Source organism: Sorex fumeus, unplaced genomic scaffold (genome assembly GCF_029834395.1).
Source record: "Sorex fumeus unplaced genomic scaffold, SorFum_2.1 ptg000002l, whole genome shotgun sequence".
NCBI classification, from domain to species: Eukaryota; Metazoa; Chordata; class Mammalia; order Eulipotyphla; family Soricidae; genus Sorex; species Sorex fumeus.
In genome coordinates, this window is record NW_026606059.1 from 10,601,002 (window position 1) to 10,673,090 (window position 72,089).

At 43.5% G+C, this 72,089-nt stretch overlaps 1 protein-coding gene across 1 annotated transcript; it reads left to right on the plus strand.

Annotated features, from left to right (window-relative positions):
• Positions 1–11,627: 11,627 nt before the first annotated feature.
• On the plus strand, positions 11,628–53,516 carry PIP4P2 (phosphatidylinositol-4,5-bisphosphate 4-phosphatase 2). The gene is made up of 7 exons (XM_056137014.1): positions 11,628–11,845; positions 33,085–33,233; positions 37,136–37,242; positions 38,930–39,053; positions 41,234–41,286; positions 50,611–50,701; positions 51,965–53,516. Exons 1-7 carry the CDS (start codon positions 11,740–11,742, stop codon positions 52,106–52,108), a joined length of 774 nt encoding a protein of 257 aa, XP_055992989.1. The 5' UTR covers positions 11,628–11,739; the 3' UTR covers positions 52,109–53,516.
• The last annotated feature ends 18,573 nt before the right edge of the window (positions 53,517–72,089 follow it).

Genomic DNA, 72,089 nt, shown 5'->3' on the forward strand with positions numbered 1-72,089 from the left:
TTGCTCGAGCGGGCCCAGTAACATCTCCATTGTGAGATTTCTTGTTACTGTGTTTGGCATATTGAATACTCTTAGTAGCTTGCCAGGCTCTCCAAGAGGGGCGGAGGAATCAAACCTGGCTTGGCCAGGCTGGCTGCCGTGCAGGGCAAATGCCCTACCGCTGTGCTATCACTCCAGCCCAAGAGAGATGGTTATAATCTCCTTTAAATATTGACTAACATGGGGCCGGCAAGATAGTACCGTGGGTCAGGTGCTTACCTTCTGTGCATCTGGATTCAATCCCCAGCACTCCATATGGTTCTCTGAGCATGACCAGGAATGAACCCCGAGTGAAGAGCCAGGCATAAGCCCTAGTCATCGCTAGCTATGGCCCAAATCAGCACACACACCCCCACTGAAAAAAAGAGTACTGCCTGACGGTGACATTTGATTTATGAAAATTTGTGAAATTAAAAAATATCCATTTATTTTTATCAGGGAGGGATGGGTCACACCCAGCTATGCATAGGGCTTACTTCTGGCTCTGTGCTCAGGGATAACTCCTGGCAGTATTCAGAATGCCAGGGATTGAACTGGAGTCTTCCACAGTGCCTGGGATTGAATTGGGGCCTTCCACATGCAAGGCAAGCACTTTATTCTCTGTACTATCTCTCCAGCCCGATTTATTTCTTTTTCCCCAAAGTGATATTTACAATATTGTCCCTATTTTTATAGCAGTGATTTGCAATATTGATAATGACAGTTTCATGCATACCTTGTTCTAGTACCTTAACCATCAGCAGAGTGCCTACTTCCTTCCACCAATGTTATATGGGCCCCCCCCCTCCACCAATTAAGCTCAGTTCTGTAGACCAACTTTTCATGTTGCTATTGTGTTGCCTCTGGCCATACTAGTGGCACTTTAAATCCCTTCACTTCCTGTAACATAACTTAACCTATCATCACGGCTTAGGTTGATTGTATAATTTCCTGGTCAATTCTAGTAATCAAAAATCTATTTTGTCTAGGGCTGGAGAGAGAGAGTACAGGGGTTAAGGTTGTGCGTGCAGTGAACCAGTGCCACATGGTCCCCAGAGTCCTACAGGGAAGGACCCCTAAGCACTGCTGGGTGATGCAAATCACTACCACCCTAAAAACCCATAAAGTCTAAAACTCCAGTTTCAGGGCAGGAGAGATATGATAGCAGTTAAGGCTCCTGTCTTGCGCTTGGCCATGCTTAACCCTTTCCAGTACTGAAAGAACCTGAAAAGGATTGGGAATGGGTCTTCTTTAAAGATTTGGAAGAACTTACTGGTGTCCTCACCTGGGCCTGGGCTTTTGTTTGGGGGGTGGGGGGGGAGACTTTTAACCACCATTTTTGTTTCCTTGATAATAATGGTCCTGTTTGGGTACTCCATTTATTCTTGGCTCAAACTTGGGAGCTTATAGGCATTTAGAAATTTGTTCTTCTTTTTCTAGGTTCTCCATTTCATAGCAGAAACAGGCTTTGAAGTTTTCCCTGATGATACTTTGAATTTCCGTACTATCTGCTATGATGTCTTCCCCTTTAAATTTTGATTTGTTTTACTAGGGTCCTCTCTTTTTCTATTTTTGTGAATCATGCTAATAGTTCACTGATCTACAGCACCAGGAGGATTACTCCATAACTTAGAGGCCAGCCGGGTATCCTAGAGGAAAGGGCTATTCAGATAGAGAAGGGAGCACCAAATAAAGGATGTTTGGAGGATCCTCCCAGGAGGGGAGATGCATGTCGAAAGTAGACTATGGACTGAACATGTTTGCCACTCAATGCCTCTTTTGCAGACCACAACACCCAAAAGGAGAGAGAGAACACAGGGGATTGCCCTGCCACAGAGACGGGGGGATGGGGGGATGGGGGTGGGAGGGATATTATCCATGGTGGTGGAAAATGGGCACTGGTGGAGGGATGGGTATCTGATCATTGTATAAGTGAAACCAAAGCACAAAAAATTGTAAATCTACAACTTTAAAAAAAAATAAAATAAAATAAAGGGGAAAAAAAAAAATAGTTCACTGATCTAGTTTATTTTTTCAAAGAACTAGCTCTTGGCTTCCCTGATCTTTCAGAGTTTTGAAAAATTTAATTTCATGAATTTCTGTTCTAAATGGATGATTATTTCCTTCCTTCTGCTTGCTTTGGGCTCCTTATATTTTATTCATTTATTTTGGGGGTCTCTTTGTTTGTTTGTGGGCCACACCTGGAGGTGCTCAGGAGCTACTCCAGGTTCTCTGCACTCAGGAATTCCTCCTGGCTGTGCCGGGGAACCGAATGGGATGTCAGGGACAAACCCAGCTAGGCCAGGTGCAAGGCAAACGCCCTATCTGCTGTGCCATTTCCTGGGTGTGAGTCTTTATAATTCACCACTTGTGCCTCCCTGGCCCTGCCGCTGACCTCTCTGGAGGAAACAGCTGGTGTCGCACTCTTCCTTCCCTGTGGGAGCTATTCCAGCCAGGTTTGTTCCTAATACTCCTTTAGAGTTTCCCGTGCGGTTCCAGGAAGGCCTTCAGTGCCGCTGGGCCTGCTATAATTTAGCATTCCGGAATTCTGAATCTCGCGGCTCCCTTTGCGGGATTTAGTGGGAGGGAGTGACTAGAAGTGGGATTAAGTTCCAATCGGCATGGTGCGGGTGAAGGTAGTCACCTGCTCCCGAGTGAAAGTTCAGGGGGAGCTTAGCATGTGTTCACCATGGCCAGGAGGAGCGTGGGTAGGGCCAGGCAGTGGCTACACACTGTTTGGGACCAACGGGTGTTTTGCAAGGACTGTGCAAAGATGCTGCTTTTCTCACCTAGTGGGCAGAGCCAAGTTTCTGTTTCTTTGGCTTTCTAGAAGATCTTGAAGGTAGATCTTTGAAGGCTTGCAGGAACTCTCTCTCATAAACTCATCTGAACCTGGACTTTTGCTTTTAGGAAAACTTTTCTCCTTTAATTTCATTGATAATTGGTTCTTTCATGTGTTCTGCTTCGTCCTGATTGATTCATGGGAGCTAATGGGATTTCAAACATTTATCCAATTAAGATTTTCCTTTAGATTCTCAAATCTTGTATCATCAAGTTGTGCATAGTATTCTCAGATGAATTTTTGCATTCCATTTAGCTTCTTTGTGAATTTCTTTTTACATACCTTGTAACTTCTCCTGTTTCATTTGTGGTAAAAATGAGAGTTTTTCCTCTTCTTCTTTTTTTTTTTTTTTTTTTTTTTGCTTATTGGGTCACACCTGGCAATGCACCAGGGGTTATTCCTGGCTTTGCACTCAGGAATCACTCTTGGCAGTACTCGGGGGACCATATGGGATGCTGGGAATCAAACCCAGGTCAGCCTCATGCAAGGCAAACGCCCTACCCGCTGTACTATCGCTCCAGCCCCTAGTTTTTCCTCTTCTTTGTGAGCATAGCTAAGCAATTATTGATCATTTGTTTATTTATTTATTTATTTAATTTTTTATTAGTGAGATACAGTTACAACTTACAAACTTTGATCTTGTTTATTTTACGGAGGAAAAAAAGCTCTTAATTCCATTACTCCTTTGTATTATTCTTGTTTGTTTGTTTCTATATCATTGATGTTATTCTAATTTTAATTTTTCCTTTGAGATTTCTTTGGGAAGACTTTTTATTCTTTTTTCTAGTATCTTAAGATGAGTAGTTAAGTTATGTATTTGGACCTAGTTTCCTGATAAGCACATGCATTGCTATGATTTTCCCTCTTAGAACAAGTCCCACTACTGTTGTAGTACTCTCTGATCTTACTAGTTGCTCACATGTTCTCATCCAAGCAGAAGTGATAGCTAGGCTACAGTAGAAAATCTTTTTTCCCCTCTCCCATCATTCTCCAGCTCTCTTGTTCATCTACACTTTGGAAAGATCTATCAGGCTATCCCCTAATTTGATGTACAAGTAGACATTGAGGTGCTGACTTGCTTTCTTCTTTTTTTATTTAAATAATGGTGTTAGTGTCACACTAGGTGGTTGGCAAGGGTTACTACAAGCTCTACGGTTGGCCACCATGAGTGTCACCAAAATGTTAAGTTTATGCTCAGCCAACTAGCTCTCTAGCTCTTAGATTCATTTTTATGTAGACATCTCCGATTTTGCAGGAGTCTTTGCCTTCTAAGTTGCCATCATTTAAGAAAAAAATAGGCTCAGGAAAACCAAGTAGTATGTCTTAAGTCAATGTTTCATGAATCCAATAATTTATTTTTTACTCCTGTTTATGGGCTTGAGCGATAGCACAGTGGTAGGGCTTTTGCCTTGCGTACAGCCGGCCTGGCTGAGCCAGGTTTGATTCCTCCGCCCCTCTCAGAGAGCCCAGCAAGCTACTGAGAGTATCTTGCCCACACGGTAAAGCCTGGCAAACTCCCCGTGACATATTCGATATGCCAAACACAGTAACAACAAAGTCTCACAATGGAGATGTTACTGGGCCCACTCGAGCAAATTGATGAATTGGAGGACAGTGCAGTGCAGTGCTACTTCTGTTTATATGAAAGAAGAGAAGTACGAATAACCCCATCAAAATGAGAGATGATCAGACACTTCCTTAAATAAAACATACAGGTGCCAGTAGGCTTGTGGAAAATGTCCATTCATCATTTATTAACAGGGAAGTGTGAATCCAAACAAGGAGTTACCATTTCACTCCAGTGAGGATGGCCTGTGTCAAAGAGAATGCCAACTATCAGGGCTTGTAAACAAGCATCCTCATCTATTCCTGGTGGGAATGCCTTCTATTTCAGTCTCCAGAGAAAGCATTAGGGAGACTTCTCAGGCAATTATGACTCGAAATCACACATGACCTAGTGATTCCACTGGGCATCTACACCAAGAGCATAAAAATATTAATTCAAAAAGTTTTATTTCGTCCTCCTATGTTCAATGCAGTTCTATTCACAATAGCCACGATCTGGAGCAAAATATGTGTTCAAGAACAAAGGTGTGGTTAATGAAATGCTATGTTAAAGAATCTGCATCTACGTAAAAGAATACTACTCAGTTATAGAAAAACGATAAAATTCTGCCTTTTGCTGTAACTTAGTCGTGTTATGTGAAATAAGTCAGAGGGAAAACAAAGTCTAGTTTTGTGTTATTTGAAGTAACCAAACAAGGGAATGTACAGTATTCAGTGGTCATAAACCTCTGGACTTTGAATAAAGAAATGAAGTTCCCCAAGCAGAGAGGGGCTGGGAATGGAAAATGAAGACGCAGACTAGAAGTGACATCAGGACCGATGCTGGAGGGTCTTTGACATTTTGATGATGGTGGAGGTGAGCTAACTTTGGACACAAAGATCATAAAGAGTAGCACAATTATAGCCATGTTAACAGTTTTTAATTTTTATTTTTGTTTTGCTTTTTGGCTCACACCCGGCGTTGCACAGGGGTTACTCCTGGCTCATCCACTCAAGAATTACTCCTGGCAGTGCTTGGGGGACCATATGGGAATCGAACTGGGCTGGCTGCGTGCAAGGCAAGCACCATACCCGCTGTGCTATCACTCCAGCCCAATGTTAACAGTTTTTTAAAAAGCCCTTTCAGTGTGTATGAATGTATATGAATACATAGATTCATACATCTATGGGCGTCTTCAAATCAATCAATGAGATAAAGTTCAGATGGCTTATCCACTGGCAGTGAAGAAGCTGTTTAACCTGTACAGAGACTACTGCATGGGATTTCCAGGTATTGTTGAAGTGATTATCTCAACTTCCTACACAGTTGTAGGAAGGTAACCTGAGTGAACTCTCACTTATATTCCTGAAACACCGTGCCCAGGACTTTGTCCCTCGAGGGGTTTTCAAGCCTGCTGTCAGCGTATTTGATTGAAATAGTTCCTAAGTCAGAAGTCCAACAGCTCTCCTGTGGTGGAGCCAGGCGTTAGCCGTGCCCTTTCTACTAGAGGATCGGAGCAGACATTTCCCCAGTTAACTTAGCCTACCACCTCCTTTGCAGAAGTTGTTTCCGGGCTCCTGGTTAACTTACCTTCTTAAAGCAAGAGAAGTCTCCTTCATGCCTCCACCACCTCTCCCTCTAAGGCTTCTCCATCCCCACTGGGTAGCTCCAGTACCCCGTAGCGCACGCTGATTTGGGGGAAATACAGAGGATGCAGGTAAGTCCTTCATCCCACAAAACAGTTTCAGTGTAAGAAAATGGGCTCAGAACATCACGCCAACGAGGACTTACCCTACATGCTGCCTACCAAACTTCAGTCCCCACCACCACATATGACCCCCCTGAGCCCCACCATGAGCGATTTTTGAGCACAGAGCCAGGAGTCAGCCCTGAGCACATTCAAGTTGTGACCAAAAAAGCTAAAAGAAAAAAGAGATAAAAGAGATATTCCCATCATCAACCCACCCCATGCCACGGCAGAGCGGCTGGGTGCCGAGTGCCCCACGTGACACTTAGATAGAGCTATTCAAAGGCAAGCAGAGAGTTGGAGCAAGTATCTCGAGTCTGAAAGCGTCAGGTGGCCATTCCAGAGCAAAGGGACCCCAATTGTCTGCTCTGCCCTGGCTCAGCTCTGTAGGTCATACTCTGTGACTGAAAACACTGCCATCGTTGCCGCCGCCTCCTCCTCCTCCTTTTCCTTCTCCTGCTCCTCTTTCTCCACCACCTCCTCTTCATCCTCTTCTTCCGAGAGAAGAGCTTAAGAAGCTAAGGAAATGGTGAGACTTTTCAATCACATATACTCTGTTTATACTGCACATTTTATTTCAGACGGCAGGTTAGCCCATTTGATGTCTATAAATGACACACCTTCATGATCATAAAATGTTTTGGATCAGTATTATCTAATACCTACCAATATATATGTAGATATCTGTAATATAACTAAGCAAAAGCATTATTTTCAAACGGGAAAGTGATAGTGTTACTCATTTATTAAGAGTTTATTTTTGTGGAACTTGACATTGATGTGGGTACAGTTACAGCCTGGGTTTACCCATCAGTTTTCATAGTATAAGAGGGAGAAATTTTCACCTGGGCCATCACCTCCAAATGTGTTCTGAAGAGAGTGAAAAAGCCACATAAATGAAGAAAGACTACCTTTAAGCTAATCATTGCATAGATAATAAAGGAACCCAAGCTGAAGAATGGAACAATAATGGAATACAAACACTGATCTATAAAATGGTAAAACTCTCCTCTTCCTCAAAAAACTAAAAACAAATGACTGGTTTCTTTGGGTTTATTTATTTATACATTTATTTATTTATTGTGCATTTTGTTTTGACAATTTGGTTTTGTAAAATTCTAAGACAATTTAGAAGTGGTTCACTTCTTTATATTTATCACTTATTAACATACCAGGCTGGAGCGATAGCACAGCGGTAGGGCTTTTGCCTTGCACGCAGCCAACATGGCCGACCGGAGTTCGATTCCTCCGCCCCTCTCGGAGAGCCCAGCAACCTACCGAGAGTATCTCGCCCGCACGGCAGAGCCTGGCAAGCTCCCCGTGACGTATTCCATATGCCAAACACAGTAACACCAAAGTCTCCAATGGAGACGTTACTGGGCCCGCTCGAGCAAATCGATGATCAACGGGAGGGCCTTTACCTTTACCTTTACCTTTAAACATACCAGGCATATGTTAGACACTGAAGATATAAAAGTGAATGAAACAAATTTCATTCCACAGTGTCACTTGGGGTAGAGGGTGAGTGGATAGAGTGGAAATATAAATGTACTGTTAACAGAGTGTGAGAGAGTAGAACTCTGTAGCACTTTGATTTTCTTGATGTTAAAATGCCCTTTTACCTTGGCCTTGGGCTGCAACTCGGTGATAGAGCACCTGCCTTGCCCTCGGTGTCTGAGAACATCCTCCACATACCACAGGCCTAAGAGCCCCCAAAAAGAAACACCACGACTCGACTCAAGTCTGTGCATCCCCTAGTCATTGCAACAACGACAATGGGAAGGGAAGTGGGGACAGATCAGAAGGTTTCAGGTGGCAACTACAGAAAAACATTGCTGTTTATTTGGGAATTTTGGGGCACTTTACTGCTTCTTGTCTCCAAATGTTCAGACTCCTGGAGACTGCTGATGCCCTTGGCATGGGAATCCTTGTTCTGCACTATTGGATTGTGTCGGAGGTGTCCAGGGAGGGCTAGAGTCTTTATTTGTTTATTTATTTTTAATTTAATTTAATTTTTTATAAAGTTGTTCACAATAATTTATGACATTTAATATTCCAACACAAATCCCACCCCCATTACACCTTCACACCACCATATTTCATATGTTTGCACCCAGACCCCCAAACCCTGCCCTCAAAGGAGGACCTAAATCATTTATTTTGTATTGCTTGTTATGAATAATCTGCTAAAAATGATCCAAAAAGTTTCCTTAGAGGAAAGTGTGTGAAGATTGTTGTATCTCACCCTGGAGCCAATAAGCCCTTGTATCTAAACCAACTAACAGGTTAAGCCTTGTGTGCTTATATAGATATATTTAGGCAGATATAGATATAGATATATAAATATAGATTTCTTTTTCCTCCTGCCTTCTACTTTACACCCCATCAAGTGTGGCATGCATCAGTGGTTTATAGTATCAGATGTTGAATAGCTGTGCACTCCAGGAATTCTAAAATTTTGAATATTGTTACACAGCTGAGAGTAATTTAATTTTTATTTAACTTTGGAGTCTGAAGGCATCTTTGAGGCATGTCTCTCAGTGTTGCACTCTTCCAAGAGATTTTTTGTGAATCTCTGGATTATGGGTGTAAATTAGCTTATATGGTACCACAGCAGTTCCCCCGGTGTGACTGCCAGGCTTCTGGAAGCACAGGGAGATGGGGGAGGTCACCCATCTCGACTTCCATGCACGTCTGGAGATTTTGGTCACAAGTCCCACATACCTGGGTTTTTCAGCAGATTCTCTCATGGATGAAACTCGTCCGAGCCTGTGGAGATTGGCCGTGAGCATGGTGGCGATTGAGTTCTGGAGGTTTTCAGCTGCCCGGGAGGGCTAGAGTGTTTAGATCCTGAACTGAAACCAAGTTTGTTTGATTTGTGAAGGCAAGAATTCAAGATGAGTCTGAGAAATAAAGCATTTAAAAAGGATTATTAGAGAATGGTATACACTTAAAAACCAGAGTGCCTCTGTGTTCCAAGAACAAGCCAGGTTGTTTCTAAGACTTTGTGCAAGGAACAGTTCACAAATGCAGAGTACAAACAGGCCAGGCAGAGGAGCGCCACTGATTCACACATTTCTAGGTTACTGAGGTATAGAAGTGGGGTAAATGAATAAGCAGTGCAGTTTTGGTAACATTCCAGAGAAGAGGAAGGGTGGGTTTGGGGGTGATGATTTCCCAGAGTCAAGGAGTAACTCAGATTCTAACAATGCTGCTACTTCCAAGAGGCTCTTGTGACAATTGTACAGTGGTGGTGGTGGTGGTGGGGTGGGGGGTATGACCTTGCAAAACACATAATCATGAATGTGTATTGCCGGAGATCCGGAGAGTCGGAGGCCACCTATAGGTCACCTGGTGCTCCATCTTGAATTTTCTTAGCTCCAGTCTTTGATTCAGTGCGGAAGAGTCTGAGATCTCACCGTCCTCACGTATGTGGCATTAAGAATCTGTAAGTTATTAATTCCTTTGGTAAAAGCACATTGAGCGTCCCAGCATTGTCTGTGGCTAGGCAAGAGAAAGGTGATCAAAGATGAGAGGGAATGATGTTAACAAGTTAAAGGACAGGGCACAATAATTACTAGTCCCTCCATAATAATGATCAGCACAGAGATATTTGCTGGAGCGGTGTTTGTGGTTTGTGTGTGTTTGTGTGTGTGTGTGTATATTTGTGTGTGACTGTTTGCGGGGGCAAAAGGAGGGTTATGAGGAGGGGCTTAACCACCTTGTAGTTGTTAAATTTCACAAAGTCTTCACAAAGGAAGATCTTTCCAGGATTGCAAAAGTTTCTGATTCCTTCCTCATCTGGGCCAGCTGTTGACCACATCCAGAATAGCGTTCTCCTCCTTGAACACTACAAACCAAGATGCAATAAATAAATAAATAAATAAATAAATAAAAGATGCCATCATTCTTGGATTTTAAATTCTCCTTTAGGAATCCCAGTTGATGTCTAAATGGATTTTCTAGAAGAGTACATCTTCAGAGAGCAAAATAAAGGCCCTTTTAAAAACTACACTTTAATGCATTAAAAGAGGTTACTATTTATGCCCGCTATACTATTTTAATATAGTCTCATGTGCAGTATCAAATGCCCAAGGAGAGCTTTCCCGCTTTCCCTTCTGCCCCCTGAAGTCTATGGCTGGGACTTCTAGCCTCATTGGTGGTTTGCTTTTGACTCTGCTACCTCTCAGCATCATAATGACCTAGGCCATGCCTGCAAGTAGCTGAAAACTCAAAGATCCATTGCAGAAAAATGATAGAGGATATGACTATTTTCCTATTGTATTTTTAAAACTTTGGTTTTTTAAAAAAAATTGTATTATTATTATTATTATGGTTTTAGGACCATAACCAGTTGTGCTCTGGGTTTTCTCCCGGCTCTGTTCTCAGGGATCACTGCTGACGCAGTCAGCCAGGACCATATGTAGGGCCAGGGATCAAACCCCAATCTGCCACGTGCCTGGCCCGTGACTTACCGGCAATACTGTAGCTTCAGGCCTTGTATTTATTATGGATCAGGTTACAGGAGGAATATAGTCTTGAGCTCTGGTTCTGATGCCCAAAGTCACTGCACCCTTTACTGCCATATCGACCCCCTCCCCATTTATACTCTGGGTAGCAAGTTAGCAAAATCAACTCACAGGCAAAGAAACATAAATAAATAAATGAATTAGAAAGCAAGTCAAGAACTGTGTCTAGCTTTAGAACAAAACAAAACCAAACCCTTCAGCCTGCGAAAGATGAAAAAAGCCGGCAAACTCCAGTGCCTGGCGTTGCCGCATCAATAAACGTCCCCGTCCATGTATGTTGTCTGGCACAAAAGCGGGACAAGCCCCTGCATTCAGCCCGGGGCCTGCAGAGGCCCGGCCGGGCTAGGTCCTTCACTACACCGCGCGGGGAGCGAGCAGCGCAGGCGGGGCCGGGATGCGAGCGCTGCCCGGAGCCCGTGGATGCTGCGGAAAGGATGCCCTGAACGGGGCCGGCGGATGCTGCGGGAAGGATGCGCTGTCCGGAGCCCGCGGATACTGCGGGAAGGATGCGCTGCCCAGAGCTCGCGGATGCTGCGGGAAGGATGCGCTGCCCGGAGCTCGCGGATGCTGCGCGAAGGATGCTCTGAACCGAGCCGGCGGATGCTGCGGGAAGGATGCCCTGAACAAAGGACGCCGCCCGCAGGAGGGGCCCGGGCGCCGGGAGCCGCTGCTCGGGGCGTGCTTCGCGCCCAGCTCTGACGGCCGAGGCTCCCTCTTCCTCCTCCCCACCCCCCTCCCCCTCCTCCCGGGAGCACCGTCCGCGCGAGCCGCGCCGGGCTCTCTCCCCGCGCCCCTTCCAGGCTGCCCTCCGCCCCTCTCCTCCCTCCTCCCGAGGACCCAGCGGGAAGCCGGCGGGGAGCGGACCCAGTAGCGCCGCCGCGGGCCCCGGCCCTACTCCGCCCACAGTGCTCCCCTGCGCGGCCGCCCCGCCCCGCCCCACCCCGCCCCCCGCCCGCTCTTCCTTTCCGCGCTCCCCTCCCCCACCCATGCGGCCCTGCCCCCGCCGCCCGCCTGGTGACACATCCCGGGGCCTCCCGGGCCCGCGGCCGCCGCAGTCATGGCAGCGGACGGCGTGGACGAGCGCTCGCCCTTGCTGGCCGCCCCGCGCCCGGGCACCGTCACCCCCAGCGCCCCGCCGTACCTGCAGGAGGGCAGCCCCCGAGGTAAGCCCGGCCCGAGCCCCGGGGTGCCCCCGCCCCGCACCGCCACGCGGGCTGCGAGCCGGGTGGGTGCAGGGGGTGCCGGTGTGTGCGTGTGTGTTGTGTGTCCGTGTGTGTGCGTGCTCCGACCCAGCCAAGGGTGCAAAATGTGGTATGTGTGTATGTGTGTGTGCACCGACTCAGCCAAGGGTGCAAAATGTGATCTGATGTGTGTGTGTGTGTGTGTGTGTGTGTGTGTGTGTGTGTGAGTGTTTGTGTGCGCACCGACTCAGCCAAGGGTGCAAAATGTGATCTGATGTGTGTGTGTGTTTGTTTGTGTGCGCACCGACTCAGCCAAGGGTGCAAATGGTGATCTGATGTGTGTGTATGTGTGTGTGTGTACCGATTCAACCAAGGGTGCAAAATGTGATTGTGTGTGTGTGTGTGTTTCACCTACTTCTTAACCGGGGCTGCTGCAAGATGTGACATGAATTTCCCCAGCGGGGCTTTGCAGTTTCCCAGCTGTCGCTAAGCGCTGCGGGGAGGTACTGCAAATCTTTCACAATCACCCACAGATCCATTCAGCTTGCAGAGAAACCCGGACTGAGTTGGGCTGTGCTCACCTTTGGCATTCTGTCCTTGAGAGGGTTTCGCTTGGGAAAGAGGCGGCTTTTGTTATTCGCCCACCAGAGCTATTGTAACACAGGAGAGGGAAGAGCGAGAATCAATATTCTTAATATGTCTGAAATGCCGGCCTTGCCCCCTGCTTCTAAGAAGCTTGAGTGGTGAATGAGGAGGACGAGGGGGGTGCTGGGATATTTCCAGGGGCCATCTGGGTAAGATGGAAATGAACTTATCAGAAAGTAGCCCGACTTAATACTGCATGTATTTTGAGTGCACTTTGATTTCTCAAGATAGACAAAATAAAATAAAATGTCATGGAAGTGAGCTATAAAGAAAGAAAAGGAAGGATCTCGTTTCCTAACTATTCATGCTACTCAAAGGTCAATCTTTGTGCAAGTCTCTTTGGTTGATTCTGATAGCAGAAGTGAGGTAAGGTGGGGCCAGGACTTCTAGAAAATGGAAGGCATGACTCTGAAAAACCAGGGGAGTGAGAGGTGGTCAGTTCTAGCAGTGACAAGGGAAAATTAAGCGCGCCTCTCTGGTTTGGGCTGAATCGGAGGGAAGTTTCAAGCCCAGGAAAGCGAAAGCTCACAAGCTCATTTTGAAAGTACAGACAGGTCACATTTCTTGCGGGCATCTCCGGGAGTTCAGATCTGGAGATGGAGCAGCTGTAGAGCAGGTTAAACTTGTCTGGGATTTAACATTTTTCAGTGCATTATACCTTGAAAAGCAGCAACGCAGATCTTAATCTATACGCAGATCTTAATCTATACGGCACTCACTGGGGGTAGGACAAAGAAAGGCAGGTAGTTGTGAATAGTTCTGGGTGATCAATGAGCTGAGAAGTAAGGTGCTGAGACTCCCCACACAGAAATGCTTATCTTTCAGCTTTAACTTGGTCCGAGAACAGTAGGTAGGAGATTCCTTTTAACCTGAACATTAGATATTAATATTTAACCATCGAAATGATCTGGTCTCATGTCCCCATAGATTGCATAACTGCCGCCACCTTTTTTTTTTATTGTTTGCTTTTTAGAAATTTATTTTAAAATAAAAACCAGGCTTCAATTTTATTTATTTTCAGTGAGGGCTCACTTCCGATGAATGTTCATTCTATAAAACGTCCTCGGAAAATTCCTCAGGGGTTAAAGTGGAAAAAGTCCTGGTGTAGAATAAGTTGGTATACTTATCAATTTGTTTTTTGGTTTGGTTTTTGCATTCACGCCTGGCAGTACTCAGGGCCTTCTTTCAGCTTGGTGCCTGGGGCTTGCTCCAGCAATGCTTGGGGGACCATCTGGTATCAGGGAATATGCCTGGGACCCCACCCCCCCACCCCCACGCCAAGCGGGCCATCCAGTCCTTCCAACTGCCTCCTCCGTTCCTCAATGGATATTTTCATTTCATCCAGTCACTATCAAGTTTATTAAGGAACAAGTTGTATTTTGTTCTTGAGCGCTGTGGGTCTTGAGAATAACCAAGTGGCTATTGAGTGGCTAGGCAACGCGAAAAACGCCTTTTAAAACGCCTGAAGCCCCAGCCTGGTCCCCAGGGCCACCTGAGCATGTTCTCAACTCCCGGCTCCCTTGGATCCCAGCACTGCATCCGAGAGAGACAGCACAGCCGGTGCCACTAACGTGTGTTATTACCCTAGTAGCAACTATAGAAACAAAAAGATGAGCCAGCACTGTGGCCACAAGTGAGCCCCTGTGAGGACGTGTGTGGTGCCCTGTTGTGTGTGCGCGCATCACAGTTGCATGACAGACCCTCGAGTGGGCCCTGTGCAAGCATCACAATTGAAAATGTTGAAATACCCCTCCAGGTCACCACAACCGGGTGTTTGATGTCCAGATACTACAACAAAAGCAGCAGCAAAGGAAAGGACCTTCAAATAAATAAGAGATAGATTAAAACAAAGGAAAAAATTTAAGGAGGACAGGGTAGGAAATAAAAAAAATAATCAAGGGGGAGAAGGACAGGGTAGGAAATAAAAAAATAATCAAGGAGGGTAAGAAAGGTGATGAGAAAGGAAAATAATGAGTTAACAGTGGTTGGAACTTCAATTCCGTTGGAGATGCAGATGAGTGGGATGGTTATATGCGGAGAACACAGACTCCACAACACTGAAAGCGTGAGATCTAAACTGCATCACAACGTTGTGGCATCACATCACAACGTTGTGACATGCCTGGCAAGGTGGCAAGGGGAGGGACTCTGAGGGAGGAATGTAGTATGGGGTCATTGGTGGGGGGAGGGGAAGTTGTTGACACTGGTGGGGGGATGGGACTGGTCTTGAAATATTATATGCCCAAAACTCAACTATCAGTAGTGTTGTAAATCAGTTCTTAAATTAAAAATTATAAAGAAAATACGCCTTTGGGCTGGAGCGATAGCACAGCAGGTAGGGCGTTTGTCTTGTACGATTCCCAGCATCCCAAGTGGTCCCCCTGAGCACTGCCAGGAGTAATTCCTGAGTGCATGAGCCAGGAGTAACCCCTGTGCATTGCTGGGTGTGACCCCAAAAGGAAAAAAAAAAGAAAAAAAGACACCTTTATTCCCGATAATGGAAGAGGAAGAAAGAAAGGAAGGACAGGGAGAAAGGAGAAAAGGGAGAAAGAAGTTTGAGTCTAAACAACTCTCCTGTAACCAATTTTCATGCCTTCTATCATGTCTTCTATCTTGTATCTGGTTTGTACCTTTGGTTGACTAGTGGTTAATTTCTTTTTTTTTTTTTTTTTTTTTTTACTTTTTGGGTCACATCTGGTGATGCACAGGGGTTACTCCTAGCTCTGCACTCAGGAATTACCCCTGGCGGTGCTCAGGGAACCATATGGGATGCTGGGAATTGAACCTGGGTCGGCTGCGTGCAAGGCAAACACTCTACCAGCCCCCTGGTTAAATTATTTTTAAGAAGTGATCACACAATCCTTTACTTGTTTGTAGATATTTTTATAAAATCATGTCATATTTCCAATCTAACTCCTCAATGTATACATAAAGTACAAATTCTAGTGCAACCACCGAGAAAAAGGAATTTCATTTCAAAAAATTTTTGAAAACTTAGGAAATGTAATGAGTTGACAAAAAGCTTTCCGTGCTTTTATATATATATATAGAGAGAGAGAGCAGCTGGTTGATGAGACAGTTTAGAAAAGTAGAAGCACTCATTTCATATGACTTAATACCTAGTAAGCAAGATGTGTAAGTAAATAGTAAAGGATTTTCATTTGTCTTTTGGATAGAATATCTTCAACAGCAAATCAGTATTTTCGTAAATATTTTTGATAAGATGCAGAACCTAATACCAGGAGCCAGAGCTGTTTATTCCAAAGTCTCTGGGCGGCACTGTGAACGAGCAAACCCAACCAACCCCTTCTCTTCAGGGAACTCAGATGGAGAGAGAAGGAAGCATACTTAGACATATGACTGAATTATCCCAAGAGGTAACAGACATTTGCCATGGCTCTAGATGCTCCAGGAGTTGTCAACAATTAGAACTGAAGCTGGGGGTTGAAAAGAATAGAGGTGTATTTGATGGTATTGGGCTTAGTTGTGTGATATCATAATGAATCTGATCTAGGGGGAGGGAGTGTTTGGGCCACACCTGGCAGTGCTTGGTGACTATTCCTGGCTCTGTGTTCAGAAATGACTTCTGAAGTACTCAGGGGACTGTGTGCAGTACAGGGATTCGAACTGGGATCCAGGCCACCATAACCACATGCAAGAAAAGTGCCTTTATACTTATACTAGATCTTCCACCCTAACCTGATTTTGGGAGGAAAGGCAGGTTTGGGGACACAGCTGGTGGTGCTCAGGGCTTATTACTGACTCTGCACTCAGGGATCACTTGTGGTGGGCTTGGGGGACCATATGGGGTCCTGGGAATTAAACCAGGGTTGGACAGTCAGGACAAACACCTTACCTCCTCTATTCTTGTCCTAAAAGTTGATTTTTCAGAAAAGAGATTAAAAGCCACAACTAGTGTGTGATTTTTCCACTTTATGTTTTGCTGTTGGTGTCACCTGCTTAGAATGGGACTGTTACTAACTTCTGACCCAAGATGAAATATTCTGTTTCAAGTTGGGGAGTTCCTGTACAATTCTTTCTCCTCTCTTCAGGTTCTTTGCCTGCTCTAATAAACATATCAACAACTTAGCGGTTAACGGGGAACGTTTTTAATTACCTAGGACAAGTTGGGCAATTAAAGCTTCTTATACCATTCTGAGCTAAGGATTAGGTAAGAGTGTGGGCCTTTAGGGGGAATTCGCAGGATCATAGGATCCTAAGAACAGCAAATGACGGCTAAGTACATGTTTGACCTGCCGTGCAGTTAAGTTATTCAGGTTTAAAAAAATGTGTCTCTGGTAAAAGTTTTCACTCTAGGTCAAACCTTCTCTGAATTGTCTAGTAGGCAGTTAAAGGGGAGGTAATTGGCTTTGCTGAGTCTCGGTTTCCTCCACCAAAATAACCCACATGCCACAGTGGTACCCTTCAGTGAGGTGTTTACTTTTGGGCAAGTTATTAATTATGTATTAGGGGGTGATTAGTATTTTCTGTCTACTTTTAGCACATTGAAAATCACAAGTGTGGTCTCTGTGACAATCAGGATTGTCCAATCAACAGATTTTACCACTGAATTCCTGCAGTGAATGGAAACCCCCAACTCCTCCGTGAAAATGCTTAATATATTCTTCAGCTTTTGTGTGGGCTTTGTTATTAAGGTAATAAAAAAAAATCCAGATTTGGGCTCCTTTCAACACATTGGAAGAAACAGCAAAACATGCGCACCATTTGGATACATTTAATTGATTTCTTTATACATCTGCTAATTTTATAGGTAGTCTTTGACAAAGAACTATGGCGTTTAATATTTCTTCTGTGAGCAATTTGGGACTGGGTCATTAGGTGTTGAATAGGAGAATGTGATGCTATCCTTTACTATAATCTAAATGGGAAAGAGTGCTTTGTTTTACTGGGACAGATAGTTTGATTTGCGTGTTTAATTTCTGCCATTCACTTAGCTGCCATAGATTTGAATACTAGTTTGGTGGTAGGCGGGAAAAACAGACATAGCTTGTCTTCCAGTTTAGTGGGAAGAGATGTAAATGAAATAATCACCCAAGCAAGTACAAAATGTAGCGGGGATAAGGGCAGTGCTGGAAATGTATCCAATACCAGTAAAATATTAAAATATATAAAGAAAAGACTTGACCAGATTAGGGAAGTCAGGACAACTTCTCTGAGACTTGAATGAGGTCTGAAAGTTGGGCAGGAGACGCGACTTAGCACAGGGGTGTTAGGAAAATAAAACAGTGTGTTCAGAAATCTCTTAACTGAATAGGGGCCAGAGCAATAGTACAGTGTATTGGGCACTTGCCTTGCATGTAGCTGACCTGGGTTCATATGGTCGTATGTCCTGGCAAACCTTGTGGTCCTCTGAGCCCTCCAGGAGCAAGTCCTGAACACCGCCAGGTGTGGCTCCAAACCCCCAAATAAATAAATACATAAATAAAATGGGGCTGGAGCGATAGCACAGCGGGTAGGGCGTTCGCCTTACAAGCGGCCAACATGGCCGACCCGAGTTCGATTCCTCCGCCCCTCTCGGAGTGCCCGGCAAGCTACCGAGAGTATTCGATATGCCAGACACAGTAACAACAAAGTCTCCAATGGAGACGTTACTGGGCCCGCTCGAGCAAATCGATGATCAACGGGAGGGCCTTTTATAAATAAAATGGGGGTCTCTCCTAAAACTTATCTCAGGTCTATCTTACATTCTCTCCATCTTTAACTTTATTCTCTTCCTCCCATATTGAGCTTCCCAAACTCTCAGATTTCAGTACACAGGGAAAGTAATAATCTGTAGAGATTTAGAGCTGGAGAGAGAGTGGGCTCTAAGAACTGTGGCGAATCAGTACCCTGAAATAACCGTGTCTGTCTCAGCATATCCCAGGACACATTGGTGGACCCTGGAAACTGTGAATTCTCCCATTTATTTAGCTACCACCAATATGCAAAGAACATACTTTATTATTTTCAGCCAGGACTCGGATCTTAGCAGTATACTTGTATTGACATCTCCTCTTCTTGGCTCTGTGAAAGCGCTAAATTGTGTCCTGCTTGACTGCTAGTACCCGCTGTACTAGACTCTGCTCCAGAAACTCTCATTTTCTTTTCAGGTTTTTTTTTCTATTATTTTAATTTATTTCTTTGCTTTTTGTGTCACACCCGGTGATACACAGGAGTTACTCCTGGCTCTGCACTCAGGAATTACTCCTGGTGGTGCTCAGGGGACCATATGGGATGCTGGGAATCGAACCTGGGTGGGCCGCGTGCAAGGCAAACGCCCTATCTGCTGTGCTATCGCTCCAGCCCCAACTCTCATTTTCAATGGCTGATGAGAGGAGACTAACCTATAAAAATTCTGATAAGTAGCTTCCAGAGAGGTAGAAGAAAAGCCAGGAGAATATCAGAGAACCAAGGGGGGAAGAAAGCACTTCAAGAAAGCAACAGTTAAATTCGCCAAGTTCTACCAGAAAGAGCAATAGGTAAGGACTTTGAAAAATATCCTTTCTGGGTCAGGGAGCTGGCTCAAAAGTTGGGAGAACCTGCTTTGTATGTGGGAGCCCTGAGTTTCATCCCAGTACCTCATGGTCCCCTGAGCAACACAAGGCCCTGGAGATCAGTGTGACCTTAGTGAGAGTTGTTTATGTTTGATTCCAAATCCCTTATTTTGTGATGTTGTTGTTGTTATTGTTGTTGTGTTGTGTTGTTGCTGTTGTTGTTGTTAGTGGTGGTGCTGGTGCTGGTGGTATATGTGTGTGTGTGTCTGTGTATGTGTGTATGTGTGCATGCAAGTCCCTTATTCCCCTGGACAATCTCTTTGGCCCCTACAACAGGAGATTTCTAAACCAAGGAGGACTGTGAGTTAAAGCCTGCTGACTTAGGCGGAAGTATGACGGAGTATGTCAGAGAAATGTCTCATCTGGTTTTCTTCTTGTTACCACCCTTGTCCTCGGGGACTAGATTGGTTCCAGGGTCTCCTGTGGTACCCCATTTGCATGATTTTCATCTGTGACCGCCCCTTGGCTATGCTGGGGGTTCCCGGTGGCCATAAGGCTGGGTGAGAGAACTAGATTAGGGCTGACCAGAAGAATTTTGCAGGCCAGGGTCAGAGGTGGAATTTCACTGTGAAGATAATAGGAAGCTGGGGAGAGGGTGAAGCAAGAGGAGACAGAAAACGTTTGACTTATTTTCATTACTTAACTTTTTTTTTATTATAGAGGCCACACTCAGCAGTGCTCAGAGGCGCGGGACCCCTCCATCAGTGCTCAGCTCTGTAGTTCAGTTTACTGTTGCTTGGGGTCCCCCAGGGCTATCCCCAGAGGTGCTGAGGGCTGATGCGGTGTCTGGAATTGCACTCAGAGCTGTGTCCCCGAGAGGCCTGCGCTCTGCCACCTGACCCATATCCCAGCCATGCTGAAGATTCCCACTCTTTGTTTTTGATACCACACTCTCAGGGGGTCCCTGGGCTGCTCCCAGCAGCCTGAGGCAGGGCTGACCTTGCAGAGCTGGGGATGGACCCTGGTGCTCCATCATGCAAACTTGGGTTCCAAGCCCATGAGTCATCTCCTTGACCCCTGTAATGGTTTTCTTTTGTTTCCTTGGGGAGGAGGAATAGAATAGGCAAGAGGTGACCTGGTCTGATTCGTGGCAAAGGGAATGAAAAATGGTGAGACATGGCTGAATTCGGGCTTCAACCAAGAGCTGCAGAATTTCCCCAAATAGTGATATCCCAAAGACAGGAGTCCCAAATCTCCAAAAAAGACTGATGAGGTAGAAGGTTTTTTCTCTCCGGTGGACTCACAGAAAGAGGAGATTTTTATCTGTGAGTGTGTTTTGGGGTTGGAGGGAGAGATAGATGGGAAATCCAGGTTCTAATTTTAGACAGGTTGAGTTTGAGATACTTTTTTTTGCTCTTCATTCAAACAGAAATGTTGAGTAGGCACTTAGACGTCAAGTGTGGAGTCAGGGGAGACTGGGTTGGAGTAAATTCCATTCAGTGTTTATTTGTGAATGTGGGATAATACTCCATTATGCTGGGAGAGGAGCCTGGCTGTGTCCTCTTTTGTCATTGTTGTATTTTTGCTTTCTGGGTCACACCTGGCGATGCACAGGGATTACTCCTGGCTGTGCACTCAGGAATTACTCCTGGTGGTGCTCAGGGGACCATATGGGATACCAGGGATTGAACCTGGGTTGACCTCGTGCAAGGCAAACACCCTCCCCGCTGTACTATTGTTCCAGTCCCTGTGTCCTCTTTTGTTCCAAGGACTCTGCAATCTCTTCAGGATTCTTTAAGGTAGAGCATACTGCTTTTCTTTTTCTTTTTTGAGGGGACAGGGTAGGTTTGGGAGTTCCCAAGAGGTCATTGGGAGACTCAGCATCCAGGAACCCCTCCTCAGGTTTCTTGGCTGGTGGTTCAAATCAGAAGCCAAGAGGTAGGGTGATACTCTGGCTCTGGGCTCTGGTGCACAGGTGCCCGTGGGCTGCCAGCACTCTCTGTGGCAGTGCTTGGGGGACCAGGCAGAGCAGAGCATCAAACCAGGCTCGGCAGCATTGAAAATCATCTCTCTGCCAGTAAGGTAGAACGTTCTGTCGAAACCTTCTAAGATTTCGAGAAGCTAGGCACATGGAGAGTAAACAGGATGTAGAGTCTTAAGCCCCTTTGAGGACAATAGGCAATTTTCTGGAAATGATCCAAATGGAAACCCTAATCCATCCTATTTGAGGAGAGCAGAAAATCCCAGGTACAGCTTTTTTGTGCTCAGTGTTTCATGTTTCATCTTTAGCGGGATGGAGAGATATAATAGGCTGGGAAGGAATGCGGGATGTTGAGGACGTGCCTTAAGAGCTCCTTGCAGGGAATGTGTTCTTTCTACTTTTCTACCTATTCTTTCTGAGAGGGCTTCTGTGCTCTTTTCTTTTTCTTTTCCTTTCTTTCTTTTCTTTTCTTGTTTCTTCTTTCTTTTCTCTCTTCTTCCTTCCCTCCTTCCCTCCTTCCCTCCTCCCCTTTTCCCCTCCTCCCTTTCTCCCTTTCTCCCTCCCTCTCTCCCTTTCTCCCTCCCTCTCTCCCTCTCTCCCTTTCTCCCTCCCTTCCTCCCTTCCTCCCTCCCTCCCTCCCTTCTTCCCTCCCTTCTTCCCTTCCTCCCTTCCTCCCTTCATCCCTTCCTCCCTTCCTCCCTCCCTTCCTCCCTTCCTCCCTCCCTTCCTCCCTTCCTCCCTTCCTCCCTTCCACCCTTCTTCCCTCCCTTCTTCCCTTCCTCCCTTCCTCCCTTCCTCCCTTCCTCCCTTCCTCCCTTCTTCCCTCCCTTCTTCTCTTCCTCCTTTCCTCCCTTCGTCCCTTCCTTCCTTCCTAGATTGGGGTAGACTTCAGGTGCAGTGGCGTTTGTGTTCTTTGGACCTTTTCTAGACCTTTTCCTTTCCCTGCTGTGATTGCGAAGTCAGTTCCTTTTATCTTTTACTTCTCTGCTAAGAGTTAAATATGCGCAGCAGGATGGAAAGCATAGCCCTTCTTAGCCTTTAGGTGAACAGCTCCTGAATTGCATAACTAAATTCCTTTGAATCTCAGAGTTTGTCATCTCGTGTAGCTTGGCCAGGCAGATCGGAAAGAGCCTTGAGTTCTTTCTGCTCATTAATAGCTGTTGACTTTGGAACATTTGCATATCTGGGACTTAGAATTTCTGCTGAGTTGTGTAGTTTTTGCCTTTGCTTCTATATTTTGTGATAAAGTTTTTCTTAGTAAGGAATCTGGATATACCGAGAAATATAATCTTAATTACACAGCATGGGTGGTTATTATTTTTCATATCATTCTTTGATTTCTGATGTCCTTCTTTTACTTAAATTCGTATTTTTCTCGTACCTATTTCAAAATTGGACTATAGTATATTGAACATAAAGGAATAGTTACATGGCTCTTTTAAGCACTAGAATCAGAGTGAGCTTACAATACTGATTCTTTGGGGACATGAGGAGGGGCACCCCGGTGATGCTTGAGGGGCTACTTCCAGTTCTCTGGTGATGCTTGGGGACCATGTGGTGCCAGAGAATAAGTTGGTTGAGCTATTCCTTTAGATTGATCCTTTTGTAATATGTATTCGTATGTATCACACAATCAGTCATTTTATTCAAGTCAGATATTTTACAGTCAGCAGTCTGCCACCATCTCATATTTTAAGCTGAAACACTTAAACTTGGTAGAATTCATAAGATGGTTTTCATTTTCCCTCATTTGTAAAATTTATTTATTTATTTATTTATTTTTAATTTTTATTAGTGAAACGCCATGAGGTACAGTTGTAGACTTACAAGTTTTTGTGCTTGGGTTTCGTTTATACAATGATCAAATACCCATCCCTCCACCAGTGCCCATTTTCCACCACTATAGATCCCAGTATTCCTCCCACCCCCATCCCCCCATCCCACCCCACCCCTATGGCAGGGCATTCCCTTTTGTTCTCTCTCTCCTATTGGGTGTTGTGGTTTGCAAAAGAGGCAATGGGTGGCAATCATGTTCGGTCCATGGTCTACTTTCAACATGCATCTCCCATCCTGGGAGGATCCTCCAAACACCCTTTATTTGGTGCTTCCTTCTCTATCTGAGCTGGTTTCTCCCTCAGTATGTGTTGCTAGCCTCCAAGCCATGGAGTGAACCTCCTGGTACTTGGCTATTGAGCGTTAGTCTCCCATTTTGTTACTTTATATTCCCCAGATGAATGCAATCTTTAAATGTCTGTCCCTCACTTTCTGACTCATTTTGCTTAGCATGATACTTTCCATGTAGTACCACTTGTATGTAAATTTCATGACTTCATCTTTTCTAACAGCTACATAGTACTCCATTGTGTAGATGTACCAAAGTTTCTTTAACCAGTCATCTGTTCTTGGGCATTCAGGTTTCTTCCAGTTTCTGGCTATTGTAAAGAGTGCTGCAATGAACAAACAGGTGCAGATGTCACTTTGACTATTAACAAATGTATAGTTGAAGTGACATCTGCACTTGTTAAATTTATTTTTTGGGTTTAGGGCCATATCCTGTGGTGCTCAGGGCTTACTCCTGGCTCTGTGCTCAGGGATCACTCCATGTGGGGCACAGGAGATCCTGTGTGGTTCTGGGGATAGAACCTGGGCCAGCCATGTGCAAGGCAAGTGTCCCACCCTCCGTGTCCCCCCCCAACCCCCCAGTTTTCTTCCTGTGACTCCTCTACTTTTTTTCTGACTGTGGTTCCCCACGGCAATGGAGAAGAGGGGAGGGAATCAAGGATCAGGGATGCTGTCTCATTTGCCAAGGTGTCGAAAATCAGATGGGCTGGTCACGTAATGAGATTTAAAGACGACCGTTGGACTAGAGCTGTTACTGATTGGATTCCACGGGATGTCAAAAGACCGCGTGGCCGCCCACCTACCAGATGGTCAGACTTCTTCGTCAAGATCATGAACGATCGGTTTGAGGCCCTTCATGTTCCCGGAGCGAAGAGATGCCATTGGGCTACATTAGCACGCGACAGGGACAAATGGAGACGTTACTGGCGCCCGCTCGAGCAAATCGACGACTAACGGGAAGTTAAGTGATTAAGTGATTAAGTGTGGTTCCCCACAGAGAAATGCTGAGCTAGTCAAACAGTGCAAGAGTTGCTAAGTAGATTTAAAGAAGACATTCATACATAATCTTCATTATTAAGTTATATTTAGTTCCCCTAATAAACATGATTTCTGTTAAGCTATATGAATTGTACCTGTCCTGCCATTGTTCATCAGTTTGGTCGAGCGGGCCCAGTAACGTCTCCATTGTGAGACTTGTTGTTACTGTGTTTGGCATATTGAATATGACACGGGTAGCTTGCCAGGCTTTGCCGTGAGGGCAAGATACTCTCGGTAGCTTGCCGGGCTCTCCGAGAGGGGCGAAGGAATCAAACGCAGCTCGGCTGGGACAGCAGCATGCAAGGCAAAACCCCACCACTGTGCTATTGTACCAGTGAACACTAAATTATTCTAAATGTTGTCCAAAAGTACAGGATTTAGAAAGAGTGTTCTGGGTACTTATGGGTAAAATGGGTGAAATTTTGGGTAGAATGCTTTGCTGTCCTCAACAAAAGGTGTTGGCAGTTGCTAGTAATGAGTGTACAACATAGGTCCTTATTAAAGTTCTGAGACTGCATTCCAGGCGACCTGAAATTTTTCTCTCTCACTCTGCTGATCAGAGCAGTTGAAAACAAGTTGCACTCAAGGTGAAAGAACTTAAACTCCATCTTCTAATGAGGAAAGTGTCAGAGTGCTTGTTGCCACATGGTAGAGCAACCATACAAATCCACAGTAGATCCACAAAGTGGGGTGTGCAAAAAAGTAAGGAAGCCGTTAAACATTACGGAAAGATGGTCAGTACATACTGCTTAAGAGAACAGACACAAGCTGAAAACTAGCATATAAGGAATACTCCTTTGTTTGTAAGGAAGATGAAAGAAACGAGAATACGAGAAAGGGTGTTTGGAAAGAACATTAACTAGTTCTGGGGTGATTTGGTCCACCCTCCTCCTTTCTCTCCTTCCCTTTATCCCGGCCCTACACTCTGCCTTTGATTTAGATTGCTCTTCTGGACTCCTGAGAGAACTGACCACACTAAATGATGACTTGAGTCATCAGCTCCTACTCAGGAGCCCAGGAGCGGGCGTCACTGGGATGCACCGCAGTGCCTGGTCCAGCACAAACGTCCAAGTGTGTGTTGTGGGCAGATTGCTGACGCCTAAGCGTTGGGCATCCGGCCGGCTGCTGCTCTGGAGCTGACGCTAGATGGAGGCCTTTGGACCTTCCCTGACATCACAGCTCACGTTCAGTTATAAAACTAGAATCGCCCGGAGCAGCATGCCCAGCAAACGAAGCAGTCGATAACGCCCCAGTCTTTCTTAGCTGCCCGGTCTCTGCAGTTCTCCCAGAGACGTGGGGGTCTGGGTAGAAGGGAGGAGCTTCAGCATCGTGCTCTGTGCCTTAGAAGGGCACTGCACGGAGGTCTTCCTCGGGAAGAAAACACATCTCATTCTGTCCCTAGCCCCTAGATGCCACCACAATCTCAAGAAGACAAATGTTTTTTTTTTTTCTCACCGGTTGATCCTTTCTATTTTCCTGTTTGTCCTGGACTCAGAATATCCTCAAATCTCTGTCTCTTGGGGGCTGGAGAGATAGCACAGCGGGTAGGGCATTTGCCTTGCATGTGGCCGACCCGCGTTCGGATCCCAGCATCCCATATGGTCCCCTGAGCAACGCCAGTAGTAACCCCTGTGTATTGCCAGGTATGACCCCAAAAGGAAAAAGACATCTCTGTCTCTTTCTTCCTTTTATTTTTGAGACTCTTTCTCATTTTAGTCTGTGTGTCTGGATTAAAGCCTGATGTCTTTTCCATTCTGGTACAGTTTTGTCCAGGGCCCTACGGATTGAGTGTACAGTGTATTAATGGAGTACGTGGATTGAACTCAAAGATATTGCCACTGAGGAGACTTACAAAGAAATTGCTGAGACAATAAAATAAAGGTGACGCGATCTAGAAAATATTTTCAAAATGCTGGAGAGTATATCTGGGAAATAAGTGAAGGATGGATGAATATGCCAGGATGAATTAGAGAGAACATTTGGTGTAAAATGGGTAAATGAGGGGAAATCAGTCAACAGGCTAGAGTGAATGCTTTGCATGCAAAAAGCCTGAGTTTGTTCTTGGGCTCTGGAGGGATTCCCAGCACTGCCAGGTGTGTGTACCATAAATCAGAAGAAAAAGGAAAGGAAAAGAAAAACTAGGTAGATGTTTGTGATGGGGAAATGTATTTGGTTTACTTGGGTTTATAGGATAATAATGGTTCCTTTTAGCATCTTAGGAGGACAAATATATGTGCCCTGTGATTGGTAAGATGTCGTATGATGTTCCTCCGATCAGCTCAGGATTTACATAGAACCAGTTTTATTATCACAAACAGTTTATTTTGGGATATCCTGTTCTTGAATTTTGTTTCCTTGTTTTGGGGCACACCTGATGATCCTCAACGCTTACTCCTGGCTCTGCACTTAGGAATTACATCTGTAGGTGATAGAGGGACCGTATGGGATGCCAGGGATTGAACCTGGATCGGCTACATGCAAAACAAATGCCCTACCTGCTGTCCTGTTTCTCTAGCCCACCAATTCCCCCTCCGGATTTATTTTTTTCTCCTCTCTTAATCTTCTACCTTTAATCAGATCGAGTTCTCAGTGTTGCCATAGAATCCTCAGCAGTTCATATATCTTCTTTCAATTATTAAATTCTTGTTATTTAGAATGGCAACCGTTGCTGCAGAGACTCTCGAGGTAAGAGTTAACTTCTGGCTTACTGAAGTTCTGTATCAACATCTTCTCAAAAACTGCAGTTCCTAGGCTTCAGTTTTCTCTTATGGAAGAATTTTGAGCGAGTTTTTCAGTATTGAGGGCTGTGTGCTCATAAATACTGTTCACATGGATGAAAACAATTTTTTTTTGTTTAGGTGAAGTCCATACAGTTTTAAATGACACATTTTAAAATTCATAGACTTTTAAGAGCAAGTCATTTACCAATGAAAAATTCTTGTGACTCTGAATAGCCAGTGCTGCTGAGACTACACTGGATTTTTTTTTATACAGGGCAGAAATTTTTTTTTTCTGTTTTTTTTATTATTATTAGTGAAACACCATGAGGTACAGTTGTAGATTTACAATTTTTTGTGCTTGGGTTTCTATTATACAATGATCAAATACCCATCCCTCCACCAGTGCCCATTTTCCACCACCATGGATAATATCCCTCCCACCCCCATCCCTCCCGTCCCACCCTGCCTCTGTGGCAGGGCATTCACAGGGCAGAAATTTAAACTAGGTTTGATAGTGGTGATTTCACTGTTTTAAGGATTGAAAAAAAAAGACAAAATGAATAGTTGAAGTTGCTAATTATTATAGGTTTCCTAACAGTGGAATAGTTTAGGAATTATGGTCCCTTACAAGAGGAGGTCAGTGATAGCAGAAGATTTTCTGAAAAGAGAGCAAAAAGCAGCTCTTATGGATGAAGTAATGGAGCAAGACTTTAATGGTAATCCTGAGAGCACTGTTTAGAGAAGCAATTAGGCTCAACATCTGTCATTCTGTTGCCCTCTCAGACTGAATTCCCTTTATCTAGTGTAACACACAAGTGTCCCCCACTCCTGAGACATGCTCCATATGATCAAAGATGACCTTTGATCTTTCAAGCCTCACGGCCTGGCCAGGATGCAGTCATTCTTGCAAGGAGAACAGTCACAAAATACATAGTGTCTTATCCCAAGAGAAATAAATATGTCAAGTTAAATTCAGTGATGCACTGAATTCATGAATCGGCCCATTCAACAAATATTTAGTGAACAGCTATTATAGACCAGGTGCTTTGTAAGTGTGGCGGAATCAATCTGGCATGATTGGTATTTTGTGGAGTCTCCCCAGACTTTTTTGGTTTGTGGGTGTGTGAGTGTGATGGCGGGGGTGGAGTGAGGGGGGGCAGTGCTCAGGGTTTACTCCTGGCTCTGCACTCAGATATCGCTGAACCAGTAGGATACTGGAGATTGAAGCGGGTTCTGCTCTGTGCAAGGCCTTCCCTGCTTTGTTATCTCTTGGCCCCTCCTGTGTTATACTTCTAATCTGCATTCATTCCTCTTTTCTCCCTCCTCTTTCCAAAGCTCCAAAAGAATAAAGGCCCTCCCGTTGATCGTCGATTTGCTCGAGCGGGCCCAGTAACGTCTCCATTGGAGACTTTGTTGTTACTGTGTCTGGCATATCGAATACTCTCGGTAGCTTGCCGGGCTCTCCGAGAGGGGCGGAGGAATCGAACTCGGGTCGGCGGCCATGTTGGCCGCGTGTAAGGCGAACGCCCTACCCGCTGTGCTATCGCTCCAGCCCAAAAGAATAGTCAAGTATATTTTTTGTCATTGATGACTTTGGGGGAGACAGATTACAAATTGTAATGCAAATTGTAGAGAAAGACTTCACAGAGCTTCAGTAGCTCTGAAGCTACTACTTCTAAAGATCACTCAGTGAAATATTTCTGGAGCGCTACTCTTCCCCAGAGTGGACTGTTTTTATGCAGTTACCTTGTGTGGCCTCCCTGCCCGACCCCATCCCTTTTCCTCTTTGTGAAATTGCATTGTCTTGGCTTTATATTCTATCATGCTGTATAAGATGGAGATTCTGGGAGAACCACTTCCTGTTACTTGATGGCTCAAGGAAAAGACAAGAGGGGAAACAAAACTTTATTAATAATGCTATTTTAAAGAACGCTTAAAAACAGCATTGGTCAGGAAGTGCATCTTAAATTTCTAGTGAAGAGTGCATTCTTGCCCCCAGGATGATGTTTTTCTTTACTGAAATCTGATAAGGAATCTTCCAATTGCCAAGACCCATTATTGATTCATTTCTTCCTTTGACCTGTTTTTATCTTTGGACTAATACATTACAATACAGATCACTGTGGATCAGCCCCAGATTCTTCCAAAGATTTAAGGCTATTTTTAAAAAATGTTTTGTTTCTTTACATTTATTTTTAATTGAGTGAGGCACTGTGCTTCATAAACCAGTTAATGAGAGTCTCATGTGCACTTAACTCCAAAACCACACCCCTCACCGGGTACCCACCTCCCTCCCCTGAGGTCCCCAGTGCTGTGCTGAGAAAGACTAATTTTATGATTTAAGACATCTAGAGCTCATTTTCAAGTGCTGAGTTTGGCAGTTTTCTGATTTAAGCCCTGAGAAACTCGTTTCTCTGCCATTTCACAGTGGCTTCTGTCAGGACCTTGGCTGCTGCATGAACTTGGCTTATTATGAATCATGGAATGAATAACACTTATTAATTCTTTGGAAGTCTGAAAAAAACATGTGATAAAGTCCAAGGATGCCAGGTGTTAATTTGTGTGTGTGTGTGGGGGGGGGGATTGGGCGGGGTATTTGGTCACCCCTGGCTGTGCTCAGGGATTAGTCCTGGCTCTGCGCTCAGTTATCACTTCTGGTGGGCTTGGGGGACCATATGCAGTGCTGGCGATCAAACCCAGGGCACTGTGAGCAAGGCAAGTGCCTTACCTGCCGAGCCTGCCCTAACATGTAGGTTTTAAGCCATATGCAATGTTCTTTTTTAAAAAATGTATTTTTTGCTTTCTGGGTCACACCCCAAAATTTTTCTTTTTGGGGGTGGGGGAAGACACACCTAGTAATGCACAGGGGTTACTCCTGGCTCTGCAGTCAGGAATTACTCCTGGCAGTGCTTGGGAGACCATACGGGATACTGGGATCGAATCTGCGTTGGTCGTGTGCAAGGCAAACACCCTACCTGCTGTGGTATCACTCCAGCCCCACAATGTGCTATGTTCTATTTCAATTTAAAATACTGCAGAGTTCAGAATTGATAGTGGATAGACAGGAACAATGTCAAAAACTACCTCTTTTCATGATTAGCATGGTATCTAGATTTTTTTTTTAACACTTTCCTGAGTCAAGACTCAGAGACTATAAAATTCAGCTCCCCGACGAGACCAGTGCAGTCTTCTGCCCCCACGCCTGGCTGTTCCTTGTCAGAGCCCCTTGGAGGGGAGCGGGTTGAGCTTTCCTCCCCGCCCCGATCAGGGCTCCGGCAGCCGAAGACCTCCAGGACCAGCCACCACCATGCTGAGACCACTCTCCGCACACATGAAGGTACTGGCAGAGGGACAAAGCCATGCGGGTTCCGGGGCCGAGATCTCCAAGCCTGCTCGGATTGGAGTCGAGCATCCTCCACCCAGATCCTCCAAATTCCAGTAGGCGGGGGTCACACCCACCACCTGGCCCCCTGGCGCCGTGTAATCCCATCAACGGCCAAGACTCAGAGACTATAAAATCCAGCTCCCGGAACCGCTGGACATCTTTTTATAACATCTTATTATCTCATTCCTACTTTGGACAACTTGCAGGCTATCGAATGTAGCCTGACCACAGGGCAGAGTCTGGCAAACTCCCCGTGGCGTACCAAATATGCCAAATACCAGTAACAATGGTGGGTCTCTTTCTCCTAAAGAGCCTTGAATATAATCTCAGGGCTGGGATGAAAGAGACGTTACTGGGGCCTGCTCGAGGCAATCGACGAATAACAGGATGATGAAATGAAAATGAAAAACACTTTCCTAACAAATACCTACTTGTCATGGGTGAATTGAGTAGGGCTGGAGCAATAATACACAGGAAATGCCTTTGCCTTGCATGAAGAGGACCTGGTTTGGATCCCCAGCACCCCACACGGTCCCCCAGGACCGATCCTGAGCACAGAGCCAGCAGTAAACCCTGAGCACTGCCGGGTGAGTCCCCCAAGCCGACAAATAAACAAGGTTCTCAAAACTACGTGTATGTGTGTGTGTGTTCTGGTTTTTTTTTTTTTTTTGGAGTTTGCAGTTCTTTCTCTTTCCCTCCTTTGCTGCCATGTGTGACTGGGAGTCACGTACTAGGTTGTGGAAGGGACTTGCACAGGCACTGGATGGATGTCATGCACAGACTCTGGCTGCTGTGCTCACAGGGACGGGTGGCCAGCTGCTGTGGTGCTTCCAGGCATGCGGACTGCAGGTCACAGTCCTGGCCCTGGATTCACACACCTTTGCAGTAACTGAGCTCACTGGGTCACGGGGCTGGGTCGCACACTTTACTTGTGGGGCTCGAACTCATCTGTTGTGCCCTGAGGAGGGAACACTGTTGCTGCCGAATCCTAGACTGACCCTCTGGATCAAGCACAGCACATGTGGAGGGGCACCAAGGGCCCTACTCAGGGTGTTAAGTTCCCCCTTGCAAGGATTGAGTCAGCCCTGGGGTCCCTTTTCTAGGAATTTTCAAAGCAAAGGAGTAAGAACTAAGTGACATTTTATGTCAGATGAATCAAGTTATCAATATTTTGCTGATTTCATTACATTTGTTTTCTCTCTCTTTTTCTTGGAGCTCTGAAACTAAATTCCAGACGTCTTTTTTTTTTTAATGAGGAGGCTCACCTGATGGTGCTCAGGGGCTGCTCCTGCCTCAGTGCTCAGGAGTAGCTCCTGGCAGTGTTCAGGGGACCACATTCTGTGTCGTGGATGGAGCTCAAGCTTCCTGCATGCAGAATATGCGCTCAAGCCCTTCAGCTCTCTCTGCGGTGCCAGGTGTACTTTTATCATAAAACACGTACACATCTTAGGTTTTTGATATTAAGTAAAAATTGGAGTAAATGAACTTTTGCGTTGTGACAGAAATCAGCATGCTGATACAAGTTTAGTTTTCCTTAATTCATTGGTTTTCTTTTTCCTTCTTCTCTGTCCCCTTTTGTGGGACTTGGGCGACAGCCCAAGGGCCTGGCAAGCTTGCTACACGTGTGTAAGCTCCAGCATGACCCTGGCCATGTATGGTCTCCCCCAGACATTGCCGGGAGCTTTCCTAACTTCCACAAGGTGCAGCCCCAAACCCAAACCACATGCCCCAGTTAGATCTTATCCCCATTTATTGCCTGCAGTAGAAATAACCCGACAGCTACACGACAGTGTGACTAACACAACTACTACATAACTTATGGGTCTGTTTAATTTGAAATGTCACTCTCTGGCCTGTGGGCAGTATGGCTCAGTGGTAGGGCACTTGCCTTGCCCTGGCTTTGGTTCTCATGGTTCCTTGCGCACCAAACTGGGTTTGACCCAACAAACAACAGCAACAACTTTAGCAAGCCTTTGCTATCATTGGTTATTTTGCTTCTAAGAGGCCAAATCATTAAGGTGAGACTATTTTTTATGATAGGCAAAATCACCACTTTTCAATTCCAAGGTGTGTATGTTGAATAGGGTCTATGGAAAAGAAACTTCATTTTTGGGGGTAAGTGAAGGCACCATGATTTGGGTTTTTCCTGGAGTTAAGAATCCTTCTAGGGGGGCTGGAGCAATAGCACAGCGGGTAGGGCGTTTGCCTTGCACGCGGCTGAACCCGGGTTCAATTCCCAGCATCCCATATGGTCCCTTGAGCACTGCCAGGGGTAATTCCTGAGTGCAGAACCAGGAGTAATCCCTGTGCATCACCGGGTGTGACCCAAAAAGCAAAAAAATAAATAAATACTTCGATATGCCAGACACAGTAACAACAAAGTCTCCAATGGAGACGTTACTGGGCCCGCTCGAGCAAATAAATACTTAAAAATATAAAAAAATTAAAAATGGAATCCCTAAGAACTATAAAAAAAAGAAAAAAAGAAACCTTCTAGGGACTGGAGTGATAGCACAGTAGGTAGGGCATTTGCCTTGCACGCGACTGACCTGGGTTTGAGTCTCAGCATCCCATATGGTCCCCCGAGCACTGCCAGGAGTAATTCCTGGGTGCATGAGCCAGGAGTAACCCCTGTGCATCACTGGGTATGACCCAAAAAGCAGAAAAGAATCCTTCTACTTCTTGAAAGGGTCCCAGATGTATTTAGGATCAACGGACTAGGTTCGCATTCATAAGTCGGAGGTGACTTTTGAGTTTCTACTTTGCTTCTTCTCCTTCTGCTGTTGAAACAAGCCATCATATCTCGGAGTCTGACTGGGGGCCTGCTGTCTTTTCAGCGGAACTCCCACCTCCCTACACAGCCATCGCCAGTCCAGATGCCAGTGGTATTCCAGTAATAAACTGCCGGGTGTGCCAGTCTCTCATCAATTTGGATGGCAAGCTTCACCAGCACGTGGTGAAGTGCACAGTCTGCAATGAAGCTACAGTAAGTGGATGTTTCATCCATTAATGAAAGCATAAATTGTTATTTGACACCCCCTCGCTCCGGGAGGTATTCCAGTAATGTTACTTAAAAGTAGATGTGGGCTGAGTACCGATACGGTGGTGGAGACAAGGCCTGGTCAGGGTGTCGGCTATTGTCACCTGCACAGGAAAGAATTCAAGTGCCAGTCAGAAAAGAAAGAAAGAGGATAAAGAGTTTATTTAAAGGATAGTATTCATGTAAGGATCAGCGTGCAGGCATACAATAGTTTATTGAGAGCAAGCCTACTACTCCACAGAGAGGAGAGCCATTTCTGTACCGACTTCTAATTTATAGAGATACAGAAATGAGCTCTGTTAATAAGGGATGGGAGATTTGTGATATTTCAGAGAAAGCGGAGGGGTTGAGGGTGGTTTCCTGAGTCAAGCTGTCACCCGGATTGTAACGTGTTTGGCTAATTCCTGGGGTTGCCCTGGCAACTGTAAACTGTTCTGCGGACAGTAGGGGATAGTACAGTGGGAAGAGTGATTGTCTTGCACAAGGCTGACCCAGGTTTGATTCCCAGCATCCCATATGGTCCCCTGAGCACTGCCAGGAGTAATTCCTGACTGCAGAGCCAGGAGTAACCCCTGTGCATTACTGGGTGTGACCTCCTCCCAAAAAAGAAAAATTTTCAGTTGACTTTTGGTAGTTCACAAGTAGATAAGAGTTGTCAGATATATCTATATACACACATATACATATATACATATATATGTATATATATGTATATATATATATTTATCACCCTGTTGTTCATCAGTTTGCTTGAGCAGGCACCAGTAACGTCTGCATTCATCCCTGTCACATGCTAGTGTAGCCCGATGGCATATTGGGGGCTCTTTCAGGGTCAGAGGAATGAGGACCATTATTGTTACTGTTTTTGGCATATTGAGTATGCCATGGGTAGCTTGCCAGGCTCTGCCGTGCAGGTGGGATACTCTTGGTAGCTTACCGGGCTCTCAAAGAGGGATGGAGGCTATTGGGGCAGCCTCTAATCACCTTTACAGGTGTTCCCAGTCAGGCATTTATGTGGGAAGGAGACTCTTGGTAGCCTGCTGGGTTCTCTGAGAGTGAGAACTAGACAGTAAGATGTTGCATGGCCACATTTGTGGCTGCACACTTCCAGGAGCTTGGTTTTATAGTCTCTGGATCTTGGCTGTTGATGGGGTTACATGGCCGTTGGTGGGTGTAACTGTCTAGCTACTGGAAGATGGGGGATCTGGGTAGAGGAGGCCCAGTCCTCAACCAAGCAGGCTTGGGGACCTGAGCTCTGGGTCCTGCACACCTGGGTTCCTCTGCCGGTTCCTCCATGTGTGAGGCTCGTCCTACTGTGTGGAGAGTGGTCTCAGCAAGGTTGTGGCTGGGTCCCGGAGGTCTTCAGCTCTACCTCCTCCACCCAGATCCCCCATCTTCCAGTAACTAGACAGTTACACCCGCCAACTGCCGTGTAACCCCATCAACGGCCAAGATCCAGAGACTATAAAACCAAGCTCCTGGAAGAGAAAAACGCAGAGTCTCCTGCCCCCGCATCTGGGTGTCCTCACCAGGGTCCCTTGGAGGGTGGAGGGTTGGGTTTCCCTCTCCTCCTTGAGCAGAGCCCTGGCAGCTGAAGACCTCCAGGTCCCAGCCACAGCCATGCTGAGACCATTCTCTCTGTCAGACATAAATAGAAAATTTTAAAACCACAAGGGCATGCAAGGTTTCCTTGGACTGGATGTTATATTGATTCCCTTAAAGTTTTTATTTTAATACTTATTCTCTTATTTCTCCATCCACACCAGGTAAGTTTTAAAGTTTGTACTTGCATTTGAAATGAAGGAGAGCATTCTAGTTTGGTTTTGCACAAATCTCAACACGACTGTGGGTTTTGCCAACAACCTCAATCTTATCATGTAGGAGTATTGAGTTCATACAGCATCAATAAGGGTTTGGTTATAAATAAACTTTTAGATATAAATAAAACTGTGCTGAATTTTTATATCATTACCATTCTTATTAGATAAGTAGAAACAATTGTGAATATTCTAGAAAATGTGAAAATGTGAGTTGTATCTTCCTGATTGCCTTCTATAGAATTATTGACATTGCAGTGGAGGAAAAAGTACAGAACTGTATTTCAGGGCTTCTGTAAGTTAGAACTTGCTAACATTTGCAGTGTAACTCAATCTTGTGTTTATCAGTGAAGAGGTGTTAGACAACTGGGAGCTTCTCTGTAGAAATTTTAGGTTGAAAAGAACAGATGAAGTGCTCAAGAGAGCATTCTTTTATGATTGCTACCATTTGCCCCATTCAGTTGGACTCTGAGTCCTCACGTCACTTGAAATAGGGCATCAGCATATCTAACTTCTGGGCAGCCTCTCCTGACTGGAACTTGATATTCTTGTGTAGATTAGTGAAATAATGCAAAAACAAAACAAGATCAAAATGTTCAAGGTAATAAAAGTCCTTTTTATTTTAGAAGAAAGAATTGGGAGGAGAAGTGAAGGTGTGTGTGTGTGTGTGTGTGTGTGTGTGTGTGTGTGTGTGAGAGAGAGAGAGAGAGAGAGAGAGAGAGAAAGAGAGAGAGAGAATCAACAACATTTTAGCTAGACTTAGAACATAGAATTTAAGGCTGAAAGAGATTGATTTTCAGAGCAAATTAAAAGAAAATAGGAGAACTCCTGAAGAAGCAGTAGACTTTTTGATGCATAACTATGAGTGTGAGGTATGGAGACTGATCACTCTCCAGGGACCGAACCCTTGCTCTACTCTCTAGTAGCTGAATATCTTTGGGAACGTCTCTAAATCGTAGCTTCCTCCTGTGACTGTAATGGTAACATTACTTAAAATCCTCAGAGGATGGTTAAAGTGCATGTTGCCTGACATACATGTGTATATTTTGACAAGATTATGAAAATTTAGAGACAGTGCTCTTCCTCCCACCCCCATGCCCTCTTCCTATGCCCCATGTCACTGCAGAACAACATGTCAGGGTGGACTAAAGCTGAGAAGCAGTGCTTGAAGTCTAGTTTAATTGCTTTGCTTTACAAATGATTCAAGTGAGGTCTGGGAGTTAAATGAGAATAAAATATAAAAACAAATCTGTCATCCAGCAAGCACACGTTTACTTAATGGTCACCCTGGGACATATAAGAATGGTTCCAAATTCTCTTTTGCTTGATATCCTATATATATAATACTTGTATTTGTGAATTTTAGATATTTTTTTTGGAATAACCATCAGTTCGGGTTTAGATTTAGATTATTCCTCTCAGTGTGTAATGGGGATTTTAAGTTCTAGTGTTGAATGTTATCTTTGGTGTTATTTATTCTTGCTTTTAAAATGGTTTTAAAGATTTAAAAAAATGCAAGGTATTAAGGGTTACTAGGAGGGATTTTTTTGGTTGTTAAAGGAGATTATGAGTTCAGTCAAATATACTGAGTGAAGTTTGAGAAATGTTCTAATTTGTCATCGACTCTTCTTTCCTTTTCTTCTGATTGAGCTTGATTTTCTCAGACAGATGCAAGATCCTTCCATAAACGCTCCTGGGCAGACAGATAGATGCCCTTGTCTTGTGAACCATAAAGGGATAACAACTCTAGATGGACACTAAATATGCTTTCTATATTAAAAGGCCACTAGAAGCTAGTTTTGAAATATCACCTTCATACTCAAATCTCTACAAATCTCCACTCTTCAGAGAGCGTTTGCCCACAACTGAGCTATTGAAAACTATGTAAGCTGCACTTTTCCATAGATTGTACTTTGGTATAACTATTAGAAGCCTTAGTTTTTAAGAAATGGTTTTCTTTGAAATCACAAGCAAGCTTTGGCAATCTGTACTTTGGTTAATGTGCTGACTTTGCGCTTTTCTCTTATCTAGCCAATAAAAAACCCTCCAACAGGAAAGAAATATGTTAGATGCCCTTGTAATTGCCTCCTCATTTGTAAGGACACATCCCGGCGAATAGGATGTCCGAGACCCAACTGGTAAGAGAAATACGATCCTTCTTTCATTTTTTCATTTCTCGAGAATTTATAAAAGAATGATAAGAAGCAGGGTTTGTTCTAGCCTTTGCAATCGCAGAGTTTATTCCTTGCTGAAGGTATTAAATGAATATCATAGGTCTGTGTGAGCTGTATATTCAAGCACCCAACCAAAGTTTCCTTGATTCTATTTAAGAACGTTATATCACTGTATCACTGTCATCCTGTTGTTCATCGATTTACTTGAGTGGGTGCCAGTAACATCTTCATTCATCCCAGCCCTGAGATTTCAGCAGCCTCTCCTTACCTGTCTTTCCCAACGCTGCCATATTGGAGGATCTTTCAGGGTCAGGGGAATGAGACCTGTTATTGTTACTGTAGTAAATCAATGGCTCATTAACCTTATTTTAAAAAATACCCAATTGGGGTCTGGGAAGAGGCAAGCTGAGAGCCTTTAGTAGTTCAGTCTCTGTCACAGAATTTCCCCCTTCACTCCCGGAGCACTGTCTGGTGAAGTTGAGCAGGCTTTCTGGGGCGCATCACCCCCCGCCCCCCATTACCAAACCATGAACTGAGCTTGTTTGGCTTGCATTGAGGAGGTAGGCATCGGTTGGGAGGCCAGTTAATTTACGTTATAAGCTTCAACTTGACATGGAAATGTGTTGATTGTTATTATGAACCCTACAATATGCAATGCTACTCTCTGCTGAGCATAATCTATGCAATGAATTCTGGAGTTATTTGCTCATGTGTAATGGCATCATGGATATCTTCAGATGGGAAAAGATCAACATCTTATCTGTGTTTCATTATGACCTTTAGCCTTTTGACCATGATACGGAGCACTGGTAGATGCCTCAGAAGCTGGGCTAGGGAACAGAATGTAAAGGACCCTCTCCTTTCCCTTTCTGTCCAGATCTGATTAAATGGGCATCAAAGTATTCCTGCTCAGAGAACTTTGGTTGTCACTCAACACTTTGGTGCTTTCTTGTTGATGCAGAATATATGGACTTAATTGGTCTAGCAAACTCAATTTGTCTTTCTAGTAAGGAAATGATGGGCTGGAGCGATAGCACAGCAGTAGGGTGTTTGCCTTGCATGCAGCCAACCTGGCCAAGCTGGGTTTGATTTCTCCGCCCCTCTCGGAGAGCCCAGCAAGCTACCGAGAGTATCTCACCCCCACAGCAAAGCCTGGCAAGCTACCTGTGACGTATTCAATGTGCCAAACACAGTAACAACAAGTCTCAAAATGGAGACATTACTGGGCCCATTCGAGCAATCCATGAACACCAAGAGGACAGTGACAGTAAGGAAATGATATTTTCTTATTTAACCATATAAGATGATTTAATTAATAAAAACTTGAAAATTACAGTTACATCATTTATGATTTAACTGTATATCATGCCTCCTTAAAAATACTTAAATCACTTCTGATTTAACGTATGTTATGGTACTATACCATAATATATGACTTCTATCACAAACATAACAAAAAAAATAACTTTTTGCTTTGAATGTTGACTATTTCTGTTTCCTACGATTTGACCCAAAATCAGATGTGGGGTTTACCTTTGTAAAAAATGAATGGATTTTTCAGTGCTGTAGTTTTATGTTTTGGGCTATATACTGAGGATTGAACCCTCGGTTCAGGTTTGGGAAAATGAAATTGCTTTCTTTCTTTCCACAGTAGACGCATAATTAACCTGGGCCCAGTGATGCTTATTTCTGAAGAACAGCCAGCTCAACCTGCATTGCCAATCCAACCGGAAGGAACCAGGGTCGTTTGTGGGCACTGTGGAAACACATTCCTGGTAAGCAATCGGATGTGTGTCTTAAGAAGGTCACTCTGTAAATATCAAGCATGGTTATAAAGTTTTGACCACTGTTCAGAGTTCTGTAGTATAGTCCAGTGGCCATTGCCTCAAAATATTAACATAGAGCCTTGCTATGGAAGATAGTTCAGCAGAGGTATAGCTAACATATACTGCATCTTTTGTGAGTTAGCTGAGATACATCCTCTGATTGGTTCAGTTGCTGAAAGAGGACTCAGGGGCAGGCTAATGGGGAGCAGGACCTTTTCTTTGGGGCTTAGCCTTGAAATTATCTTGGCATGATGAGCACGGGCCTATACTAAAATGAAAAAATTGAAAAATTATAATATTGAAGTAATCATTTCCTGAGGTTGGTTTTCTACAATTGTACAATCTCAGTGCCTGCATAGCAGCTTTCAGACTTGGATTTTCAGTGTCTCTTGACTCAAGGGTTCCCAAATTCCCAAAAGCAAACTACCTTACTTCCTTCAACTGTAAAATATTCAATTTTCTGATCTTAAAATAAACATTGGAATGCTATAACAAGTTGAGCAGAGATCCTAAGACAAATTACAAAGCCATAAAAAAAATCAGTGAGATTTGTTGTTTTCTTCACTTTTTAATTCTGTGCCAGTTTCTATAGATCTCTCCACAACTGTTTAGCACTTTAATTCTTGAAATACTTTTACTAGCAATACTAAATTTTCTTACCAAAAATGTCCTGAGAGAAATAGTTCTTTCTGTTTGAAAAAAAGCTTCTTGGTTTAGCTTTCTCAAATGTTGGAAGGAATTACTACTAATATTTTTGCTTTTGACCAAACCCAGCTGTGCTCAGGGCTTACTCTTGGCTCTGTGCTCAGAGATCACTGCAGGTGGGGATTGGACTCTGAGGGATTAAAACTGGTTTGGCCCAGGCAACCACTCATCCTACCTGCTGTACTATCACTACAGCCCTGGAAAGGAATGAATTAGAAACAACAGTGAACAAATTCCCATCAGTTTGATTTCAGTTCTCTCTGATGTTTATGTAACAGAGATCATTTCACAGTGAATTAACATTCATTAGGTCTGAAAAAAAAATGAAGATAGAAGGGGGTATGGTGCTGCCAGCAGGTCACTCTGTACCTGTGAGGCAAGTGCATCAGAAGCCTGATGGCGCCTTCAGACTTCCAGATACCCCAAAATTGCTGCTGTGCCTTTGGCCAGACCCCAAAACTTGGGGCAAAGTTTACCAAGGAAGTAAACGGCCAAAAGTTAGGTATGCGGGAGACACACCCACAAACCACCTCCGGCTCAGTTATCTAATTGGAGGCATGTCCTCTCTGATTCCTTATCGAACCGCTTACAGCCATGATTCATGGTTTGGTTTTGTCTGGTCCCTGGCTCACTGTTTTCATATTCCACATCTGGGGTTATGATCATCTGGTATTTGTCATTATCCTCATGACTGAGTTTATATTGCACACTCTTTCAAAATTTTGACCTGCTGCAGTAAACCTTCTCAAACATCTCAGTAGCAGCCCTACATGGAAAAGACCCAATTCTACTACTTACAGGGATAAGGAAGAACATGGCGATTTGTGCTTTGGAAGGAGGTTTTTTGTCAGACACAAGAAGCAAAGACAGAAGAAAAAGTTTTTGAACTTCTGTTCAACCTGCATTTAATTTGTTTATTTTGTGAGTTTATCTGAAGGAAAAAAATGAGTAGTTGCATTGTAGTCATGGATTAAAATATTTGGATATTTCAAAGGTTAGTCTTAGAGATAAAAAAAAAATACATGAAGAGGTCTTATTTTCCTTAAGCAAGCAATTTGTTTTTAGTTAGAGGATCTAGTGAAACACAGGAAATGTGTTTTTATTCCTTGGGAGTGAATTGAGACATAAAGCTGAAAGAAATGACCCTGGTTACAGCATTATGTTTGAATCCCTTTGGAAACAAACTAAAATTGCGTCAGAATCTTGGAAAAAAATCATGGGAAATGTTTCAGAGGGGGATCCCAAACTTTATTTAAGGGTTGGGGTGTTATTTTAGAGGGGAAAAAGCTCAAAGAACCATGGGAAGTTTATTGCTTTTGTTGTGATGCCTGATAACATTTGACCTGGAAGAAATACTTATCAGATTGAATAGTTTTCAGTTGTTTTTTTTTTTCCTTTTCAATCCCTCTCTATTTATTTTACAGTGGATGGAACTGAGGTTCAACACTCTGGCAAAATGCCCACACTGCAAAAAAATGTAAGTTTTTGACCACTGCAAGTACTAATGGGAATTACTTGAGAACAAATGTTAAATCATTCAGAATTATCATTTCAGTAGACTTTGATTTTAAGATGTGCTGGGGAATTAATGCAAACTTACATTTACACTTTTCAAAGATGAAAAGAAAGGGCATCTTTATTTATTTATTTTTATTTTTTTTCATTTTTTAATTTTTATTAGTGAAACACCATGAGGTAGAGTTGTAGACATAAAATTTTTGGCTTGGGTTTCAATTATACAATTATTGAGTACCCATCCCTCCACCAGTGCCCATTTTCCACCACCACGGGTCCCAGTATCCCTCCCACCCCCCCCATCTCCCCATCCCAAGAAAGGGCATCTTTAAACTGATTAATATATTTCATCTTAAAATGAAAATGATTGAATGTATAATTTTCTAATAAGAAGTCAGTTACTCACCCAAGAATGGCCGAGATTAGTACCAGGAATTTTACTCCATGGCTTGGAGGCCAACCACACATACTAGGGGGAAAGGGAGCTCAGATAAAGAAGGGAGCACCAAATAAAGGTGTTGGGAGGATCCTCCCAGGATGGGAGAAGCATGCTGAAAGTAGACTATAGACCAAACATGATTGTCACCCATTGCCTCTTTTGCAAACCACAACACCCAATAAGACAGAGAGAACAAAAGGGAATGCCCTGCCACAGAGGCAGGGTGGGATTGGGGGGATGGGGAGTGGGAGGGATACTGGGATCCGTGGTGGTAGGAAATGGGCACTGGTGGAGGGATGGGTATTTGATCATTGTATAATTGAAACCCAAGCACAAAAATGTGTAAGTCTGCAACTGTACCTCATGATGTCTCACTATTAAAAAAATTTTTAATAAAAAAAAAAGAAATCAGTTACTAAGACTGTGAAATTACTAAAAAGGTTAGTAATCTGGTAAGGATTTTCCAGTGTCCTGAGGTGTTCTGATATTGCAAATTATGTAAAATCTGTAATGAAGAATTGAGCTGTAATATTGGAGAATGGTAAAAATGGGGATGTATAATTAGGTATCTGTTAATTTTTGTCATCTTCTGTTTAATAAAATCACTATCTGATGACAAATCTTGTTCTATTGCATTGACTATGCAGTCTATTTGTTTCTATATGATGGCTGTAAAGGCAAAGAATAAAAGCATTGTACAAATGAGGAAAATTGAAAGTATTTTAGTTAACAATGTGTTAGGACCTCTGTGACACCACAACATCAACAAGATTCTGGGATTTTTCTGGCAATAAGAATTGTGCTGGCTTTGACAGTTTGGAGTCAAAGTACCCAAGGCATAGTCAGGCCATCAGGGCCATGTGGGAGGAGACTTCTCTCCCAGGAAGGCTGTTTCTCCTGACTGACTGCCATAGGAACTGTGAACATGAGAAGTCATTGTCACTCAGTACTCAAAGGTTTTGTTGAACGTGGTCACACAGATACCGCCTAATGCATTCCCAACTCTCAGACTCCCAGGGCAAAAATGGGTGCTTAGCATGAATCACAGTGGAGGCACAGGAAGCCCGTCACGGAGTGGTGGAACTTGCTAGACCCCCTAAGCGTTCAGGCACCCACCCAGGGCCAACCTTGAAAGGGTTGGGCCTTCCGGGGGCTGGAGCAATAGCACAACAGGTAGGGCGTTTGCCTTGCACTTGGCCAACCTGGGTTCGATTCCTAGCATTCCATATTGTCCCCCAAGCACCAGAGTCAGGAGTAACCCCTGTGCATCACCAGGTGTGACCCAAAAAGAAAAAAAAAGTGGGTCTTCCTAAGGAGGTTGTGATAGTCACTCTTCTGCAGAGTCTATGTTGACAACACGTTTTTCATTTTAAACTTATTGTTCTCCATGGATATGTGTGCATCAGAATTTAAATCAATCTGGAATCAAATCCAGAAACCTAACTGGAGTATTCTGACATTTCAGTGTTTAAAATGGAAAAGCAGTTCTTCAACATGAAAGCTTGTAACTATCTCACGGTGATTCAATAAAATAAAATTAAAAAAAAAAAGAAAAGAAGTTCTTCGTTTAATGATGATGATCATTTACAATGTAAATATCTCATAGTAAGCAATCCGGAGAGGATGGTTTCTAGGAGAAAAGAGTTGAAAAGTGTCTGACATGTGTGTATGTATACATATATGTGTAGGTACATATATGTATACATTTATTGGTGCTAGGTCTGATTCCAACTAATACAACTTTCTTACAGCTTATTTCTAGCTTCAGGTGAATGAGATTTTTTCAAATTTTATTTGTGAAATTATTTAAGTTCCTTTATTTGGGGAGTGGACTTCTCCCAAGCAATGCTCAGGGGTGACTCCCAGTGATACTCAGCTAAGGGAACCCCAGTAGCTCCGTGCCAGGACCCCAAGATGCAGAGCTCGGGCCCCCTTGGGACACAGCCCATAGTGCTGTGGGGTCCCCAGGGCTGTGTCCCTCTGGCAGACTTGGGTAGAGTGAGGGAAGATGTGAGGTGCAGGGTCTTGAACTTGGGTCCCGGTGCATGTATATCCTGCGCCCCTGACTCTGAGCTATCTACCTGGGCCAATTATTTAAACTCTTAACTTTCTGGAATTCAGCAGAAGTTTGTACATTGAAAAGCAAAGTATACATTGAAAGGTCTATACAAATATAAAAATATACTCTAAATAGGTATGTGCATGTTTCATCCATATTTCTGCGCTTTATTCGTATTTTCACACAAAAAAGAAGAGAAATAAATTGTATTTTCACCAGTACCATTGAAAATCTTATAGAGAACAAAAAATATGAACTTTTTGTGATGATCAGATTGTACTTTAAGAGCAGTGATATTGCTGTGTGTACACTTACATACTAGCCATAATCTTCACAATCCCGGAGGGCTGGGATTGTTCTCATTTGACAGACTAGGAGTTGTTTTAAAAGGGCTAAGGATTTTGTTCGAGGAATTTTCTTCGTTACTTAAAAACAGTGTTGATATTTTGCTAATAATAAAGAAGTCTTGAATCTCCAGATACTCCATGACTAGTTAAAATATCACAAGACAGTGTAGTAATGTGGGGAATTTGTATCAGTTGTTTACAAAACAACATAGGAATTCACAAGGAATGAGTTGCCACAGATGTCAGTCTTAGAATAAAGCTCATGGAATTGAAATCACATGCCGACAGAGGAGAATCAGGCCACTTCATTATTGACCCGGGCAAAGAAGCAACTATCAGATGAGCATGCACGGGTTATATCTCAATTTTTCTCCTGGCTTTTCTTTTTCATAAAATGGTGAATTATCTATTGAGCATTTTGGAGTGAATTATATTTATTTAAAGAAATAAATTATATTTCTTTAAATATTTCTATGTACAATATCTTTAAATTATTTTTCAGGTTTCAAAGTTATGAAGTGACCATGAAACTGTCTGGACACATTTATCTCATAATCTGTATTAGGGAGATCTCCCCCCCCACCACCCCCTAAAGCTCCAGAGTCCAAAATGCATGTTCTCATTTCACGGTTTCCTTTTCTTTTTAGTTTTGGGGCTGCACCCAGCTCAGCGCTTGGGGCTTGTTGCATAGAGCTATCTTTCTGTATTTTGTTTTGACGTTGTGCAGACAGTGCTGCTATTGTAGCTGAAGGTCAAGTTTATCATTTCTCTTCAGTTGTGCTTCTGGGGCTATTGTCAGACAGGAGAATACCTGTCTGTCTGTACCAGGGGGTATTTTATTTTGTTTTGTTCTAGGACCACACAGTGATGCTCAGGGGTTATCCTGGCTCCACACTCAAGAATCACTCCCGGTAGAACTCAGGGGACCAGGTGCGGTAACAGGGATTGAACCTGAGTTGAACTTGAACTTGAACGTAGTCTTACCTACTTAGGTCCCTTATTATCTCCTGTTGAGAAAAAAAAATTCATGCATCAACTCCACTGGAAATTAGCTTTTAACAAGCTAATAGAAAGCACCCCAATTATACAAGCAGTTACTAGCTCTCCCCATAATTCCAGCACCCCTAAGGGTCCATGAGACCCTCTTTTGGGAAACTGACCTCCAGCTGTATGGTAGCATTCTGAAACACAGCTTAGACTATATTTCAATACAAAGGCTGTACTGGGAAAACTAAGAGTGATGGCAATTTAATCCATTATAATTATATATATTATATATGTATAGTACTTCCTGTACTATCTTCTTTGTCTCTGTTGTCTTACTGAGGATATTCTCTCACATATCAGTGATTTTTTTCCTCTTCAGTCTCATCCTTTCATTTTGTTTTTTTGGGGTGTTCTTTTATAATTTTCCTTTAATTCAATAAACAGTCCCATGCTCTTCCAGGGGCTTAAAATCCAAGCTATAAACTTGCTTTGGGTACTTTGTAGAAGGAAGTGCCCGTGCAAAGGCACAGTGGAATAGAACTGTGAGATGTGCCGTTAAGGAAACACGTTGGATTGAATGTGAAGGGATGAGGAAGAGAGATTGGGGCTCAGGCTGTCCTTCTCTCTGAGAGACTGTGAAACCAGTCAGTAAGATAGCGAATGCATGACCTTGGTGAAATGTCTGACAGATCACAAGTTTATTGCAAATATTCTATATAGAGAGACTTTTGGTTGGGAGGCCGAACCTTTTCCCTAAGAAGTTTGGCTCCATCTATTTACTTCTCAAGATTTACTTTGGATCAATATGGCCTTGACCTCTCACTTATTTTGCCAAAGTAACAGAACTGGAAAAATTCTGTATTGATTAATATTTTTGGCTATTTGGGGGCCACACCCAACAGTGCTCCGCAGTTATTTCTGGCTCAGTGCTCAGGGCTCACTCACTTGGGGGACGTGGGAGATCCAACCCGGGTCAGCCAGGCAAGGGCCTTAAATCACTGTACAATCTCTCCTCTCCAGCTCTTTTTAAAATAAGTTCACGGTCACAGTCCTCCCGTTGTTCATTGATTTGCTCGAGCGGGCCCAGTAACGTCTCCATCCTGAGACTTGTTGTTACTGTGTTTGGCATATCGAATACAACACGGGTAGCTTGCCAGGCTCTGCGTGCGGGCGAGATACTCTCAGTTGCTTGCCGTGCTCTCTGAGAGGGGCGGAGGAATCGAACTCGGGTTGGCCATGTTGGCCGCTTGTAAGGCAAATGCCCTACCGCTGTGCTATCGCTCCAGCCCTTAAAATAAATTAAATTAAAAAAATTATTGTTATTGTAGTTAAGAGCAACATGTTTATAATAGTGCTAATATTTGTGATTTTGGTATAGACACTTTACTTCAAAGCTCCCAACAGTGCCTTCTGTCCTTCGAGTTTGCCTCTTCAAACCCCTTGCCCCTATGCCATTGGGGTTCTCAGTTTTGTTGTCCACAGTCAAAGGTTTGTCATCATCTTTTAATGTCTGTTCTCTTGCTTTGTCTCTATGTCATAGATGAGTGAGATCATCCAGTATTTGTCCTTCTCCCTCTGACTTATTTACTCAACATGATACCTTCCAGTTTCATCCAAGTTGCAGTGAACTGTAAGAACTCATCTTTCCTTACAGCTGCATGGCTTCCATTGTGCAGACATGCCACAGCCTCTTACCCATCCGTCTCTCCTTGGGCATTTGAGTTGTTCCCATATCCTGCCTATTGTGCTAAGCAGTGCAGCGAACATAGGTGCACATGTGTCTTTCCAAAGGAATGTTTTCTTGTTTGAGGGGCTGGATGCCAAGAAGTGGAGTTACTGGATCATTTGGAAGCTCTATTCTTGCTGTTAAAGGAATCTCCGTTCTGTTTCCTGTAGAGAGTGAACCACACACAGGCCCATCAGCAGTGAATGAAGGCTTGCATTCCCCTGATAAATTTCAAAGAACACTTTTTTCATATGCCAAGAAATCTTCCAATTATCATCAGGGAGGTATTCATCTTCTCAATGGAGTCACTTTTTCTTTGTTCTTGATCATGCTTGTGGGTGCTCAGGGAACCACATGGGCTGTTAGGGATTAAACCTGGGTCAGCTCATGCCAGGCAAATACCTACCTGCTATATTATTGCTCCAGCCCCAACATTTATTTATTCTTTTGCTTTTAATACTTTATATTTTTCTCCCACTCTCAGAATTTTACTTCGTGAAATCTTTTTCTGACTTCATTTTCTCTTCCAAATGATTTGCCCTCCCATTGATCATCGATTTGCTCGAGCGGGCCCAGTAACGTCTCCATTGGAGACTTTGTTGTTACTGTGTCTGGCATATCGAATACTCTCGGTAGCTTGCCGGGCTCTCTGAGAGGGGCAGAGGAATCGAACTCGGGTCGGCCATGTTGGCTGCGTGCAAGGCAGATGCCCTACCCGCTGTGCTATTGCTCCAGCCAATGATAGAATATTACTATTCTCAAGAGTTGGAATTTGAACACATTGTATATGTACTTCCTTCCACATTTTTGTGTTGTCTGTATCCCATTTAATTACAGATCTTTTTGATGCTTCAGGTGTGAACAAATTACATATAGTCTGTATATTTTCTATAGTTATTTCAACCTAGGTGTCCATAGGTTCCTCAAAAACAATAAATCCATTTCCTTACCTCACTCCTATGCATTAATGAATTATATTTATCTCCTCCTATTTGTTCAGGCACCCAAGCCACTAATCTGAGGATATGTTTATTCCCTTTCCAAATGATAACAAGACCTAGCAATATGCCTTTTGGCATTTCATTTCCCTTCTCGGAGGCCCCTGATTCTCGCTTGACTTGAGTGCATTCAGAACCTTCACCAGAAAATTCTGCTATAGCTTTCTGATTTCTCTTTTGGTTTTTAACCCCGTTAAAGTACACTTGTCCCCAAATAAGTTTTTGTTTGCTTGTTTTGGAGCCACACACAGCAATGCTCTGGGCTAACTCCTGACTTTGTGCTCAGGGATCCCTCCAGACAGTGTTCGGGGGAATGTGTTGGGTGCCGGGAATCAGACCTAGGTCAGCCACATGCAAGGCAGATGCCTGCCCCTGTGTTGTCTCTCCGGCTCTCAAATAAGTTTAATTAACAAATAATAACTAGTATATTTAGAAAAAAATAAGAACTTTAGAAATAAGTTAAGGGAAATTAACTCACTTTCCAACCTCTCTCATAGCTCTATATATTTAAGTTAGCGTCAGTGGCTATGCAGAAGAAGTCTGAGCATAGCTTCCTGATACTCCCCTTTGAGTTGTAATTACTTTCTTGATTTTCTTCCTCGTCTGTGAGTTGGGAAAGTCATCTGCAGCTAGATTTGTTTCTTCACTTGACACTGGCAGTAGCAGCCCATGAGAGAACAGAGTCGTCTATCATTTTGTTTCCATACAAGATTTCTTACATACAAAGAAATGAATACTTCTTTGTGTTTGTATTTGGGCTATACCTGTTGGTGCTTTGGGCTGACTCCTGACCTAGCTCAGGGATGACTGCAGGCAGTGCCTGGGACCAAATGGGATCAGCCGTGTGCAAGTCCGGTGCCTTAAACCCCGACTATCCTCCCCCCAAACAAACTGACTTTGAAGTTACTGTTCCATGACAGATTTTTAGACTTTCTCTTATAGGCTTAAAAATTAAAAGAACGATGATTCTTTTTTTTTTAATTTTTATTAGTGAGACACCAGGAGGTACAGTTGTAGACTTACAAATTTTTGTGCTTGGGTTTCAATTATACAATGATAAAATACCCATCCCTCCACCAGTGCCCATTTCCCACCACCACGGATCCCAGAATCCCTACCACCCTCCATCCCCCCATCCCATCCTGCTTCTGTGGCAGGGCATTCCCTTTTGTTCTCTCTCTCCTATTGGGTGTTGTGATTTGCAAAAGAGGCAATGGGTGGCAATCATGTTTGGTCTATGGTCTACTTTCATCATGCTTTTCCCATCCTGGGAGGATCCTCCCAACACCCTTTATTTGGTGCTCCCTTCTCTATCTGAGCTCCCTTTTCCCCTAGCATGTGTGGCTGGCCTCCAAGCCATGGAGTAAAATTCTTGGTACTAATCTTGACCATTCTTGGGTGTTAGTCTCCTATTTTGTTACTTTATTTTCCCCAGATGAATGCACTCTAAGAATGATGATTCTTATGGTTATTTAATGAGAAAAATTCACTCCTGGTGGTTCTCAGGGGACCACATGGGGACAGCACCACGCTCTGGGACCCTTGCATTGAAGCTGGTTGGCAGAGAATCACCAGGAGGTTTCTCCAGGCCTCCAAAGCACTGTTTGGGAGGAGAGGAAGAAAGGGAGGAAGGGAGAGAAAGAGAGAGCGCAAGAGATAAAATTTTAATACAAATAATATTTTTATGACAAAAGTAAAAATTTCTGAGAGGCATTAAAAATCATAAATTGGGACATGGAGAGCTCTTTGCCTGAGGTGTTGGTTCAGTTCTTGACACTTCATGGTCCCCTGAGCACAGGAATGGGTCTGACCCCCAAACTACAAACAACCAAGCAAGCAAAGATCATATAAAGCTTGGGCTGGGCTCTGGCCCAATGCTCAAGGCTTGCCTAGTAACAGTGAGATCCAAGGTTTCATGGGTTTCTTTCTCTTCATTGTTTTCACTCTTATTTTCCTATTTTTTTTTACACTGTATACTAATCTCCAAATATTTTAATTTTATTTTTTAATCTACAAATATTTTTAAAAAATCAAATGGTATTTATAAAGTAGCATTGTTATCTTTACATTTCCATGGAGTGGATTTTTTGGGGTAGGTATTTATTTTGTGGTGTAGCTCCTAAGTGGTGTTCATGAGGTCCACTGGCCCCTCCCAGTGACCCTTGGCAACAGGACAGGGGTGGTTCAATGTGGAGGGCCCTGAAGATGCAGTGCTTGGGGTTCAGCAGACGCAGCAGTACTGGGGATCACTTGGTGCTTATGATCCAACCAGGGCCGGCCGCAGGCAAAGCATGTGCTTGAACCCACCTACTGTATTTCTTCCTGCAAAGAACATTTTTTTTTTCAAAAAAATATTTTTAACTTGGAAGGCCATATTAGCCGCAGTGATTTTCTTGAGTGTTATTAAAGACCAAGGATGGAACTCTGGAGTCACAATAATATATTGCCAATTCCCCTCTTATCATCTTCCCATTTTACGTATTTCTAATTTGGGGACCACTCTGCACAGGCTTGAGAATCCATGTGATGCCAAGGATAGGACAGGGTCATGTCCCTGGATCTGGTTTCCCTTTTTATCTCTCAGTAAATTTACATGATGTATGTTTGCATGTTCTCAGTGTTACAAGAAGTAAATGACAGTATTGCTGATGAAGCCATATGTAAAAAGTCACAGGGATTCAACGAGGAATATTATGTCAATCTTCATTTTTTCCCTCCATGAATTTGCAGTTCATCTGTGGGCAGTGCACTTCCCCGGAGACGCTGCTGCGCGTATATCACCATTGGAATGATTTGCATTTTCATTGGCGTTGGATTAACAGTGAGTATTACACTCCTTGCTGTTTGGACACTTTTCTCTGAATTTCTTTAATAGTAGTAATGATGAGGTCACTCAGGTTTTGTAGTGATGCTGGTGATTGAATTCAGGGCCTCGAATATCCCTAGCACGTGCTGTGTCTTTGGATCATGGATCATATCCCACTTCCGCCCCAACTCCCCCAAGTGGATCTCGCCTCTACAAGTGAGATGCTATCTTGGATCCCTCTGAAGGTCCTGGACGTTGGGAAATTTTTTATCATTCATTTAACCAAAAAATCCATTTTTTTTTACGTAATGCAGTACCAATTTTGCCACCATGAGGACCAAAGCAACATTCATCCATAGAGGTCTGAAAAACCATTATTCTTTATTCAAATTTAAAGATTTTTTTTTTATGTAGGAGTACTGCTATTTATTCAGCCACTGATGAGCTGATTCAATTGTGCATGAACTCCAAGGATTATTTTAAACATGAGGATGGCCTATTTTTAGAGGAGACTAAACTGAAAGATAGTGGAATAGGGGATTTTTTCCAAAATAGGAGTCAGGGACTCATCTCTTTTGTTGGCCTTTACTTTCTATGCACTTTTTTTGGTTTTGTTTTGGGGTGATACCAGTGATGCTCAGGAGTTACTCTTGGTTCTGTGCTCAGGAATTACTCCAATGGTGATTAGGGACCCATATGGGATCCCTGGGTTGGCTGCATGCAAGACAAGCACTAGACTTGCTGTAGAATCTCTCTGGCGACTCCAAGTACCTTTGTTTTATTTAGCTCCGCATCACTAGCAATGTTCCTGTTGGGTCACACAATATTAAGGTGTTCCAGCATTATTTATTTATTTTTTCATTTTGGCACCACAGCTGGTGATGCTTAGGACTTGTTCCTAGTTCTATACTCAGGGAACATCGCTGCGAATGGAACCCAGGTTAGCCATCAGCTTGCAAGGCAAGCACCTTCCAGGCTATACAAACTCTCTAGCCCAGGTATTACAAAGATTCCTTTTAGCGATTAGATACTTTAGACTAGCCTTCTTCAACTCTTCTACACTGCTTTAGAGGATGTTTTTATTTACTTCTTAAAATTGATGGTAAGTGCTCATTTGTAAATCATAATCTATCAGTATAGTCAGCAGACATACCAAATCAGTATTTTATAGGGACTTTGAGGCCTCAGAGATATATTGTATAAACATCACATGTCAGCCAACATGAATTTACTAAGTAGATATATTCTCAAATTTTCTTACCTTTGTTTTTATTTTAGGTGGGCACCCAAGATTTTGCAAGACGATTTCATGCAACCTATGTTTCTTGGGCCATTGCTTATCTCTTAGGTTTGATTTGCCTTATCCGAGCTTGTTACTGGGGAGCCATAAGAGTGAGTTATCCAGAACACACTTTTGCATGAGCCTGTTTACGAGTCAGCGATGCAGGTGATAATATCCAGCAGTTCTTGATAAGCTTCTCTGGACATCTTAAAATCACTCATGCTAATGGATTCCATTCGAGTCTATGTATAAAAGTTTAAGAGCTGGGGAGTCCTATGAACTAATGCTCATTGCACTACATTATATGCAAACGGTTTGTTTCGCTGCTAGGTTTTCAAGTTCCAAATAATAAAGCCAGTATCATTACATTCTTTTGTATATCTTAATGACATTTTTTGGGTTTTTTAACCAAACATTACCTGTAACATTGGCCTTTCATTATTCATAAATCAGTTATTCCATTACTTGTTAGCTTGTGAGTATTCTCAGAAAGTGTTTATAACTGTTTCTAAAATAGCTTCACATTTATACTTACATTTTAAACATGATCAGAATTGCTTGCTTTAAAATCTAAGCAATATACCATTTGCTTGAACTGCTTACTGTCATTTTAACCTAAGATCATAGTGACCTTATTCAGGAAAAAAGGTTTGTGTGTACCTTCAAAGACTTGACATTCTTGTTAGATAAAAAACCATTTTTAGACACTGTATGCCTGTTTTTTGTTGTTTGTAGAAAGATACAATATTTTGGTAGTAATTTAAAATACAGGAATGAAAGTATTTATTGTCCACAGTTGGAAATAATGTTGGATAAATGTTTTTGTTTTCTCAAAGATCACAGGACCTTTGTCTTTAATTTTTTTCTTTTTTAATTTGTCAGTGATAAATGTTTCTGTCTAGATAATATAAATTTAATGTTTATCAGCTGTGTGTATTCCTTTGGAGAGTCTGGAGGAACGATTTCACATGCTTTATAATACTTAACCGTTTAAACAAAGATATTTACATTGGGTTGTCCTCTTTTTCATTAGATCAAGGTAAATTTTTCTTATTAGTATAACTATGGACTACTTATATGTAAAGGAAGACATTTTACAGTAGCTAAAATGTTGAATTAGAGATAGTTACTCTTACCACTCTTCTCAAATATAGTTGGTCAGATAATTACCCAATTACCTGATCAAGAAAATAAATCAGTAACAAAAATCAACATAGTTTTCTAAGGTTTCACTTGGATTTAAGGAGTCAGCTCTTGCACTGCCCATCTTTGCCGTTTTGAAAAAGATATTGCTAACTTGAGAAGAAATATCCTAAAGCCTTTAATGTATTAGAATTAGGTGAGATGATCTGAATCAATTGTTATTTCAGGGATAAGAATAATATTTGAAATGATTATGTACCTAATTTGTATGAAATGTACTCATCAGAGAGTTTGGAGCAAAATATATGTAGACTTCAAAAAGTAAATGATAAATGTATAAATGCAGTAGCTCAGGACTATATGTACCTTTGAAAGTAAACTAATAAAGATTATTGTTCAAAATTACTTGTTCTATTCCATTTTTAAAACATTTTCAAACTTGCCTTGAGGTCTTATCCTAATGAGCTTTCATCTTTTAAGAATGTATTTAAATTTCTCTTTTATGTAATTTAAAAATTATTTTCATGATTTTTATCTTAAAATACATTTTAGGGTCCAGAGAGATGGTACAGCAGGTAGGCAGGGGCAGCTGCCTTGCACATGGCTAGCCTGGCGTCTTATGACATTAGTGAGTTGAAAAAAATTCATGTTTATTATCTATGGTCCTCTAAGTCCTGCCAGGAGTGATCTCTGAACACAGAGCCAAGAGTAAGCCCTGAGCACAGCTGGATGTGGCCCAGAAAATAAAACCAAACCAAAATACATTTTAAATTCATTTAAAATACACTTTATTTTAGGCATGAAGTAAGAATATATTTTAGGGTTTAGTTAATATAACATTATTAAATAATTCTTTTTAAAATCCCATATTAAATTATATCCTACATTATCATATTCCTTTTGGAATATTACTCCATGCCAGCAGGAACCTTGGTGATCTTGCTTATTGCTTTATCTCCAGCATTTTAGAACAATGCCTAGAGCCTGGGAGGTTTGGTTTTTGTGTCATGAATGAATACGTAGGTTTTATGTGCTTGGATTTTATATTTTGTTCCAAAATGCACAGGTAAATGTTTATTTAATCTTGTGGGAAGGGAAAACTTTCAAGTAGAATTCAAAAGCAGAAACTATCTATGAAACAATGGATATTTTATACGAGTAAAGAAATCCGCAGCAAAAATGCAAACTGCTGAAGATATTTTCAAAATCAGACAAAGAATTAGTATAGGAAAGAGTGAAAGGAATGAGAAAGGAATTCACAATGAAATTAACATGAATTTTTTCAACTCACTAACGTCAATGAGAAAAGACACTATTTTCACCTACTATATGAATAAAGAAGAAAAACAATATTCTATTTTGTTTGAGGGACACACTAGGTAGTGATGGGGGCTACCCCTGCCTGGGTCCTCTGGGATCGTGTGTGGCAATGCGCAGAGCCCCACACAGTTCCAAGGACAGAACTTGGGGCTCCAGCAAGCAGACCATTGCTTCAGCATTTTGAGCTATCTAACCCAGACACACACACACACACACACACACACACACACACACGAACACACAAATACACACACTCACACACACAGATGCATGGTAATTCTGTCTCTTGGAATGTTATAGATAAGAGCACAAATAGATGTTTGCAGCATTCACAGATGATTCTGAGGTAGACTTCTTTTTGATTATACTCTGAGAAACTATTTTATAATATACTAACATATACATTATTTTACTTTTGTAAAGGAAATGTTTTGATATTTGAGTAACTGCTACCATTTTTTGGTTTTGTTTGACCAAGCAGTGCTTGTGCTTCCATGCTGAGATAATTCCATATTTGTGCTCTATGCAGATTATAAAATCTAAATTTGCATTTATTGATTTTTTTGATGTGGATGTAAACACTGAAGAAAAAACCTAGTGTTTAATCTGCCTTATATAGGTTAATGTTTAATCTGCCAGTTATAATTTTACCATTGAAGAAATGCAGAGGTTGAGTAATTAGATAAAAGCCATTATACTTCTTCTATGATGCATCCGGTTGGAATCTGCCTGTATGCTTTCAAAGTGGGTCTGCTTTCCATTAGTGCATGAGATTTTATTGTGCTTTGTAGAAGTGAAAGTTGGTGCCCCCTGCAGTTCACTGCCTGTAACTTATCTGTGGAAAGAAAATTAGAAAATATTTTTCCCTATTCATTTCACAAAGAATAGATTATTCTAGGTGTTTTTTCTTTATTTGCTTTGCTTTTGGTTTTTGTTTGGGGGCCCCATGTGGCAGAATTCAGAGCTTACTCCTGGCTCTGTGCTCAGGATCACTCCTGGCAAACACTTTACCTAATGTACTATCTCTCCAGCCTTAGGATATTCTAATTTGAAAATTGTTTCTATAAATTTAATATTATTCCAAATTTGATTTTAGAGAATTTTTATGTTAAGAATATTTGTTTGGCTTTGGTACATCTACACAATGGAGTACTATGTAGCTCTTAGAAAAGATGAAGTCATGAACTTTACATACAAGTGGTACAATATGGAAAGTATCATGCTAAGCGAAATGAGTCAGAAAGAGAGGGATAGACATAGAAAGATTGCATTCATCTGGGGGATATAAAGTAACAAAATATGAAATTAATACCCAAGAATATCTGAGATCAACACCAGGAGGATTACTCCATAACTTAGAGGCCAGCCGGGTATTCTAGGGGAAAGGACAATTCAGATAGAAAGGGGAACACCAAGTGGAGGGTGTTTGGAGGATCCTCCCAGGAGGGGAGATGCACGTTGAAAGTAGACTGGACTGAACATGTTAGCCACTCAATGCCTCTTTTGCTGATCACAACACCCAAAAGGAGAGAGAGAACAAAAGGGAATGCCCTGCCACAGTGGCAGGGGGGGATGGGGGGATGGGGGGGAGGGATATTATCCTGGTGGTGGAAAATGGGCACTGGTGGAGGGATGGGTATTTGATCGTGGTATGACCGAGATCCAAGCACAAAAATTTGTAAATCTACAACTGTACCTCATGGTGTTTCACTAATAATAATAAAAAAAAGAATATTTGTTTGGGGGCCACACCTGGCATTTCTGAGCTCTTACTCCTGGCTCTGCACTCAGGGTTCATTCCTGCTGGGGTATGGGGGCCACCTGGCATTCTGGGGATAGAACCCCGGTGGGCCACAGGCAAGGCAAACGTTCTACCCATTGTACTATTTCTCTGGCCCATATGTTTATTTTTTTCTAGTTAATAAATTGATTAGAATAAATTGACATACAGTGCCTTTTTATTTCCCCCTGATAGCAATACTTATTAAAATAATTGTTAAATAGCACAAAAACTAAAAAGTCTGTAAAGACTTTCTTTTATTCATTTTATTCATTTTCTTATGCTCAGTCACATATTTTAACAAATAGTAAGGTTACTTATGCTTGATGTATGTCCATGTATTTGATTTGTGGTATAGAATACTGTGCCAAGAGCAGAAAATTCCAAGCCTCCATTCTTTGATGACCTGAACTAAAAGAATAAGGATTCAAATGAGGCCTCAGGCTCAACAAATGAGTGTGATTTGACAGGTGAGAGGATCAGGTCTACCACACAAGTGTTTATGTCAGTGGTATCAGTGTGAATTAAACCATTTAAAGCAATTAACTAAAAGAATGTTGTTATACAGATTACTCTACTCCAAAATTTTAAATACCCTGAATGTCTTATACATACAGCTAGGTACTAATAATTGTACATAGTCATTGAAAATTCACAATATTCAAGTTAACTTTTTTTCTAGGAAATTTTGCAACATGTATGATCTTTTCTTAAAAAAAATTATTAGTGAATAACTGCGAGGTACAGTTACAGACTTACAAACTTTCTTTTTTTTTTTTTATTAGTGAAGCACCATGAGGTACAGTTGTAGATTTACAAATCTTTGTGCTTGGGTTTTGATTACACAATGATCAAATACCCATCCCTCCACCAGTGCCCATTTTCCACCACCATGGATAATATCCCCCCTCCCACCCTGCCTCTGTGGCAGGGCATTCCCTTTTGTTCTCTCTCTCCTTTTGGGTGTTGTGGTCTGCAAAAGAGGCACTGAGTGGCAAACATGTTCAGTCCATAGTCTACTTTCAACGTGCATCTCCCCTCCTGGGAGGATCCTCCAAACACCCTTTATTTGGTGCTCCCTTCTCTATCTGAACTGCTCTTTCCCCTAGAATACCCGGCTGGCCTCTAAGCTATGGAGTAATCCTCCTGGTGTTGATCTCAGCTATTCTTGGGTATTAATTTCATATTTTGTTACTTTATATCCCCCAGATGAATGCAATCTTTCTATGTCTATCCCTCTCTTTCTGACTCATTTCGCTTAGCATGATACTTTCCATGTTGTACCACTTGTATGTAAATTTCATGACTTCATCTTTTCTAACAGCTACATAGTACTCCATTGTGTAGATGTACCAAAGTTTCTTTAACCAGTCATCTGTTCTTGGGCATTCAGGTTTCTTCCAGTTTCTGGCTATTGTAAAGAGTGCTGCAATGAACAAACAAGTGCAGATGTCACTTTGACTACACATTTTTGCCTCTCTGGGATATATTCCCAGGAGTGGTATCGCTGGGTCAAATGGGAAGACTTACAAACTTTCGTGCTTGCGTTTCAGTCATACAATGATTGAGTACCCATCCCTTCACCAGTGCCCATTTTCCATCACCAATGGTCCCAGTATCCCTCCCACCACCCCCACCCCATCCCCCCCACCCTATCCCGCTTCTGTGGCAGGGCATTCCCTTTTGGTCTCTCTCTCTTTTTCGGTGTTGTGGTTTGCAATAGAGGTATTGAGTGGCCATCAGCAGCATGTATGATCTTTCAACATCAAATATACCTTTGGCAGTTGTCATAGGTATATTTGGTATACCACTGGACATTTAACTAGTCTTGGAAAAAATGTACTGATTTTTAAAAATTAAGTATCAAGCATTTTAAGCACAGGATAGTTATAGCAAATTCTTTAGCTTAATAATATTTTTTTGCTTCTTTTTATCTCTCACACTCTGTCCTTTTAAAGATTTTCTCTAGCAACTGTTGCATTCATAGGCTATCTATAATTCCCCTAAATCAGTTCAGACATCATCACCTGTATTTCATTTTTATCTTCGATCACGATCATCCTGTTGTTTGTTGATTGCCTCGAGCAGGCACCCGTAACGTCTCCTTCGCCCTAGCCCTGAGATTTTAAAAAGTGCCATATTCAAGGCTCTTTCAAGGTTAGGAGAATGAGACCCATCATTGTTACTGGTATTTGGCATATTGGGTACACCACGGGGAGTTTGCCAGACTCTGCCGTGTGGGCAGGTTACATTCAGTAGCCTGCCAGGTTTTCCATAGTAAGAACGAGATAATAAGATGTCTGGGAGCTGGATTTTAAAGTCTCTGGGTCTTGGCCATTGATGGGATTACATGGCGCCAGGGGCAGTTGGTGGGTGTGACCCCTGTCTACTGGAAGATGGAGGATCTGAGTGGAGGATGCTCAGCCCTGATCCGAGCAGGCTTCCTCTGCTGGTTCTTTCATGCGTGTAGAGAGTGGTCTCAGCATGGTTGTGGCTGGTTCTTCGGCTGCCGGGGCCACAACCATGCTGAGACCACTCTCCACACGCATTTTTATCTTAAGATTTTAAAATCTTTTAAAATTTTAACTTGATCACTTGACTTCCCGTTATTCGTTGATTTGCTTGAGCGGGCACCAGTAACATCTCCATTTGTCCCTGTCATGTGCTAGTGTAGCCCAATGGCGTCTGTTCGTTCTAGGAACATGAAGAGCCTCAAACCGATCGTTCAGGATTCTGATGAAGTCTCACCATCTGGTAGGTGGGCAGCCACGCAGTCTTTTGACATCCCGTGGAATCCAGTCAGTAACGGCTCTAGTCCAGCGGTCATCTCCAAATCACATTACATGTCCAGCCCATCTGATTTTCCACGCCTTGGCAAACCAGATAGCGTCCCTGATTCTTGATCTACGACGGAGGTCGGAACTCCGGATTCTTTCTCTCATTTGAGTGAAACGTGATATTCCAAGCATAGCTCTTTCAATTCCTCTTTGGGAGACCCGATTCTCATCCTGTTTGCATAGGGCCCAGGTCTCTGAGGTGTATGTTAATGCAGGGAGAACAGTGGAATCAAAGAGATGTGCCCGGAGCCAGAGGTTCTTTGTCCTCTTAGCTATTTCTTCAATGCTCTTGAAGGCGTTCCAAGCCACTCTCTTCCTCCTGTGCAACTCAGGTGCCAGGTCATTCATCATGTTGACTTCTAGACCTAGGTACACGTGACTGTTGCATTCGGAGATGATCATTCCGTTGAGAGTGAATGGAGCATCAGAAACGAGGCTGTTTCTCATAAACATTGTCTTCATAAGATTTAGCTGTAGTCCGACCTTTCCACACTCACGGTTGAAGTCGGCCAGCATTTGTGCCGCTTGGCTAATGGTTGGTGTTATTAGAACAATGTCATCAGCAAAGCGGATTTTAAAATTTTAAAATCTTTAAAAATCAATGTGAATGGTCTAATAATCTGATCTGGACTCACACTTCTATTCTCTCAAGTCTAGTGCCCGTCCCCTATTCTAACTTCTGCTATTCACTTCTGTAGTGAAACCAATCCATCTCTAACCTCTAACATTTCTACATCTCTTTAAAATGTTTATCTGGTCCTCTACAAAATTTAGTAAGAATTTTGTACCACTATTTTTCATTCCTCTTCAAAAATGTTTCTTGATTATTTTCTAGTATCATCTCCTTCTAGAATCTGTGAATTCTGTAACCTCATGAATTAACACCACTATGAATTTTGTTCAGCTTCACCTGTTCCTCAATATTGCTTACCTGTCTCCAGGATTCTGCAGATTCCACAGGATATCCTTTGAAAGCATCTAAGTCCTTAAGGACCCTTAGCAGGCTTTCATACTAAACTACTTTCCTAGTATAGTGTATCATCTGATCTGTTCTAACTTTTGTCCCTTCCCACTACCTTCACTCTACATCCATTCTATTCCCTCTACCTCTTATGAGATTTAACAATCCCTCCCCCTCATTTCTGAGATCACCTGGCTGCCCAAGTGCCTATCTGGCATTGTCCCTATTTTCACCTCATTCTCAAAGCCTCTACAATCCATCATTCTTCCTTATCTTCTCAAATATACGCATTGAGAAGGTCATCATGGCATTTGCCCCCCTTATTTAAAAAGAAAGAGAAAGGTTTGGAGAGATAGTACAGCAGTAAGGTGCGGATCTTGCAGACCAAGGTTCAGTCTCCAGCACATCATATGGTCCCCTGAGCCTGCCAGGATTTAGCACTAAGCTGCTTCAAAATAACAAACAACAACAAAACAAGCAAGTTTCTGTCTCATTGCTACATACCACTCTCCTCATTTTCCACACTGTCACTTAATTGCCTCGTCCCCAGTGTATGTTATACCCTATCTAAAATCCTTCAGTGTCTGTAATTTAATAGAGAAGATAAAAAAAATTCCTACTTCTTTTGCTAAATGCTGAGTGTATTTTGTTTCTGCTGTACTCTTACTACTGTGTTGTTTTGACTCAGTTTTATTTCTTCTGCCTGCAAGGGATATCCTTTTGTAAATGTAAATTTTTGTGGGGAAGGATTTGGGCCAACCCTGGGGCTATTCCTCTCTCTCTGCTCAGGAGAGCCCCTTGGTGGTGCTCTAGAGACCAGTACTGGGGATGCAATGTTAGCACCAGGGGTTCTTCATACAATCAAGCACCTGACCTCCTGTACTAGCTCTCTGGTCCCTAAATGATTTTATTCCTGAAAGTCTTGCTTAGTTCTTAGCTTCTCTGTGAATTCTTCCATCATCCTTTCTCCTTCACCATCCAAACTCTTTAGAATTATTTTGTACAACTTCTATTTCATGTATTTATTTCTAACTTGTGTGTGTATGCAGTAGTATATAAATTCAGGTATAGCGATAGCACAGCGGGTAGGGCATTCGCCTTACAAGCGGCCAACATGGCCGACCCGAGTTCGATTCCTCCGCCCCTCTCGGAGAGCCCGGCAAGCTACCGAGAGTATTCGATATGCCAGACACAGTAACAACAAAGTCTCCAATGGAGACGTTACTGGGCCCGCTCGAGCAAATCGACGATCAACGGGAGGGCCTTTACCTTTTTACCTTTATATACCAAAGGTAAAGGTAAAGGCCCTCCCGTTGATCGTCGATTTGCTCGAGCGGGCCCAGTAACGTCTCCATTGGAGACTTTGTTGTTACTGTGTCTGGCATGTCGAAAATAAGGTTAAATATACGTTGCACACACACACACACATATAGGAGTATACTGAAGGTTATATATTTGTTTGTACGTAAGTGGAAGTAAACTGCATATAAATAGGAGTAAGTAGGTTCTATAGTTTCATAGTATATAATTATGTAAATATATGTATTGATATCTAACCTATTTGTTACTCATTAGACTATCATTCCTTCTTGCAAATTGTGCATCAGTCATACAAGCCTGTTTGTCCTTGTCTTTGTAGTCTCAATGTCTGGCTTATAACAGTCACTAAAAATGTTTTTCCTTTGACCAGAGCTGAATGGAACCATGTCATTCATATATATTAATTACCACAATAATGACCTGTGCATGCCCTGTGTGTGAGGATGTGATACATCTTCCATAGAAGTTTTACAAATGTTTGTGAATATGTGAGAGGCAGACTATTGGAAGGGGTCACTAAGATCATTTGATAGCTCTGCAAGATTTCCATGATACTCCTGGACGTACCACAATCATTGACTTGGCATTATCTACGTATCTGCGACCTCACTAGACTGTACACATGGAGAAAGCAGGTAGCTTATTTGATACTAGCGCCCAGCATTTTATTAACTGAAATGGAAGAATTGTGAAGGTAAAGTTAAATTAGATATAAAATATAATTGTAAATAAAGGGTTATACTAGGGCATTATCTTTTGAGATTTCTATTTCTGTTCTTGCTTCCTTTTCATCAATTCTCTAAACTTTTATTTGTTGAACCAAAACAAATATGTAGAATGAAAGAAAGACGGTACAGGATAAAACGCCTTGCAAGTGGCAAGTACAGGGTCAGTCCCTGTTACCCTCCTATGTATGGTCCCCTAAGTCCCACCAGGAGGACCCCTGAGCACAGAGTTAGGAGTCCTTAGCACTGTCGGATATGATCCAAAAATATTATTATAATGGTAAAACCAATGCAAGGTAACAAACTTCAAATTTGGTGCCTGGAGATAGCACACTGGTTAGGATGCATGCCTAGCGTGTACTCGACCTGGGTTCAAATCCCAACAGCATATGAGCTGCCAAGTCTTACCAGGTGCAGTCCTGGAGGCCTCCAGCACTGTCAGAGTGACCAGAGTGACCTTGATAAGCCCGGGCGGCACTTAAACTGAGCAGCATTGTAGCTATGGACACTGTGAGGTATAGAAGTGGCCCTTACGCCTCCTGAGTGCCACTTACGCAGCCCCTGCTCAATGCATTTTAAGGAGCAGACACAGGCACTTAACAACCACTGCGTCCACAGAATATTTCCAAGTCTGAACCACTCCCAAAGTCCCCTCAAAAATTATATTTAGAGGCTGGAGTGATAGCACAGTGGGTAGGGCTGTGCTATCATGCGGCCGACCTGGGTTCTATTCCCAGCATCCCATATGGTCCCCCAAGCACTGCCAGGAGTAATTCCTGAGTGCAGAGCCAGGAGTAACCCCTGAGCATCACTGGGTGTGACCCAAAAAGCAAAAAAAAAAAATTAGATTTATACATATTCCCCTCAGAATTAAATTTTATTTTACATTTGTATAAACCATGAAAAAGACAGTTTCTACACTATAACATATTTCAATGGATTATTTAACATAAATTAATTTCTGCTGTTTTGTATAACTGAAAGTTTATAAGGTAAAGCAGAATGAGTCAATAAATGATTGTTTAACAATTAAAAAGTTTCTAATTGTTAAACAAAAATTTAAAGCCAGACATAAACACGTTTAACTATTAGTATTTTATCTAGTCCAATTATTAAATTATTCCCATTATCACTTAGCACCCATTTATAATAGCATTATATTTTTGATTGCCCCTTCATCTGGTATTTTTTTACTGGGGTTTCTGTAGAAAGGCCAAATTGTTTTTTATACTTTTTGTTTTTAAACTGAAACTCCACGAGATACACAACCACAAAGTTTTTCAGGATTGGGTTTCAATCATCCAATGTTCCAGCACCCATCCCCACACCAATGCACATTTCCCGCCTCCAATATCCCTAGTTTCCCTCCCATGCTCTCCCCTCTTCCTGCTTTTGCAGCCCATCTTTGTGGTAGACACTCTTCCCCCTGCCCCCTCATTTTCCTTTTAGGCAGTGTGGTTTGCAATACTATTTTTGAAAGGGTGTCATGCATATCACTTTACTTTCTTTCAGCACTCAGTCCTTGTCCAGAGTGATCATTTTCTACTATCATTGTCACACTGTTCCCTGTTCTGTCCTAATTGCCCCGCCCGGCACCCTTTGTGGCAAGCTTCCTACCATAGACCAGTCCTCTTGGCCAGACCTGGCCCTTGTTTCTACTGTCTTTGAGGATTATTCACATGCTATGTATTTTTTTCTTATATCCTGCAAATGAGTGCAATCATTGTTTGTTCCTTTACCTCTGACTTCACTTAGCACAATACTCTCCATCATGTCCATCCATATATAAGCAAATTTCATGACTCCATTTTTTCCTAGCAACTGCATAGTATTCCACTGTATAGCCATGCCATAATTTCTCTATCTACTCATCTGTTCTCAGGTATTTGGATTGTTCCTAGATTCTGACTGTTGTGAATAATGCTGCAATGAACAGAGGAGTAAAGATAGGTTTTCTGCTGTATGTTTTTAGGCCACTAAAGAATATTCTCAGGAGTGGCATTGTTGGATCATATGGAAGCTCAATCTCTAGTGTTTTGAAGAATGTTGATATTTTCCAGAAAGGCTGGACAAACTGGCATTTTCACTAGTCGTGAATGATAGTTCTTTTCTTTCGGCATCCACACCAGCACTGGTTGTTCTCTATGATGTGTGCCAATCTCTGTGGCATGGGATAAAATGTTATTCTTGTTTTGATTTGTTCCTCCCTGATAATTAGTAATGTAGAACACTTTTCCATGTGCCTTTTGGCCATCTGTAATTCTTTGAGGAAGTTTCTGTTTATCTCTTCTCCCCCATTATTTGATGGGATTGGATTTTTTTTTTCCTTGTAAAGTTCTACCATATACCTTGGATATTAACTCTTATAACATGGGTGTTGGGTTAAAAATTTTTCTCATTCTGTGGGCTGTCTATTCTGTTCATCATTTCCTTTGAGGCGCAGAAGCTTCTTACTTTAATGTAATCCCATTTATCTTTACTTCTACTGCAGTCAGTGGTGTTTCATCCTTGAAGACGCCTATAGCTTCAGTGTCATGGTGACTGCTTTGCTTTGTCCCATTTTGATAGATGAACTAGACTACAACAGTTCAACAAGGAAATACTTTATTTGAAGAAATAGGAGAGTGGATTAGTATAATATATATATATATATATATATATATATATATATAAACTTTCATCCTCAAAAGGCCAAATACATTCTTTTCCAATGCATATGGGGCATTCTCCAACTACTATTCTGTTGCTACCAATGTCTTTTTCAAGTCTATTAGCAATTGTTTTAAGCATTTTGTTTGTCCCTCATTAGGTGCATAAACATTTAGGAATGTGAGTTCTTGATGTACATATAACCTTGAACATTAATGACCTTCACTATCTAATCTTTCTCAGCCTGAAGTCTATGTCATCTGATACTAGTATGGCCACCACCGGCGTTTTGAGGAGGTTGTTTAAAGAATTGTCTTCCAACTTTTGACTCTGAGTCTGTGCTTGCTCTGACTATTCAAATGTGTTTCTTACAGACATCAGTGTCTTGGGTTCAATTTTCTAATCTATCCTGCCACTGTCTTTTAATTGATGCATTTAGACAATTGACATTGAAATTGTTATGGAGCTTTGTGCCATCTTTCTACAGGAGTTTGGGGCACTTGTGAAGCTTGTCTTGAAGTAGCACATTCAGTTCTTCTTGTAACAGTGGTTTTGAGTCCATTAAGTTTCTGAGTTGTTTATCTGTGTAGCTGTGTACTGTTATTTTAAATCTGAATGTGAGTCCGACTAACTTAAGTACTCTTAGTGAGACATTCATTTTATTGATTTTTTTTTTCACTATATCCCACTACTGTCTTCAGGCCTATGGGGGTTTCATCTGATCATGATCACGATCACGACCATCCCGTTGTTCGTCGATTGCCTCGAGCAGGCCCCAGTAACGTCTCCTTCGTCCTAGCCCTGAGATTCAAGGCTCTTTCAGGGTTAGGGAAATGAGCCCCATCATTGTTACTGATATTTGGCATACTGGGTACACCACGGGGAGTTTGCCAGACTCTGCCGTGTGGGAAGGTTACATTCCATAGTCTGCCAGTTTGTTCAAAGTAAGGATGAGATAATAAGATGTCGCATTCGCGGCCGTGCGCTTCCGAGATCTGGGTTTTATAGTCTCTGGGTCTTGGCCGTTGATGGGATTACATGGCGCCAGGGGGCCAGTTGGTGGGTGTGACCCCTGCCTACTGGAATATGGAGGATCTGGGTGGAGGATTCTCAGCCCCGATCTGAGCAGGCTTGGAGATCTCAGCCCCGGAACCTGTATGCCTTTGTTCCTCTGCCAGTACCTTCATGCATGTGGAGAGTGGTCTCAGCATGGTGGTGGTTGGTTCTATGGGGGGGTTTCATCTGATCATTCTGCTGTAAATCTTATTAAGGACATTCCTTTGTATATAAGTTCCTTCTTTGATCTTGCTACTTTCAGCATTCTATCTATAATTTTCTCATTCTGATTAAGATATGTCTTGCAGTATTTTTATTTAGATTTCTTTTAGCTGGTACCCTTTTGGCCTCCTAAATCTTGGTGCATAAGCTCTTAAGCTCTGGGAACTTCTCAGCAATGATGGCTTTGACAGCTGCTTCTTCATCATGGTTATCTTCCTACCCCTCTGGTACCCTGGAAATTCTTATGTTGTTCCTCTTCCATTCATCCCAAAGTTCTCTTATTATCTGTTATTATTTTTTTTTTATGAAGCCTTTTTCCGCTGTTGTTTGGACATTTTCTTCACCTCATCTTGGAGCTCATAATTCTGTCCTCAGCAGCTTTTATTCTGCTTTGAGGTCTTCCAGTGTGTTTTACTTTTCTTTTCCTTCCTTCCTTCCTTCCTTCCTTCCTTCCTTCCTTCCTTCCTTCCTTCGTGACACCTGGCGATGCTCAGGGGTTACTCCTGGCTCTGCACTCAGAAATTACTCCTGGCAGTGCTTGGAGGACCATATGGGATGTTGGAAATCGAACCTGGGTCGGCTACGTGCAAGGCAAACGCCCTACCCGCTGTGCTATCACTCCAGCCCCATTCCAGTGAGTTTTTAATTTTACCTACCAAGTTTTTCAGATTGGTCATTTGTTTGCATTTTCCTCTTTTCTGCCCTCATATCCTCTTGTGCTTTACTAGTGGTCCATTCCATTGTTTCTTTGAGCTCCTTATTCATCCTCAACAGTTCCTCTCTAAATTCCTTTTCAGAGAATTTATACAGCTCATTATTGTTGGTTGAGTCTTCCAATGTTTATGAGAAACAGCCTCGTTCCTGATGCTCCATTTGCTCTCAATGTAATGACCATCTCCGAATGCAACAGTTATGTGTACCTAGGTCGAGAAGTCAACATGACAAATGACCTGGCACCCGAGCTGCGCGGGAGGAAGAGAGCGGCTTGGAACACCTTCAAGAGCGTTGAAGAAATAGCTAAGAAGACGAAGAACCTCTGGCTCTGGGCACATCTCTTTGATTCCACTGTCTTCCTGCATTAACATTCGCCTCAGAGACCTGGGCCCTACACAAACAGGATGAGAATTCTATTCGGGTCTCCCAAAGAGGAATTGAAAGAGCTATGCTTGGAGTATCACATTTCACTCAAATGAGAGAAAGAATCCGGAGTTCCGACCTCTGTTGACGATCAAGAATCAGGGACGCTGTCTCGTTTGCCAAGGCATCAAAAATCAGATGGGCTGGACACTTAATGAGATTTGGAGATGACCGCTGGACTAGAGCCGTTACCGACTGGATTCCATGGGACGTCAAAAGACCACGTGGCCGCCCACCTACCGGATGGTCAGACTTCATCAAATCATGAACGATTGGTTTGAGGCTCTTCGTGTTCCTAGAACGAACAGAGGCCATTGGGCTATACTAGCACGTGACAGAGACAAATGGAGACATTACTGCTGCCTGCTCAAGCAAATCGACGATTAACAGGAAGTCAAGTGATCAAGTGAGTCTTCCAGGCTGATATTTTCACTATTGCTTTGGTGCCCTGATTACTGCCTTTAAGAGAACATAGACAGGCTAGAGGTTGGGTGTGGGTGGAAGAAAACCCAGGGACAATGGCATGGCGGAGGGAAGTTGACACTGGCGGTGGGACTGTGCATGCCTAAAACCCAACTACAAATTGGGTTGAGGATGATGATAATGATAAACAACCCTGGAATTTAATTTCAGAAAAAAGAGAGAAAACAAACAGGAGCTTCACTCCTGACTGCACCTGAAGATACTGTGGTGCTACTGGGAAAGGAGGGGAGGAGCTTATTGCTCCCTTTGGGAAAGACTGCACTTGACTGATGAAAACTGAATCTTACATATAAAATTTTCTACATTGGGAGATTGGCTTTTCCTGGTGCCTCATATTTATAGGACTTTGTTTTGGGGGGCCACCACTGATGGTACTCAAGGCTTATTCTATGCTCTGTGCTCAGGGATCACTCCTGGCAGGCCTTGGGGGACTATATGCCACGCTAGGGACCGAACCTGGGTCTGCTGTGCAAATGCACTACCCACTGTGTTCTGTCTCTAGTCCCAAGGACTTGTTCTCATGACACCTCACTCTGTGCTTCCCATCTCTTATGCCAGCTGAATCTCTCCATGATAAGTGTGACCCAGGAACGTATGTCTAAACTGCTAAATAACTTGACCATGCATGGAAGAACTTGTGAGATTCCACACCTTTTAGTTCACCACCTTTCAAACCCTTAAATTATTCAAACTCATAAAATTCAACCCCTTTCTAGAGCCAACAAAATTTGATTTTGAATTGGAAGGAGGAAATGTGGCCTCTTTCCATATCTCCAAACTCACCTTCCACATTCTCTTCCTGTAGTCTACAGTCCAGTCCTACTGGTCAGACACCAGTTTCTGGAAGGACTTAAACCTTTTCTCACACTGATATGTCAATTCCTACAATTTTCTTTACTTAGATACTTCTTGGCTTAAATTATTCCCTTTTATTCCCTTCTCCCAAGAGGCATTTCTTCAATAACCCCATTTTAGATAAATGTTTCCTTTGCACAGCTTCCCGTTTTCACACACTCTGCTATTCTGGATAGTGTTAAGTTTTCTTAATTGGTATCCTCTAATTTTTCAATTTATGTCTGCCATATGTATATGTGTATATGGCATGCCTGTGTACACTATATACACATATACTGGTGTATATATATATATATTGTGTGTACACATAAAATAGATATCTGTACACCGTAACTTATCATTTACTTGTACTCCCAGTCTAAAATCGTTCTCCTTCCCACATCTCCTCTGTACCTTACCTTATGTCAGCACTATTAATTCACTAGTACACACCACAAAAACTCATTTATTAGATCCTCATTTACTCATTCATGCTTCCACCCAAACTCGGTAGCCTATTGTTTCCCGCTTGTTCATGGGTTATTGCAAATGAGTGCAGGGGAGGGCCTCTTGCAGCTTACTGAGCCGCTCTTGGGGGTGGGGGTGGGGTGGGGTGGGGTGGGGCAGTCACACCTGAAAGTGATTACAGCCTCAGTCTCTGGCCGTGTCTGCCTCCCTCTCTCTAGCCACAATCTACCCACCTGGCCCTTTCAAACATCAATGTCGGCATGCCATTATCCTGTTTGAATTTCTTCAGGCAAAACATATTTCACTGGAAAGGTAATGCGTGCAACATTAAACACTGGGTTCCCGTTTACCTTTCTGCAGAAAGATCGGAAAACATCAGGTTCCTTCTGTTTCATGTTTCTCGCTGTTGGCTTGTTTTGTTTTTGGCTTCCTGAGCCTGGTTGTTCCGGATGAGTCTCCTCTGCCTTGGACTCAGCTTCTTTGCCCCACCACACCAGCAGCCAGGAAAGGCCTACACAGAGAGGCCCGGGGCTCAACGCTGGCTTTGCAAGGGTCCTCTCACGGGTCCTCTCAGGGATCCCTCCAAGAGTTCTCTCAGAGGCCTTCCCAGTGGTCCCTCCAAGGGTCCTCTCAGGGGTCCTCTCAGGGATCCTCACAGGGGTCCCTTCAGGAGTCCTTTCAGAGATCTTCCCAAGGGTCCCTCCAAGGGTCAGGGGTCCTTCCAGGGGTCTTCTCAGGTGCCCTCTTTGGGATCCTCTCAGGGGTCCTCACAGGGGTTCCTTCAGGAGTCCTCTCAGAGATCTTCCCAGGGGTCCCTCCAAGGGTCCTCTCAGGCGCCCTCTCAGGGGTCCTCACTGGCGCCCTCTCAGGGATCCTCTCAGAGATCCTCACAGGGGTCCCTTCAGGAGTCCTCTCAGAGATCTTCCCAAGGGTCCCTCCAAGGGTCCTCTCAGGGGTCCTTCCAAGAGTCTTCTCAGGCGCCCTCTTTGGGGTCCTCACAGGCGCCCTCTCAGGGATCCTCACAGGGTCCTTTCAGGGGTCCTCTCAGGGGTCCTTCCAGGGGTCTTCTCAGGCGCCCTCTCAGGGATCCTCACAGGGGTCCTCTCAGGGGTCCTCACAGGGGTCCCTTCAGGAGTCCTCTCAGGGGTCTTCTCAGGGGTCCTTCCCGGGGTCTTCTCAGGCGCCCTCTCAGGGATCCCCTCAGCGGTCCTCACAGCGGTCCTCGCAGGGATCTTCTCAGGGATCCTCTTGAGGGTCTTTCCAGGTGCCCTCTTCCAGGCGTCCTCTCAGGAGTCCTCTCAGGGACCCTTTCAGGGATCCTCTCAAGGGATCCTCTCAGGCGCCCTCTCTGGGGTCCCCTCAGGGGTCCTCACAGGCGCCCTCTCAGAGATCCCCTCAGGGGTCCTCGCAGGTGCCTTGCAGGGGTCCGACCCTCCAGGGGTCCTCGCCGGGCCCGGTGGTTGCTGAGCCCTGCAGCCCGCACCCCCGGCCGTCGCGGGCGGGCGTCGTCGCAGAGCTGAGGGCTGCCGGGAGGCCGAGGCCCAGGACCGCGTGTGGCGGGCTCCGAGGTGACGCGGGGCCGCGTTCACAGACAGACGCCGCCGCGCTCACAGACGCTGCCTGGAGCCGCCGCCGCCGCCGCCGCCGCCGCCCGCGCAGCCCCTCGCCCAGGCGCCCGCACCGCCCGCCCGGGGGTCGCGAGCCGCCGGTTTAACGGTTGTGGCCCCGCGGCCCGCGCCCGGCCGCGCCCCCCGCGCGCCGCCCCGCGCCCACAGCCGTTCCCCGACGGGCAGGGGGCGCTCGGCCGCCGTCTGCACCCCCGAGTCCTCCCGGATCTTGAGGCGGTAGGTGGGCGGCGGCGGGCGGGACCCCGCGACCCCCGGGGAGCCCCGGGGGAGGCGGGAAACAAAACGCCCGTCGAGGAACGAGCGACCGACCCAGAGACCCCTGGGGGGGAGGGGGACAGGGTCCGAGCCCCGCCGACGGCCCCCACCCAGGGCCTCGGGGGCGGCTGCGAGGAGGAGGGTCCCCGCAGCCCCGGGGTTGTCGGCCTTCAGGGGGGCAATTTTTTTTTGCCTTTTTTTCATCTTAGACGTCGTAGTGGCTTTTGTAGGGTCCTACGGGAAGGGGAAACCCCAGTTTTAGCCAGTTTCACCCCAAAGCAAAACTCCCGGGGAGACCAGAGGACGCGCTGCGGGGGGACGCCCTGGGGAAGAGCTGAGAGGATGCTCCTGCCCGCGCCCCCGCGACCCCCTGGTCTACCAAGGCCTGGCAGGGGTTGGGGGTCGCGAATGAATGAATGGACGTGTTGACTAAGGTCTCGAGTGTGTCGTGTCATCGGAGGGCGCGTGTTTAGGGAGCCCCCACGGCCCCCCAAAGGACATCGCTTCAGCTCCACTCGTGCAAGCCCCTGTTCTTGAATGCAAGCCCAGTGTTGTGTTTGTATTTTGAAAAGCTGTTGGGAAGAAAAGGCACGAATTGGAAAGTGTGATAGAATTCTCTACCCCCTTTTTAAATTAATTTAATTATTATTATTATTATTATTATTTGATGTTTGGGTCACACCCGTCTCTGCACTCAGGATTTACTCCTGGTGGTTCTCCGGGGATGGGATCAAACCCGGGTGGGCACATGCAAGGCAATGCCCTCCCTGCTGGACTATAGCTCCAGACCCTCCCCCACCTTTTTAAAAATAATTGAGCGCCATAAATACAATTACAAAGCTTTCCTGGTTTTTCAGTCATACAATGATGGCACACCCATCCCGCCACCAGTGTACATTATGCACCACCAATGTCCCCAGTATCCCTCTCCCCACCCCTACCCCACCCCACACCCTACCTCTGTGGCAGGCGCTTTCCTTCTTTCTGTCACTGCCCTCCAGTTATTTATTCATTGGCTCTAGCAGGCACCAGTAACATCTCAACAAATTGTGAGACTTGTTGTTACTGTGTTTGGCATATCGAATATGTCACGGGGAGTTGCCATGTGGGCAAGATACTCTCCAAAGCTGGCCAGGCTCTCCAAGAGGGGCAGAGGAATCAAACCTGGGTCGCAGAGTGCAAGCCTTACCCGCTGTGCTATCACTCCAGCCCCAGATGAAAACAGAAAATAATATTTTATACTTTTCCTGAAAATTAAATTTCATACCTAATTACAATCTGTGTCAATAGTCAAGACCAAAAG

What these genes read in the sequence shown, in the direction of transcription:
- PIP4P2 (XM_056137014.1), top strand. Translation starts at nt 11,740, where the DNA reads ATGGCAGCGGACGGCGTGGACGAGCGCTCGCCCTTGCTGGCCGCCCCG. An exon ending in CAGTCTGCAATGAAGCTACA is followed by an intron (nt 33,234 to 37,135) that starts GTAAGTGGATGT and finishes TCTCTTATCTAG; the next exon opens with CCAATAAAAAACCCTCCAAC. An exon ending in GGATGTCCGAGACCCAACTG is followed by an intron (nt 37,243 to 38,929) that starts GTAAGAGAAATA and finishes TTCTTTCCACAG; the next exon opens with TAGACGCATAATTAACCTGG.